Raw genomic sequence first — 72,089 nt, 5'->3', positions numbered from 1 at the left:
TTTATCATCCCCTCTTATTACATTAAAAAACAATGAGATAAAAAAGTCATCAAAACCACAGATGTACACCAAACGACAAGCTATTTGAGTTAGTTGACGTGTATACAACACTAAATCCAAGAATTTATATGTGCTACTCTGGTGCATCTAGTATGCTCACTGAAATCCTACGGCTATGATTCTACTTTTAAACTTTTACCTAAAATGAATGATCATAATTGTAGATTCTACAAAATGACTTATACAAGAATAGTCAAGCATATCTATTCACAACAGCCAAAAAGTCAAAATAACCTAGCTATGTACTAATAGGAAAATTTTAAAAACAAAACACTGTCATAATACACTTCTATGGAGATGAGCCTTGCATATAATGAGATATAATGGAAAGCATATAATAAAATATTATTCACCTCTAGGAATGGACTGCTGAAACACACAAACGCTTGGATGAATCACCAAAACCGTTTGCTGAGTAGAAGAGGCCTTACCCAGAGGACTATTCCCTGAATGATTTCATTAAAGCAAAATGTTACAGCAGGAAAAACTAATCATAGTGAAAATAATCAAACAGGAGATCACCTCCAGGGGTGACAGGAATGAGATGGAAGGGGTGTAAAGGGCCATGAGATGGATGAGGATGGACCTTTCGATAGGATAATGGAAATGCTGTACTATTTGTTATCATCAGGATTCCATGGCTGAGTTCATTTGCTAGAACTTACTGAGTGGGTACACTCCAGGTGAATGTATTTCTACTATACTAGTGTTTGGAGGAATTGATGTAAAACCTTCACCTCAGTCTCCTTGCCTGGCATTCTGAATGCCAGCCACCCACATCAGAATGATGGCAGAAAAGAGGTGTTGACTGCAAAGCGCAAGGCCAGGAGCCAGGCAGCTATGGCTTAATTCCTGGTTTCCCTAAGGGACTGGTGGTAAAACGTTCTTAAAGATTGAAACTGGAGCAGAGAGATGCATTTTCAAGTTGTGTGTAAGTTCCTGTTTGGTGGCCGTGCTCATCCATCCTAGCCTTTCTTTGACTGGTCAATATCATGTCCTTTAGAGAATTGTTATGATATTGCAAAGTGGGCTCCTTTTAACTTGGGGGCTACACACAGGTGGCAGCTAACTTTCTGCTCTATGCCTGAAGTTTCTGGAAAAGAAATTGATACAGACAAGATCAAGCATCAAATGACCTCCTATGTCCAATGAGCAGAACCTTTCAGAGCGGATGAGGGGAGAGGGATACTGCAGGACAGACTGCACTACTCCGTCAACTACCCTCTCAGTTCAGTGAGATAGTTTTAGTAATAGGCTATTTGTAGTCATAAAAGCAAGAGGGGGGCAATGGAATTCCTATCAAAGGGAGAGAGGCTGGGAAACTACAGGAGGCTAAGGGCTGATGGTATGCAGTATTTGCATTCAAACTGTATAGGGACTCGTCTCAAAGTGGAAGAGAAGGCCACCTCCTTTCTGTGACATCAACTGAGTCTCATTCATTCTGATTCATCCTCATTGCCGGCAGAGCAGTTTCAGATATATTTCCTCAGCACATATTAATTAGTTACATTGATTTTTCTGTGACACTCTCTTCTTGTTTTAGTCTTTGTTAGGCAACTTTAATAAACCAAGGATGGCTAACATTTTCTTACACTAACACTCAGGTATTTTAACAGCCACATGTTTAATTTCATGGTTATATGTGTGATCTTGTAGTGCACAATCACAAATACATAGCTTAAAGAAGGTGAAAATGCCATTGATAGTCTCGGCAGCCTAATTGTTTTGATGCAGGGATGTACGCTGTAAATTAAATGTCTCATAGTTTCACAGATGTGATTTCCTCCTATGAATGCAAACTACTTCAGCTGGGTTTTCAGCAAACTCCCACTTCCAGGTGCCTATAGAAACCCAAGCAGTGTTATGAAGGAATTTGTTATTTTTGAAGCAGTTTTATTAAAGTCAGTGAACTGGAAGGTAGAAACATATTAGAATGCCTAATCATTGTAATGGAAGCTTGTGGAAGAAATGGATACAACGGAGGATCCAGCCCTTGCTTTAAATTCCTCTGCAGATGTCTTCTTCCTTTGGAAGTTATCCAAGAAAGATAAAAAATCGTTCCAGGTCCTCATCAAGGATGGTGTTTGGGTTGGAACATGATTTTTCTTGCTTTCACCAAACTCCATCCAAAATGTTAAGTGGAGAGTGAGTAAAAACTGAGAAGCTAAAGACCTTTACCCCAAATATTATTTTCACATTGAAAATGACAATAGCTCTGTTATACTGTTACAGGTAAGTCTTATAGCCCTGCTAATTATCAATTAATTATAAAGGTCTTTCTTTTACGTGTGAATTCCCTAGACTCCCCATAATTGATCCGTTTTGCTGTATTTCCACAGTTATTCTACTCAAGGGTCTCTCTCCTTGGGTTTCATTTTGAAACAGGAAGATGGAGCATCCATCACTCAAGAGACCTAGGACTTGAAAACTGCTCATTAATATTGAATCTGGGTTATGAATTTTCCACAGGTGAAACAAATTCAGGCAGTGTTAGCTGAGCCACTAAGTTCTAATTTTAAGGATTCTAAAACGTGCATCTGTGTGCATTGTAATCAGGATGACTCAGATCCAAGCTTTGCAAAATCTCACTTGTCATTGGATCATTTTAGTCTTATCTTTTTTAATTTTAAAAAACCCACCCTAGTTTACAGACTTAGCTGTCAAGAGTAGTTTTACTAAACTTCTCATCTAAAAAAATTATCTTTGTATCAAATATAATGTTCCATAAACTTGTGTTTTTGCTGATGCCAGTGTTATAGGTTAACATCTGCCTCCTCTCCCCAGTTGACGTCCAAACGCCAAGCATCTCACGACGTGACCTTATTTAGCAATAGGGTAGAAGGAGATGTCATCAGTGAAATAAGCCATGCTAGTTTAAAGTAAGCCCAAATGTAATACAAATGGTGTCCTTTTAAGAAACAGTGTGAACACAGATCTACTTCATCTACTGGGAGCATTCTGTGTAAACAGGAAGGCAGTGGGAAGGCAGCAAGGAAGGCCAAAGGTGGCCAGTAAAGCACAGAAACTAGCAGAGGGCTTGCGAGAGATGTACCCTCCCCAGTCCTTAGATAACCAATCCTCGGACAACGAGTTTGGAATTTGCGTTGCCACCAGTGTGAGTTCGTATGTTTCAGTTTGTGGTACCTGATCACGGCATCCCCAAGCAGTGAACACAAGGAGAAATTAAAGTGTCAGTTATCAAGTGACCAGCAAGTAGAAGAAAAATTAGACCCCAAAAGAGAAGTGACTTTTTGTTGATTCTGTCCTGGATTTCGCTGATAGGATGCCTGTGCAAGGACAAACACCACATGCACATTTCCAGGAGGGTGCTAACCACTTTAAAGACTTTCAGGTCTCTTTCAGCTGGTTTTCTGGGTACTACCAGCAACACCAAGTGATTGTTCAAAATGTAACGTGGTGGCTGCAAAGGGATTCCCAGTCTCGTGAATGTAGCAGAGAGTACCGGAACCATGGGAAACATGAGCTTGCATCTGCTAGTGTCTCAAGATCCCAGGGTAAGGAATTAATAGCTATTTCTACCTGATGAAAAATTTGCTTACTTATCTCCACCTCCGTTATTTGAAAGGCAGAGAGACAGAGACGGATAGAATCGCTGGTTCAAGTCACCAAAGGTACGTATCAGCCAACAGTAAGCATGTGCTCAGAAACCAGTCAGGGTCATCCAAATGGGTAGCAAAGACCAAACTCACAGAGACATCACCTGCTGCCTTTCAGAGCACATTAACAAAAAGATGGAATTGGAAGTCACAGCAGAATTGGAACTAGGCGCTGTGACAGGGTATGCAAATGATGCTAAGCGCCATTACCATGGCATCAAACACCCCCACACTGAACTGTGATTCCTACAATTAATGAAGATTTCATGTCTTTCGTTTCTCTTGTTGTTTTTAGTGAACTGCGCAATTGCAAGTTATTTTTAATATACTAATTAGGTTGCTTGAAATACAGATGTACTTAATGAATTCTGTTTTGCTTTTAGAAGTGATGAAAAATCCAGTTTAAAGTAAAATGGAGGGCCCGGCGGCATGGCCTAGCAGCTCAAGTCCTCACCTTGAACATGCTGGGATCCTATATGGGCTCTGGTTCGAATCCTGGCAGCCCCACTTCCCATCCAGCTCCATGCTTGTGGCTTGGGAAAGCAGTCAAGGACAGCCCAAAGCCTTGGGACCCTGCACCCAGGTGTGGGAGATCCAGAGGAAGTTCCTGGCACTTGGCTTCAGATCAGCACAGCTCTGACTGTTGCTGTCACTTGGGGAGCAAATCATCCGACCGAAGATATTTCTGTTTCTCCTCCTCTCTGTACATATTTGACTTTGCAATAAAAATAAATACATCTTTTAAAAAAAGGAAAATGGGCTTTTATCTAAAAAAAATTAAAAGATAAGAGTTATCTTTATGGGTACAGAATTTACTGAGACCAAGAATTTAAGTTATTTTGTCCAAGACAAAAAAGAAATAACTTCTATTTCTTAATTCAGTTCTCTTTGCTTATGGGTGGAGGTGTTAAAGCAACTGGGAAGCATGTTGAGAACACCCCCTCCTTCTTTGTACCTCCTCAGAAAACCCTGGCACTTACACTGATTGGACCAATCTAGTCCACGTGCCCCTGTCTGACCCGGTCGCTGAGGTATGCTTCAGCTCATCTCCAGCCTAGGTACAAACGTGTCTGAAGCTGTGAGGGAGCATGCTTTCACACGTCGCTTGGGAAGTCTATAGTCTACTGCGGAAACCCTTGAGCAAGACAATGATATTGTAATATATTATGTGCTACAGAGTCAAAGCATAAATGAAGTTGTACGTGGAGAGAAAGGTCGAAGTCCCCTTTCCCCACTTTTTGGATTAGGGCATGACAGAGCTCCGAGAGAAGAGATTTTTTAAAAGATTCTGTGAAATCATTTGTGCAAAATGAGTTGTTTGAGCAATGACAGGTAAGCAAGGGTGAAAGAAAAATGTAGCAGGAGCTTTCAAGCACAGGAGCATGGTCTTTGTATGAGTTATAAACCGGTGACCCGGGCCTGGCGAGGGGCCCTAGCGACAAAGTCCTCGCCTTGCCTGTGTCAGACCACCAGATAGATCTTTCTCTCTGTCTCTCTTTCTCTCTGTAAATCTGAGCTTCCGGCAAAAAAAATAAACAAATCTTTTAAAAAGTCATAAAATAATAAACTGTAGATCCAAATAGACCACCTGTAAATCGTGAAAATGGCTACACACTTAACCTTGATCTCTGTTTATGTGCTTGTCCAAACCTTAGCTTTTCGTTCCGTCTTCCTTCCTTTCTTCCTTTCGTTTTGACAAGTTACAGTTGTATGTAATTAAGGGGTTTAGATTCTATTGTAGGCGAAAAGTCTAGAAGCTAAAAGTCTAGGAGTTTGACACACCTAATAACACTTAAGTGGTGGGAGTCACACAATGCAATACTTACAACAAAGCTAACTCACAAACATATAAACAATAATTAATTTTACTCTATTATTTGAGGTGCCCTTTTATTTCTTCTACTGTTTTGCACAAGTATCACTTTGTAACTACTCAAATTCACTGGAGCCTTAAAATTTTCAATGTATATTTTCAGTAATTTTTTTTACAACGGTAATGCCTTCCATTCAAATGAGCTTGTATTTGAATCCTGCATCCCAACTCCAACTTGATATTGGAATATTATATAAACTTTTGGGCCTCTGGTCTAGCTTCAAGGTGGAAGTGATCATAATAGTATAATCCCTTAGGGTTGTATAGTGATTAAAGGAGATAATCCATACAAAGTTCTTAGCAGGATATTTGGCACAAAACAAATGGTTAATAAATGTAACTGTTAAAATTACAAAAAAAAGTGCTTTGAAATTTTTCCCTAACCTAATTGCTATTAACAAAGATAAGCATAGATTCATTTGATTAAGAGAGCTGATTTCTACTGTCTACATGAAAATAATTACATCATAAAACTCTAATTTTAAAAAATGACTTTTTATTGATAGGGCTTTAGAATCACAAGGTTGTTGAACATAAGTTTCAATCTTAGATCTGCCACAGTTAACGCTAGACTTTAATCTCTTCATTGTAAAGTGTCATTAATTGCCTGTACTCAAAAAATGTCTATAATTGTGCCTGGCACAATGCCTCGACAGGCTGATCCTCTCCACTGAAGTGCTGGGATCCCATATGAATGACAGTTTGTGTTCCTGCTGCTCCATTTCCCATCCAGCTCCCTGCTTGTGGCCCGGGAAATCACTGGAGGATGGGCCAAAGCGTTTGGACCCTGAACCCACATAGCAGACCTGGAGGAGGCTCCTGGCTCTTGGCTTCAGAATGGCTCAGCTCCAGCCATTGTGGCCATTTAGCGAGGGAATCCGTAGATGAACAATCTTTCTCTCTCTGTCCTTCTTGCTAGTAAACCTGCCTTTCCAATACAAAATACATACCTCTTTAAAATGTCTATAATTTTGGTAACATAATGAGCCTTCCACAGTAGCCCTTCTTGCATAACAGTCTGTGGTTATGTCAAACACATTTGCTACATACAGATATTTAGGCATTAAATTGGAATATAAAAGTTATGATTCATCAAACGTGCTAAAGTTTCATTTTATGGTGATGCATTTCCTGTGGAGGTCTGTGCCTTAAACTTCCACTACAGTATGCACATATCCATTTAGGCACAAATGAATATATGTATGACATTTATAATCTTATAAATAAGCCTGTGGGTATACAAAGAAAGCAAAATACGTTTAAATATTTATTTCTAAACAAGCTCCAAAAAATTTCACTTCATATTCTGTGAGTCTCTCAGACAAATCTTGGCCTAAACTAAACATTTTATAATGTATTTTAGGAGAGAGGGGATTTTGATTTTCTAACAAGTATATTTGAGTCACTGACAATGCAATTTTCCTTCCAGGTATTTTGAACGTAGTCATGTGATTCATTCCCATGCATGATTTGGATGGTATCATGTAAACTGAAATGGGTATGCTTCTCGTAATTCCAGAACAAATCCAAATGCTTTTGGGACCTGTGCCAAGGCTGAATAAGCTAATCTTCCACCTTTAAGTGCTGGCACCCCACATGAGTGCAGGATTCTGTCCCAGCTGCTCCACTTTCAATCCAGCTCCTTGTTTATGGCCTGAGAAAGCAGCAGGAGATGGCCTAAGTCCTTGGGAACCTGCCTCCATGGAGGAGACCCAGAAGAAGCTCCTGGCTCCTGGCTTCAGATTGGTTCAGCTTTAGCCATTGCGGCTATTTGGAAAGTGAACCAACAGGTGGAAGAAGTTTTTTTCTTTGTCTCCCCTTTACTTTGTAAGTCTTCCTTTCCAATAAAAATAACTAACTTAGAAAAAAATTCAAATGTTTTTGATAGTCTTGAAGAAAGGATTGTCAAACACATTAAATCGACTGAGGATCTTAGGATTCTGGTAAGACTTGCAGCGTAAATTCATTAGAAGGTTGTTTGAAGAAATCAAAAAACTGCATGGGCTTTTGGAAGCTCCACTGGAATCTCTCTGCTATCCTGGTCAGATGTGTATATTGGTTTTAAACCATGATACATGTTATCCACCAGAGAGCAAAAAGAACATAAACCAGTAAACCAGAATGAAGACCTAAATCCTCTACTAAAACCAACTTGTCCACTTAGATCAAAGCTTTTGGACAAATCACCTAATTTCTCTGAAATTCATGTGTACAATGGAATTCTTTTTTTTTTTTTTTGGTTTAGTTTACTTCCACATAATTGTGGTATTCATATTCTATGCTGTACTGATATTATTTAACATCTTATTTTTAATAAAAAACCAAATATTTCACACTTGTGAGCGTCTAAAGCTCTATAAAAAATCCACAGGTAGAAAACATGTTATTTTTGCTGCATATTTTCTAGTGTAGTTTAGATAAGTCACATGTGTAAATCAAGTAGATAGTAAGAGACAATAAAATATGACACCTATTCAACTTTTAGTACTTAACTGGTAGACACACAGAATATGTTTATTGAATTTTACTTTTTCCTCTCGGAGTCATTGCCTCTCCAGATCTTTTTTTAAAGATTCATCTTATTTTATTAATTTTTAAAATTATTATTTTTCTTTTTGATGATTTTTACATCATTGATTAGGGTGATTAGGGTCCAGGGAAACAGGAACGAGGGTGAGATCACCATGTTCACATTCTCTTTATTTCCTTCCTAAATGTGGTGGAAGGGGGGAGATAGAGATAAGGAGAGAAGCTACACCCAGCCTATCAAATGCGTCTGCACCCTGGGATGGAAGACACCAACCGGAACACCACCCCAGGGTCCCTGATGTGGGACATGCTCTGAGGGTCCTGCTCAACAAGTTTCGATAGTTCAACAGTTCTGAATTACCATCACTCCAAGCATAAAGAAATCTCTCCAGAACCCACTGATTGACATGGTCTATCTTAGAATCTCCATTTGCCCGGGTATTCACTGCCAACACTTGGCTGGAGTAGTTAATCAATTTGTTTTGTCTTCCATCCTCTGTTGTGGTACCAGGTGTCCTCAGCAGGCTCCAGTGTACTGCCATATCCTTCCATGTGCACCTGGATATGCTGCCTACTCCTCTGTCTGATCCATTAAGGAGGTCCACAGTCAGACCATGCAACCTGTAATTCTCTCCATGGTTGGGGTTCTGAGTCCAGCAATTAAGTTGGGAGGCGGGATCCCCATAGACTTTATCTGAGGTAATCTCAGAACTGATTCTCGTGTGTGCTTGTCAATACAGGGTCCAGCACAATCTGTCGCCCCAATCAGCTTATGCACATGCTGGTGGTTGCAATTGTTGGGTCAGTTCTGTCTCCAGCCCTGTCTTTGACACAAACCAATGGGTGTTGCAGTCCAGCCCAAATCCTGCCCATCCTACACTCAGCCTTCATGTACACTTGTGGGAGCTGCAGCCTGGTCAGACTGACCCACAATGACCCCCACCAGACCTGCCTCCTGCTCTGGTTCCATGCTTGCCAGTATGTACAGCAGACAGGATTGGTCTGTCCCACAACCCATTCAGCTCTCATACATGTCAAGAATTAGTTCCTCTGTGCCAGCATCTGTCAGCTGATGCTGTGGCAAAGCCCAAGAAACCCACATTCACTCTGACTTATGCATGCACCAGCAGAAACAGTCAACCCAGACTGGCTTTTGCCCACATGAAGCCCACAGGTGTTGTAGCACTGCCCAGCCTGGTCTGTCCCCCTCCAACTCACACTATCCAGTGGGAGTGGTGATCCAGCAGGGAAGCCCTCCACAACCCCCTAATGACTTTGCTCACTCCTTCCTGGGTCTCATGTATGATGGTTGGGTGCTGTGGCCGAGTTTGTCATGGCCTGCCTCATTTAGGCATTTGCCAGTAGGTGCTGTAGCCTGGTTGGGTCCGGCCCACCCCCAATTCCAACTCATGTGGGTAGGTCTACAGCCTAGCCCAGCCCATTTGGCCCCTAGTCCTAGTCCTCAAGTGAATTGGAGTGTGTTGTGACCCAACTCAGTCTGATCCCACACTCCATTCTGGTGCTCAGATTCACCAGGGGATGATGTGAACTGGCCCAACCTATTAATCCTCTACCTGTGCCAAATGTATGCTGATGGGAACTGGTCCCTGACCTGGTCTGGTCTGCTCCCTATCGTGGTGCTTGCACTCATCTGCAGGGACTGTATCCTGCCAGAGGAGTTTCCCAAGCTCCTCCATCAGAACCTCTCCCACTGCCAGATCACGCACACACTGGTGGATCCATGGGCCAGCCCTACTTAGTCTACCTCCTCTCCTAGCAGGAACAATGGCCTTTCCTGACTGGTCTTCAACACATTCTGATTTTGACTGTTGGATGTTACAGCCCAGCCAAGTCAGATCGACACCCTGATACAGCCCACACATGGCTGAGCAGGGGCAGAGAACTAATCTAGTCCATCTTATGCCTACCCTAATTCTCATGAGCACCAGTGGGTGGGTGGAGTCTAGCCTAGTCTGAGACACCCCAGATCCAGCCCACACTTGTGCCAAGGGACACTGCAGTCATGCCCAGAATAGACAGCAGCCCCTACTCTGGTCTTCACACTCACCAGCCAGGGTGTCCCCTTTGCTCCCAAACCTGGCCTGATCCCAGCCATTGATCTCACATGTGTCAGTGGTTGCTCTGACCCAGCTTGGCATAGCTCCTCCCCTGTCTTGGCCTTTGCCTTCAGATGCTGCAGCCTGGCCTGACCTGGCCTGCCCACTAGTCCCGAATTTCACTGGCGGGTACTGCAACCTGGCCCTGCTTAGTCTGCTCTCATTCTTAGCTCATGCAAAGTAGCAGGTGTGACAGCCTAGTCTAACATGACTTGTGATCTAGCCTGGTTTCTGCACTTGCCAGTGAGCTTAGGTTTGCTCAGCTTTGCCTGGTCTGTCCTTTTATAAAACCAGGCCACATATTAGCAAACAGTTGCAGCTACCTTGCCCATCCTGCCTGACTCCCAGGCCTGGACCACGTGTTTATCAGCAAGAGCTATGACACACTAGGAGAGTTTCACAAGTTCCCCCATTCAGCCCACTCCTAGACTTAGATCTCAAGCATGGTAGTGGGTGCTAGGTCCTTGAAGGCATAGTCTGCTCCTCCATCTTGGCCTAGCATAAGCTGATGAATGTTGCAGCCCAGCCTGCCTGACATCCTGTTTTAGGATGCACATGCAGGTGCTGCAGCAGCCTGGACCTGCTCAGACTATTCTCGGTCCCTGTACGCATGAGTGTTGAAAGGTTCCATGGTCACCTCTAGCTCAGCTCATCACCAGTGCAACTCTTGAGCTAACCAGCAGGACTTGCATTCCCACAGGGTTTGGCCCACAAATGCCCCACAGAAAATACCCCAGGACCTGGTTCCCTCACATGCTGGTTAGTGTCATGGCCCTGCCTAAAGTGACCCGTCCCCTGTTCCAACATTCAGTCAGGTACTAGAATCTAGTCCTGCTAGACATGCCCCCAGCCCTAGCTTTCACATGGACTGGCATGAGGTGGTCAGCGATGCTCCACGCTAACAAGCCCAACTCTGCATTTCCATGTGGGCTGGTATATCAGTCTGACCCATACAGATCTTCAAACTCTCCTGTCCAAACCACCAGCTCTCAGCCCCTCACTTACCTGCAAGTGGCCCTTTCATTGAGTGTTCATCAGGATTCATTCCTCACCTACACATACATTCCTCATCTACACAGCCTTATCCATGGATGTCCCTAGGCAGTAATTCCATATTTCCAAAATCCCAAAGCTCACTGCCAGGCAGCCAGTGAGTGGCTCCCGGCACCAGATACACTCTGTCTGTCCACAAGCCCAGGATTTGCCCACTGCTCGGCAGCAATGGACAGGGAGCTAGGGTCCCCATCCGGAAGCCTGGCCTGGAACAGGTTCTCCTAGCAACAGCCACATGGCTGAGAGATTCAGATACCCGTACCTCAGAGCAAATTTACCTAAGACTATTAGACATACAAATACTACCCAAAGTTTACTCCTAAGAGGTTTTGTTGATCTTTTTTCTCTAAATGGATTTAACTAATTTCTTATCCAATGTAAGGTAAAATTCCAGTAGTCTACACTACTCTGTTTTGTATCAGAAACTGTTGTTAATGCCCATGGCCCATGCTTTATTGCTGGTTGTTTATGCCATGCATGTCATTAATCATTACTTTTGCCTGTATGACTCTTATCCACATTTCCATTTTCCTCTAAAAAAGTCACCAGATCGTACAAGGCTGTTCAATATATTCACTAAACTTTCTTATTATCTATTCTTCACAAATTTTCTTTCTTCCCTATAGTGTTGACTTTGGTATATAGCATGATGATTTTGTTTTCACTGAGGTTCGAAGACTAGAATTTATGCTTTTAATTGTCCATCTCTGTCAGTACTTAATAATCCCAGAATTGTCACATTTACTTTGCAACACTGTTTGTATAAATCTTTACTTCATTTCTCATAGTCACTACCTAAATCAAGGGCATTTCCCTGGAACATTGCATATTTTCTACCACTTTTAGTTTATAGTTATTCCATTTAATACTAGATTTATTTTTTAAAAAAATACAAATGCTAATTCACTTGTTCAGAAATTGTAATTGAAACAACAATGCGTCCTGAGCTCCTTGTATAATTTTTTTCATGTTTTGAAGCATGTATAATATGGACTGCCCAAACGCAGAAATGGAAATTCAGAAAAGAATTCATTAGAAGAATCAGTATTTGAAAAGTGTCCGGAAGCCTGCTTTATGCTTCTATAAGAGTATGAATAATCCTTTCAAAATATTAGTTTTAACATAAGAATCAGAATTCAAACCATCCATTCCTATGATGCCTGCCTTGAATTTCCCAGAGCAGAACATGATTTATCCCCATCTAGACACATTTGCATTTAAAAACAACTTTTCATTTTGTACTTTTCAGGATAGTGAACTTTTGTCTTCATTCCCCCTAATTTTTATATTTCAGGCTCCTTGAATGTAGAAACTCTATCTTTTGTTCTGTGAAGAGTTTTTATTTAATATCCATTGCCCTAATAAAGTCTAAGGTAAGGTAGTAGCTGTTGTGATCCTCATTTCTAAAGATATAAATGAAGTATATGAATACTGAATATGAAGGTATTGCAAGTATATGTCACATACTGTCATTAATTAAATGATCTCAATGGATATTTTGTCCTATAAATAAATTTATATAAAACAATTGCTCTAATTGTGTTTTCCTACCAGGCATCTTTTAACTTAATATTTATTTTATTGACAAGTAAAACCAATGCTTCCAGGGAAACAAAAATCGTGTATCTACTTCTTCTCTTTCTTTTCATTTTCTTCATTGCCTTGCTGGAAGAAAAATCTGTCAACTTACTGACTTCTAACTCTTTGAAAACCATATGGCAATTTTCTCTGCTGATGGTATTTCTGAGACATTTAAATCCAGTTAAAATTTCACATATAATAATGGAACCTATCAATCTTTTAAAGCAATCATTTAAAAAGACATGACAGATAAATGAAATTAAGAATGATGATAACAAGTAGGAAGTCTGTAAAATAAATCTCCATACATGGAGGTCACCATCATGGAGATGAACTATCATCATTTCTCATGAGATAGCCCCTGGTGACACTTTCCAATAAGTATTTGATAGTAGTTGAACTTCGGTGTAAATCATTGTGGTTCTAATGCAATTTTAATGTCCACTTCTTCTTTTTACAAAATCAATGCAACTGGACAAAATGTTCTGGGGATTGTACAAGATGCTACACCAACAGAGAATAATTTTTCTAAATGTATGCTACCAAGTACTTACTATACTAGATGTACTTAGAGGAGAAAGAAAATCCATTTGGTCAAATAATATTGGGAAATTTCTCTTTCTCTCCTTGAGATATATATGTGCATGTCAGCATATAAAAGCGTTAGATAAGACAAGAAGTAAGAAAAAATACTATTTGATTTTGTTTAGCACAGCTTTTACCATACTATAAACATTTCTATTTAGATATTGGCAATTATAATTGTGTCTGAGTGGCATTATGATTTTAATAAACTGAGGTAATATAATTAATTTATTCAATAACCTAAGTACCTAATTTGTGTGATAAGAATATTTAAGACATCTTTAGGGATGTTATACTATACAGTAATGCACTATTAGCTATATTCACCAGATGTGCAGTAGATCACAAAAAAATCCATCTTATTTAACCTCCCTGAGCCTTGACAATCTCTCACGGTCATCTCCCCTCTCATGGGCCCTTTCTCCCGCACCCCTCGGCCTCTGGTAATCCCATCCTACTGCACGCTTCTCTGAGCTCAATGGTTCTAGATTTCACATACAAGGGATTTCATAATGTTTATGGAAATATTGGATTTAAAGATGTTTACTTTGTTGGAAAAATTGCAATCCATGCCTACGTTTTTCCTGCAATGCATTTTTTGAATTTTTGAAAGACTGTCATAAGAATGAGAATATGAAGCATGACTTTCTGTGTTTCTCTGACTTTACACAATGCCCTCAAAGTTCACTCATGTTATCATTAATAAAAACGTTCATCCCAATGTTATTCCACTAAGCCTAAATACTTCAGTTGCTTTAGCTACTCATTTATGTATTTATACACACTTAAGTTAATGCCAAAACAGGACTATTATAAAAACATAAAATTTTCTGCACAGCAAAGGTAATAATGAATAGAAAGGAGAGAAAAAACTACAAGATTGGGAGAAAATACTTGCAAACCATACTTAATAAGTAATTAGCATTGAAAGCATGTGAGAAATTCAATTGCGAATAAAAGCCAATTAAGAAAATAGCAAGAAATCTAGATAATAACCTAACAAAGACAGACAAATGGCTAACAGATACCTGGAAAAAAAGCTCCAGTGGAAATTGAAACCATGCTGAGATGCCACTTCACAAATGTTAAGGGACTATTAAAAAGAACAGAAGATGGCAAGTGTTGGCGAAGATGTGGAGAAAAGAGAAACCATGCAAAATGCCAACCATCCGAAAGGCAACAATACAATTGCACTATAATCCAGCAATCTCCCTTGGGGATATTCTTCACAAAGATTTGAAATCATTTTTATATTATTTGACAGAGTAAAAATATTTCCCATTCCTTTTTGCCCAGTCACATCAACTACCAATGGATGATACCCTGGAAATTAAACCTGTAGAACATATTATCATCTCAGCCTAGATTATCAAGTCTTTTATATATAAATATATATATATTCTCACATAGACACATTGAGGAGGACACAATGTCTCATATGAGAATTGAGCCCCCTTCAGAAGAGGATTGAAATTTTAGTCACTTCATCTTTCTGGACCAAATTGCTCCTATTGCCTGCAAGGGAAATAGCAATGGACGTGTATTTTCATGATGAGGAGAATATTTTATTATTGTTAGATGTTGTCATTTATAACTTTCAGAAATGGGATATGATATTATACTATTATTAAATAAAATATAAGCTATGATATTTGTAGGTAAAGAACATGTGAGTGTGGTGCCTACCTTTACGTTACAGCTTACGGAAGGAGACTTGATTTTTCCTCAACATAAACCCAGTTTTCAGATATATGTGATTGACTTGGCCATGCACACCCCTGAAACAGCAAAGTAAATAAAGCTATATGATTAAGGAAATTGAAAAATTACCAAATTCTGAAATAAAGTGGTTTCATATTTTAACAAGATCTATGGACTTCATGTTTTGCATACACAGGAAAAGGTTTAGTCGTACATATCATATACCTAAAAATCTCTGATTCTAAGAAACAATGTAGAGATACAAGTACTATTGTCTGGCACGGTAGCCTAGTGGCTAAAGTCCTCGCCTAGAACGCACTGGGATCCCATATGGAACCAGTTCTAATCCTGGCAGTTCTGCTTCCCATCCAGCTCCCTGCTTGCGGCCTGGGAAAGCAGTCAAAGATGGCCCAAATCCTCGGGACCCTGCACCTGCAAGGGAGACTCAGAAGAGGCTCTGGGCTCCTGGCTTTGGATCGGCTCAGCTCAGAAAACCTTCCTCTGTCTCTCCTCCTCTCGATACATCTGACTTAACAATAAAAATAAATAAATCTTTTTTTTTTAAAAAAAGATATAGTCTGTTCTCTGTGAAAAAGTGTACTTTTATATAAGGTTATTTGAGCATCTGAGTCCATTGTTAAGCTCAGTTAACAGATACATTGGTTTAATATATTTTTGGTAAATACACAATCAAATGGCCATAAACACGTTTTTGGAAGATTGTAACAGTCTAAATCACTGGGTGTGAGGAATTTTAAAAGGAAGCATCATTTTTCAAATAGTATAAAATATGGTTGTGTGGCAAATTCAACACTGTCATGAGAAGTGTGGATCTGCGCTCTGGAAATGATAGAGGTATAGTAGTAATCAACTTCTCATCTAGGAAGAAGGAACTCTTCTTAGATGTGGTATGTGATTGTAGAACAAAAATCACAAATATTGAACAGTGGTTTTTTTTAAAAAGCTGCTACGAAAAGGTGTTTTGAACTACTGGAAAGCAAACGAATGTCATAACATTACATGAAACAATCATTAAAGTAAGGGAAACATGTCATGACAAATTTTCAACTAAACCTCTTTTCTCCTAGAATGTTCTTTCAGTGCTAATCCTAGCTGCAACAGAGGGACAGAGGTTGGCGTCTGCAAGTGCTAGAATGACTGAAAACTGAAGGGGGACTTTTTTCATTGGTGGACCCACTACAACGGTTTATATAGGTTTTCCCAAATGTTTGATTGGTATTCAAGGAAATACAAACATCCCAGAGCAAAATGTTACTGAGAGAACACAGACTGAGGACATTTGAATAAGATAGTGTTAGAGATGTTCCAATCAGAGGGTTCAGTAAACACCATGCCACTTTCACTGCATTCTCAGAAGAGCCACAACTTAAAGGATAAAAATCTACCTCCCAGACAGGAGAACGGAATAAGGCTTTTAAGAGGCTCACTTAAGACAGAGTAAATCAGATCATCCACTTGGTTTTGCTTGTTTTCTGATTTCAACTAGAACAAAATCATTCTTTAAAAGACATAAGATAGATTTTCCACTGCACAATATAAAGAATTCCCAGTGAACAGTTAAAATTTATAAGACAAGAGAAAAAAGTACAAAAATTAAACGGAAAAGTATAAAAAAAGTATAGTTCTTCAAACTAGGCCTTCTCAACATTAAAACAGGTATTACAGGACTCAGGAAAATGTGACAAAAGGGATAAGCAGTCAGGATCACATAGCAGAAAAAGTACAAATCAAAAGCAAAATCAAAAGCATTATTGTAGAAAAATAACTTGAAGTATGAAAAAAAAGTCTGGATAGGCTAGATGTTACAAAATGTTTGCACATATAGACACGAATAAAAATATCCAAACTGAACATTGGAATCACAACTTTAAAATTTAAGGATAAAAACTAGAACAGAGCATTTGAAATCTGTATCATAATACCAAATGTTAATATATACTCATAATTCCCCAAAGCAAATACCCAGGTAGATAGTAATAAAATATTCACCAAACAGATGAAAGATGGAAACCCAGGAAATCAATATTTCACCAAACATATATGACTGCTATGGTTAGACTGCGGAAAACCAAGAAACAAAAACCTTAAAAACAGCCAGATAAAAAATAATACATTTAATCCCATACTATTCTAACTTGTGAGAATATGTTACAAGAAATTATTAGAAGGATAGCTTTTAGAGGCCAGGGTTGTGGCATACCAAATAAAGCACCTGAACTTGCATGGAAGACCAGGAGGGCACTGCAGGCTCCTGGCTTCGGCCGGGCTCAGCCATGGCTGTAGCAGCCATTTGGGGAGGGCGCCAATAGCTGGATTCTCTCTCTCTTTATTTCTCTCCTACTACCTCTCTGTAATCTGCTTTTCAAGTAAGTAAATTTTTTAAAAAATGTCATTGAAGGGCTAAAACCTAATAGATCAATGATTTATATAATATGGACAAAATACACAGCTAACATTGACTTATAAAGAAATGAAAAAAAAACCCCTCTATAACCAGAAAAGTGTTTAATTAGCAATAGTCACCCATAGAAAAAAAATTCCACAGCAGATAATTTCATTGATGAATTTTATCAAAGTTCAAATAATACTAATTATGCCAACATAAACATTGGACACCAGGTAATATGTACCAATGCTTCTCCAAGAAATCGGCATAACTATGCTACCGAAAACTTGGCAGTAAACATGACTGGAAGAAATGTTAGCATAATTAAACAACATAAAAAGGAACATAGTATAGAGTAATTTTTTGGTTTTATCCTATTAACACAAAGTTAGCATAACGTCAACATCAATGTAACTTGTGACCATAAAAATAAGTTGGAGGATTATCTTGGTAAATGCAGGTACAATTCCTTTGATCAAATTCATGTCCATTTATAAGTAAAACTAAAAACTGAAGAGGTATTATTCAATCTAAAATTGATCATCTGTGAAGTGATCCTACAGGCATCATAGATTTAACTCTTCCAAAGTACTAGTATGCAATACTTTTCCTCTAAAATCAAAAAAAGAGAAAAAGCAATCCTTTCCCATTCTCTCTACAACTCCGTTCTGGATTGTGATCAGAGCAACGAAACAAGACAAAAAGGTAAGATTGGAAAGCATAAAGGAAAATAGTCACATTTAAAGATTATGTAATATGTAGTTACAAATTAGAATAATCTATAAACAACTCAAATTCACAGTTAAGCTTTTAAGGTAGAGGACATATGATAAATATAAAATATGCATGTGCTTTTCAATATTCCAACAATCCAAAAAGTTGTACAAATATTTAAAAAATTTTTTTTTACTAAAATATACAATTTTGTGTCCCAGGGCGGCAGCCTAGTGGCTAAAGTCCTTGCCTTGTATGCACTGCAGTCCTGTATGGGCACTGGTTTTAATCCCAGTGAACCCGCTTTCTATCCAGCTCCCTGCTTGTGGCCTGGGAAAGCAGTCAAGGACAGCCCAAAGCCTTGGGACCCTGAACTCACGCGGGAGCCCCGGAGGAGGCTCCTGGCTCTTGGCTTCAAATAAGCTCAGCTTCGACCATTGTGGCCACTTAGGGAGTGAGTTAATGGATGAAAAATCTTTTTCTCTGTCTTTCCTCCTCTCTGTATATCTGATTTTCTGATAACAATAAATAAATCTTTAAAAAATACATAACATTTGTAGAATTCACTAGAGGATTGATACATTAAATAATCTAATTTAACTTTGCATCACAAGCTCATAGCATATATTAGATAAAATAATGAAAATTTGTTCAATCAAATGATTTTACACAGCTGTGCACAAAGACTGTTAGATATTATTGATTTCTTTTTAATTCTTTCCCCCTGAAGCTCCAGAAATATCTGGTAAATACCTGGAAACGAAATTTAGAAAGTTTCCAAAACAGTGTTTTAAGCATTGGGATAAAAAGAAAAGCTTTTCTTTTCTAAGGACAGCACATGATGAAAACTGCACAGTTCTTGTTTCTGTCCCTTCCATTTCATCTCTGCTAGTTGGAGTTAGAGATGCAGATATTTATATCATAGCATGGTTGCAGCCATTATTTTATTTTCCCACTGCCTATACTATGCTAAGTCCCGAATCAGGTGATTTTACAACTTTGATGTCTTTTAGTACAAAAAGAAATTTGTGAATGTCTGTAGTCTGACTACCCCTTGATAATTCTTTTCTTTTTTTTTTCTTCCCATTGCCTTTTGCTTTATTTTTTTTATTATTGTTAATAACATTGTATTATGTGACACAGTTTTATAGGTGCTTGGATTTCCCCCGCTCCTCCCACAGCCCTCCTGATAAATATTTTCAACAAACTGCTTCAAAAGCTTGACGAAACTGTCCCCCTCTAATTATTAGCCTACCCACTTGTGAACTCTGAGCAGGGACGATGTCTCTTACTAATAATTCACTATTGCTTGCGACTTTTTATTCTCTACTGCCAAGACATAAATACTAGAAGCTAATTTCTTTTGTGTTTTATATATACATTTGTTTGAAAGGCTTTATTTTATTTATTTGAAAGGCAGAGTTAGAGAGAGGGAGAGACAGACAGACAGGTCTTCTATCAGCCGGCTGTTTCACTCCCCACATGGCCACAAGGGGTAGAGCTGGGCCAGGCCAACACCCAGGAGACAACGCATCTTCCTTGTCCCCCACACAGGTGCAGAGGCCCAAGAAATTCTGCCATCTTCAGGCGCATTAACGGGAAGCAGAAGCAGATGCGACCTGAAGCTGCACCTATATGGGACGCAGGCCCCAAGTGGCAGTTTCGACCACTATGCCATAACCCCAGCCCTGAAAGTAATTTCTTTTAAAATACCTAGAAATTTGTGGATCAAAAGATGTGCATTGCTACATATAAATAATTTTGCACAGCCAATTACACAAAAGTACTCTGTCATACAAAAACGCTGCATTGATGCAGCTAATATCTGCGCTACTGCTGACCGTTTCTGCAGAATTATAAACCGCTTTATCCCAATGCCAGCTACGATTTTTGACACTGTTAAACTGAAGATGTGTTCTGCTACAATTCAAATGTAATTATTTTGGGGAAATAGTGCTAAAATAAATCATTAACACTGAGTTATGTTATAGTTAACTCCTGGAGCAAATAATTTCCTTTATAAGTCTGTGTCAAAAATACAGTGCTCTCAACATTCGTTATATAAATAATTCTTCACATCTTTCATAGTATGACAATATTTATTCACCTAAATGACTATAAAACTATGTGAGAAATAATTAAGGAAAATGATTATCTCATTTTATGTGTCCATAAATATATTTGTGAAGTTGTTGTGCGCCACATTCATTATCCCATAATGAAATAAACTTGGGCAAGATCAAAAGTATCTTTATTCCAATAATTTTCTCAGGATAAATTCTGTAAAGGTAACACAAATAGTGTATTTTTTCAAGATTGCTAAGAGAGGTACACAGTCTTCTAATTTGACACAAAATGATTATCTTTATTTATTCCTTCCCTATCCTTTGTAATGTGAATTATTATTCTTTCCACTAAAAACTTGAATAGAAAAAGTCAGATTTTTCTATACACTGCACTCAGGAAGTGTTAGGCAGTTTTAGTTCCACAAGCAACAATACCACTTACAAATAGGGAATCTATGAGCTAACAGTTTCTGGTACAATATTCCACTACCCACATCAGTTTCTTAGAATGAAAAATACTACAATTTCTTCTGATGAGTTAGAAAATACTATCCTACAAGAATTAAGTATTAGTCTCATTTTAAGTATCACAGGTCTTAGAGAGGAAGGAGTCGCAGATTTTATGTGGCACAGGAGAAGATATTCGGATCTGTGTATTATATAGGTTGCACAATGACTTTCAGAGAAATTACTCTGTTGGTATTAATATGGCCATTGCCACCCTTCCTGTTTCACACACATATCCCACAGTTTGACTCCCTGGGATGGGCTGTTACAATCCACAGGGTTGGAGTTTGAACTCAGGCTCCGTTTAATCTAGCAAGGAGATTTCAGGTTGGCTAATTAGTAGGTCTTCACTTTCCTTATCTGCAAAGCAGTAATAGACTTTCTGTCAGTTTGAGAGCACTTTGTAAGCAGTAAGCATAAAAAAGTCAATTTTTAAGTGAAGAAGTCAGTCAAGAATTGGAAGGGAAGCCCTTTATGCCATAACCATTCAACTGTTTGCTTGGGAACCGGATTCACAGATATAAAGACGCTGTTGAAGACTATAAACGTGAATTATCCTTATGACTGCCGGAGTTGCTTTCACAGATAAAACTGTTCTGATGAAAATGCAGAATAAAATCGCTGGTCATTTATATTTCTACTGTAGACTGCACCATCTCACCAGAAAGTAAGATGAAACCTATCAACGCAGTGCTATATCGTATAGGGTGGAATTAGTCAGCAAGTTCATTTTTAATAAATCCTGACTCCCTCATAGCCACTCAAAGCCCTAAGGGGCAGTTTCAATGCCTAAAGAAGGAAAGATTGCCTGCATTTTTGCAGGTGACACAAAAGTGTGTAATGATATTTACCAAAGTATTTGTCCTGGATTCTTTCAGTTCTACTTAAGAACCAGTGGATAATACTTGCTTTAAATTGATTTAGCTGCTGTTTGAGTGACCTATGATTTACTTCTGATGGTTCATTTTATTCTTGTTCCAAGGGTAGCGAACTAACATAATGCTTCTAGCTCATTTAATATTTTACATAATCTTTTTCTATTTCCTATAACGTGTGTTATCCCTGCTCTCAACACATAATTTGAACATAGCACATTTTCAGAATTGATTTCCCCGAGTTATGCTACTGCTTGTACTGCGTGGTGAGGTTAGACATTGAATTCTTAATTGGTCTCTAAGTAAATTGTGTGTTGTAAGCATGTATTCAATTCACATTCATCATTTTCTGATTTTCTGCTGCTTTTTTTGGTTATGTAGAAGCGTTTCAAATGTTATTAGTAGACTAATAAAGAGATTGTTGAAATTACTGTAATAAATCACATGGTGCAATAAAACCAATAGTACAATAACTTTAGATCTAATACAAAACTCAGACTAGTTTCAAGCTGGTCTGTTGTTTTTGTACGTGTGTGTGTGTGTGTGTGTGTGCAGTTTTGTTTCAAACTCCATACTGTTGTGATGCTGATGATAAACAATTAATTTATAATTCTACCTGCCGTTTCTGTGTCATTTGTGATCTCCTTCCTGGAGACTAAGCAGTGCAGACTGAGAATTTAGGCTTTCAAGTAAAATCCATTCATTTACACTAAGATTACTTAAAATATTTGCATGTTGTATTCATTCTATTATTCTTATAGACAAAAAGCAATTTACTAGCTTGGCCAAATTCCTCAGCTTCGGGCGGGTTGTTGTATTGATTTTAACAGACTTCACTTATGAAATTGCTTAAACATAATCCCTCCCTGGCTTTACCTTTCAAAGGACTTACATAAAAGCAATATTCCTTTTTTTAAAACTCTCTATTGGTCATTTTGCCGTCAAACAGTCGTGAACAAGCCACAGACAGAATACGAGGCAGGGAAATGAAATGATAGCTGTGAAGAAATTTACTTCTAAAATTTTACGGAGGTGCTAATGTATATGCTTGCGATGAAAGAAGCTTGACTGAATATGAACTGTAATACTGCAACAAGGTGGAGGAATCCACCAAGGGGGAGGGTTGAGGGAATCCCAGAGCCTATGAAACTGTGTCACATAATGCAATGTGATTAAAAAAAAAAAAAGAATAAATGAGTACAACTTTCCACGTACATCCTTAGGATAAATGTCCGGCCTCAAAGATATCCGTGAAACAACTGAACATCACACTGAAGTCAGAAGATAAGTTTGAGTCTGACTAGATCTGTGAAGATGACATTTTCAAGCAGCACACTGGAAATGGGGTATCTCAAATCTGCATCTCTGCATTTGTGCTCTCAATACTCAAAGGACAGAGACTGTACTGAAATATCCCGAGTGTCATCACTTCCCAGTGAGACTGGCACGTATATGAGCAATTCTAGACACTCTATCAAGACACTTCTCTTGAGAGAATTATGTTAGTGAAAATAACCAAGCATCTAGTTTTTCTCCTGTAAAAAATATCACTTAAAAGTTCCATGCCTCTTCTAAAGTGTAAAAGAAGAAAATCTTCCAGCCAAAATACATCCAAAAGTGGATTGAGGACAAATCATGTGAAAGATTACAGGAATACTGGCTTTCTACCCCCTTCTCAGTCTCCCTTGTTCCCACAACTTTTCTTTCCCAGGACTCTCTTCAGAGGCAAACAGTTTTCTTGAGACATTGGCAAGAATCCTCTCCCACATGACAGTGAACTTGAAAGTAAAACGGGATTTGTAGATATTTCAAAAGCATCACTCATCTCTTTGCAAGAACACATGCGTTTCTTTCCTTCCAATTTGATTTATGCCCAGGTAGCATGAAGCCTTATCTGCCAGATCTGTCCAGGACAATTTACCTGGATTATCTCACAAATGCAAACATCCTTTTCCATGTTAATGATAAAATCAGCTGAGATGAGATCAAGAAAAGATGCCAGTCTCTGTGAGAAGAGTCCTCAAATAGTTCTGGACTTCTTACAAGAATCTGGGAAATGGGTGTATTTGGATGCACTTTAAGGTGCGTGGGCGCCACAGTGAAGCCTGTCATATGACTCTGAAGAGCACCTTGATATGATACGTTTTAGAAATACAAAATAACGGCTTTCCTGCTGCAACAACCGCCTAAGTGTTAGAGTCTGACAAAGCCCACAGTGAAATTATAAGAAAATACCCTCTTCTAGTAAGCAGAGAAAATAATCTTTTTTTGTCTTTTCTGATTTTCTCAAATTTATAGCATGTAGCTTACAGGCAGGTGGAAGAATTGAACCCTGCTTATCTCAGACTCCTCTTTTGCGCCCTCGTCCTAATATCTGTAATATCACGAGAACTAACTTCCAGATAGTTGGAAGCTTTGCTTGCAGCGTTTAAAAACATCAACTTGAAGCACCTTAATTTATTTTTCTTGTTAGCATTTGCCCTAGAGATTCATTTACCATTATTTCATCAGAAAGAAAGCTAATATTGTTTTCATTTAACAGAGTAAACTCCCATGATATTTAAACAAGCATTGCAGGATACAATGTAATGAGTTTAGGAACTGTCAATGGTTTTTTATTAGACTTTCAAAGACTTCAAAGCCACTGGCTGTAAAACATTGGTTGGGGAAAAAAAAAATCGAATTTCATATCTGACAATCTCTTTGATAGGCGAAGCACTCTGTTTTTAAAGTAAAATTCTCTAATTCTATTTTCCCATGAACTTTTAAAACATGTTTTCATTTAAGAGCAAGAGAAACAGTCAGCAGAGGAGATATTGCATCCATTTGCTAGTTTATTCCCCAAACGCCTACAACAGCTATGTAGGGGCCGGGCCATGCCAAAGCCAGGAGCCCAAAACTCAGCTCAAGTCTCACATGTGGAAGACAGAGGCTCAAGTACTTGACCCAACACCTGCTGCCTCCTAGGGTGCACATCAGTAAAATGCTGGAAGTGAAGGCAGAGTTTGATCTTAACACCACGGGGCGTCAACTGTTACAACAAACACCTTTCCCAATACTTGTATGGTCTCTTGTGAAATAACTATCAACATTAACATGCAAGAATATGAGAAACATAATTTGGGGGTCCACTGCAATGGGTCAGTGGCTAAATCCTTGCCTTGAAAGTGCTGGGGTCACATACGGGTTCCAGTTTGTGTCCCAGCTGCTCCATTTCCCTTCCAGCTCCCTGCCTGTGGCCTAGGAAAGCTGTAGAGGATGGCCCAAAGTCTTGGGACCCTGCACCCATGTGTGGGAGACTGGGAAGAAACTCCAGACTCCTAGGTTTGGATAGGTTCAGCTCCCACCACTGCAGTCATTTGGGGAATGTTATCAGCCAGCAGAAGATCTTTCTCTTTGTCTCTCCTTCTCTCTGTAAATCTGCCTTTCCAATAAAAATAAATACAACTTGAAAAAAGAGAAAGAGACATAATTTGGAAAGAAGGTGAAGGAAAAGGTAAGACAAGGAGGGTGCAATAGACTTATTCAATAGAAAACAGACAACAAACATGTTAACATTTATATCTATATATAAGACATGAACAGAGATGGACTCAGAGTAGATATAAAATACAATCATAATACACAGAAAAAATAGTCATTTCCAAAGCTGAAAATAATAGCATTTCTCTCTGGTCCTAATTAATTTTTTTCCAGTCAACAGGCACAATAAATTTGTATAATAGAAAATTTCCTTTTTTATTGCTTAACTGTAGCTATCAAAAACAATAAAATTTGAACTGTTTAAAATGTAGAGATCATAAATATTAAAATCTGAACTGTTCAAACTTCCCACACCTTCTTTACTGAAATTTTCCCTGTAGTAGTTTTAATTATATTGCAAGGTACATGTAAAATATAGCAAAACTATACAACCTTTCAATTTTTCTTTTCATACCAAGGATATCTTAATTACTTCTTGTTAATTTGTGTGTCTATAAACATAACTTTTTAAAAATTTTATTTTGCATCAGTGCAGAAAGAACAGTCTTGATTTAGAAGTTTATTAAAAACAATCTGTTTAATGTCTTCCCCTGTCAAGTCTTTTTTAAAATCTTACTTTAATGGATCCCATAAATCTGCTTATTTGATGCTTCACTTTCTTCTAGGCCTGTTATTATAAAGGAACGTAAGTTTTGCTACAATGGAAAATTTTAATTATGAATGATCTGTTTTGCTAACATGAATATCTAGCATTGAGGCCATGATTCATTTCTGTTTTATTAACATTAATTTCCATTTTAACACAATTCTACAGTTGCAATCTTATAAAATTAGAATAATACCCACTAAAATTCTCCTCTGAAGACATTATAAAGATCAAAATAATGAAAGCTTCCCTCAAAAATGATCATATGCAATACAAGAAAGACAGAGTTTGGTTATTTGTGTAGATAACTTTTACACACTTGATTCATGGAACTCCTATCCATGTATTGCAGTGTGTTGCATTAATTGCACTGAATTGCAGCTTGGTGTTAGAGTTCCCCAACGGAAGAAAGCACTGATAGACTATAAACTATTCAGCTCACAAAAAGCAAATTTTGCAGTGCTTTCAATAATACAGATAATTTTATAGCTGTAGTGGCATTGTACAGAAGGACAAAAATAATTGGCCAACACAATTGAGTAAAACAAATGTTTCCTTATTTGCTCTTCAAGAACACAATTCTGCATTTGCTGGGTTCCTCAAACCTACAATTTTCCTAGCAGCTTGCTCTCTAACCATGAAAGACATAATTAAACAATGACAGCAGTAAGCTGTGCAATGATAAAAATTGAGTCCTTTACTCAAAAATATGTCCTACATGTTAAGGTGTGGGGTAACCACATCAACTTGACTTCCAAACAGCTATGAGACCTTTAGTAACTCAGTTCTCTACTTTGAACCCACATTGTTTCATCTGCAAATAAAAAGTGGAATGCTTTTGTTTTAGTGAGAAGAAAAAACACCACTATTACAAAGTTGGAATATTAGCAGCCCCAAATTCAAGTCAGGTAGGCCTGAAAATGAAATCCTGCTTTAAATATAAATAGGGGCGGTCGTATGATTTTGTCCAAATTACTATTTACAGTAACCATATTTGTAAAGTATGGATCATTATATATGTCACTCAAAATAGAGTTGATTGAACAATGCTGTGGTGCTGAGCACGTGCATGGAAGGACTGACATTAAAATTATCCTTCAATATACCTTCCTACGCCCTACGAAGTTTTCTTTATTGTGAATCTAGAAATCAATCTACTACATGAGTAGGAAAATAACAATACAAAAAATACCACATTAGTAGATGCAATATAGGCCTGTGATAATTATTGAGAATAATTCACTAAAAAATTATTGTATTCTTACATGAAAATTGTTCTTTTAGTAGAAAGTCTTTAATGCATGAATTGAAAAATAACAGAACACAATGCCAGGAAGAAGTAAAAGGAAGTGGAAGAGTGTTGACTTTCTTGTAACAGGAGGGTAAGATGAGCCAAGAACAAGGAATTAACTTCATTAAGTCAAGGGTTCAATTGTCATGGGATGGAAACAACATCATTCGTAAGAGTTATTTCCTCTGATGATGGTTCAAAAACAGTGATTACACAGAGTGAGATCCAGGAAGGTGGGTGTGCAAGTTGGGAGGACAAAATTTTTTAAAATTTATTTGTTTTTATTGCAAAGGCAGACTTCAGAGATAAGGAGAGACAAAGTGTCCACTGGCTCACTCCCCAAGTAGCTGCGACACCAGAGAGGAGCTGATCTGAAGCCAAGAGCCAGGAGCTCTTCCAGGTCTCCCACATGAGTGCAAGGACACAAGGCTTTGGGCCATCCTTTACTGCCTACCCAGGCCACAGGCAGGACCCAAGTTGGAAGGACTTTTCTGAGGCCGATAGTAAGTTACAATGGGATGTTACTGATGATCTTAGTAGTAGAGTAACAGGGTGGAGTAAACATGTGAACTGGAAACTTCCACAGGTTGAATGCTCTATGAAATGATTGTAACAGTAAGCATGAAAAACCTTTATTTCTTCCAGGCGATCATTTCTGATGAAAAACAACAACAACAAAAAGAAAAAAACAAAAACAAAACGTGTAACATTTGTTTTTGTAAATGCATTCATGATGCCACGGTTTATTTAACTGGCTTGGTCCCTAGTAATTGTGCCGAGTGGCTTCAGTGTTTGCTTATTGCCCCTACATCAAAATTTGATAATTATGCTCTCATGTCAAGTCTTTACTCTTTGTATCTCTCTCTTAAATTCTCCAGGCCAACTTTTTTCAATCTATTTAAATGCATCTTTCTACAGTCTCATTTTCTGCTTCTGATGAGATAAATCAGGCAGAAGAAAAATTCACAAATGTGTGACATCTAAATCTATGTATCAACCCACAAATCACAAACAGATACATGGAACTCTCTGACAATCCCACTCAGTTTCTTTGCGGAATGACTATTCCACGTCTCAGCCCCATGGTTAAACTTCTTCCATCTTTCATTCCTAGCTGCCTAGCTGTTTTCACTTCACTTGAGAAAGAAGACAAGATCTGATAATTATTACTTCATCTTCCTGACACCTAGCATACCAACTCCCCTGGAACTGTAACAAAATATCCTTCTCTTGTTCTTCTCATTGTCACCAAATTGCTTCTCCTTCTTCATAACACCAACCTCATCACTATGGACACAAATCTCGATGCCACCTTACTTACTAGAGGATTTCGCTAGCATCTTCTCTGACCCTGCCCCTCCATCAGCTTAACTTTGCTCTCTCTCCTGAATTATTTGACATTGAAAATGGTACAATATCACAATATTTAAACATGCAAGTTTTTTACAATGTGCCAATTCAGTTCTCTTCGTATATATCTTCGCTCCTTTCATAGAAGTGTCGTTTTTGCCTTTTGCATTTCTTCTCATTGCATTCTTTCTCAATCAGATTTTTTTTTTTTTATCTCTAGCACTACTGAAAAGTTGCTTTTGCTGAGACTAGCAACGACCTCCGGTCTCACTGGATTTAAATACTGCACACACATCTTGTTTATTTTATTTCACCCAGATCAACTTATCTCTTTGCACAACAAGGCATCCCTGAATAACAGTCAACACTGACCTCTTAGTTTGATGCCAAACACCTTCTCTTCTTCAAGTCACACCACCTTGTGTTCCCTCTCTGCTAATGAGGCATGATTTGCTTCCAGTATCCAGGTAAAAGACTGAAGAGGGCCTGTTCCTATCCCCTCCCTTTGACAGTGGATTAATCAGCAAAAGCTCTTGGGGTTTTGTTCAGAATTGAACCTGAATTTAACTACATCTCACCAATTCTGTTTCCACCTTGGTATGTCAGTAGCCTCATCCTCACCAGTGATATTGCCTTATTTCTTGGTATGCACTTCCTCCAGTATATTGCTAAAACAGATCCTATAGCTTACCTTAATAAGAATGAAATTGGCTTCAAGTTGCAACAGTAACTAAATTTAAACTTTTTTGTGTGACTTCTGAGCCCTGTTCTAATATTTGCCTTCTATCTTTCTCTCTGAAATTGGTCCCTGCTCAGCATCACTTCCTGGACATTCAGATTTTCTGTCTGGCCTAGATCATGTAGTCTCATGGACTCTATCTTTGATCTTAGTTTATTGGGAGTGACAAACTGGAAGATGCTGGTAGCTATGAAAGCAAGTGTTTGTATACTAATTTGGGCTCTTTCTAATTTTATGCAATGTTGATGCAGATCAAGATCATTCTCTTAGGAGATGGGAATGTTTCTCAAGTTAGCCAAAAAGCTTCTTTTTCATGGAATGTTGTACTTTGATCGAATTTGTGTGTAGACAGAATTTACATCTACTCAATGAGAGAGCTCAGATGTTACGATTTCTCAGTTCTTATAATTTTTCTGATAGCTTCATTCTCATCCTTTCTGGGATTTAGCTAGTCCTTTTCTTACAGTTTTTAAGTGCTGCCATAATAAAACAGTAGAGACTAAGAGGCTTAAATAACGGAAACTTCTTTTTCCATAATTCAGCACTCAATATGTGAGATCAAGGTGTTGCCAGGAGTGGTTTCTCCCAAGGCCATGTCTTGCCCATGGATGTTTATTCTCCTTCAGTCTTTTCCCTGTGGGTGTCCAGACACTAATTTCTTCTTCATACACGCCACTAGTCATTTTGAATTAAGCTTTAGCTATATGGTCCAGTTTCACTTTAGTTGCTTCTTTAAAGCCCTATTTACAAATACAATCACATTCTGAGATTCTAGAAGTTGGAACTATTGAAGATGAATTTTTGCAAAACATAATCTAGTCCATATCTAATCAGCTGTTTGATTTTATGGCTGACTTCATCACCTTCCCATGCACATACATATGTTATGTTGCTTAGACTGAGTCAGTCTTTGTTGCTGGCAATGAGGGGATCCAAATGCCTATAATTGGCCATAGTTTATTCAGTGTGTGTATACTTTAGGTGTGAGACTCAGTGAGCTACTATGCCATTTTATGTCCTGTTTACAGAAGCTATAAAAAGACATGGCCATTGAGTTTTGTAAAAGGGACTTTATGAGGCCTGACTGTGCACAGACACTTTTGCTACTTTTATTTAGGGCTAAACAATTTCTTTGAAATTGTATATTCATAGCTTTTTTTTTTTTATTTTTCTGGTGACTGGTAAAGTTTTTTACTTGGTCAAGGGGAAAAGAAAGTCATTTGGGGAATAGAGGAGAAATAGCAGGCATCCTTTAATAAGCTTGTATCACTCTATAATCATTATTAAATTTGCATCTTTGTTTTAAAGATAGACTTGAGAATGACTATAAAAATCTAAATTGACTAATAAAATGTCATAATATTTTTACTTTAACCTATATTGAAGGATTATCATATTTTTATTAAAATATGATAAATATTTTATTAAAATATGATAAATATTTTTATCATATTTTTATTAAAACACAAGAATAGTAAAGCTACCTCCATTATGGTGACCTAAAATGGTGAGTTACATGTTCAGATGTCATTTCTACTCTGTACAGGACATGGTAGCTGGGTTTTGGAAAAGGTTATCATAGCACTCAGAAAAATATACAGTATCAACATAGTCTTAAAAGAGTTAACTGCGATCTCTAATTCATAATAAAAGAACTAGGTGTTGTGAGAATATATAGAAAAAGATTCAAACTCAGTTATTTGGGGGAACACGTTGGGTATAGTTGAGTGCAGTTGTGTGGGATTCCAATGTAAGTTGAAGAAGTGCTTGCAAGATACCGAGGAATAGTCAGTGATATAAACCACAACAGATCAATTGTTTAGCTAAGCAAGTCAAATTTCTCGGAGATCTCCCTCAGTATAAAACCTTTTCGTAATAAATGAGAACTTATACATTCGATGTGTGAATGCTTACTGTCAAGACCCTATGCTGCTGTTACAAACCGAGTGCTATTCTGTGGCTTAAAACTGAGCCCAAGACGTTTTTATAAGAAAAGTAGTCCCTTGCTTTGGTTTCTCTGTTGCAGCTCATTTTTTTTGTCCCACAGATCTCATTCTCATTTTAAGCCTAACATAGCTGCGAAAAAAAAAAGGATTATGAAATAATGGTTGAAGCATCAGTATTTATAGAAAAAGTTAAACAGTAGACAGGAAACCACAAGATGACACATGTATGGCAGCCACAAATCCTGACAGACAAGAAAGTGAACTTGTTCCTTCCTGATGCTGTGGCAGGAGGGCCTCGGGCAGTGCAAAGAAACACATCTAGGACAGGGCATGTTTTCTCAAGCATTAATTCACCGAGCTGACAGTGAAAGCTCATGGTCCCTATCTGTCTAGTATGTCCTAGCAGTCCTCTGTGGCTGCGCAGTTATTTCTACAGGACAGATATCTGCCCCAAATCCCTTTGAACCAATCTAGCACACCAACTTTTCCATTCGTGTACCCTGTGTCCCCAGAAGGTGTAGCAGGGCGGTATAACACAGCTCCTTTGGGCATCCCAGGCCTGCACGCTGACCACTCTGGGTTTCTCCACTTCCCTGGCAAGCGGGAAGCTCTCTTTCATCTGGAGAATTTTTTCCCCCTTTTTTTATATTTGTTCAAACTACCTCCACTATGCCTACAACTTCAGATTTTTCTGGAAACAAAATTTAAAAGTAATGTATTCTCAGCCTTCTGCCTTGCCACAAACTATCCTTAGGCAAGGAATGGGGAAAAAAAGGTGCCATCTGCTTGGAGGCAGAGGAAACAAAGGTAACATGAAAAGGAAGAAATAAAACATAAATTAAGACTTATAACATTTTTCCACATAAATGTGCAATAAGTGTGTATAATAGATGAAAATTTAAAAAATTGAAAGCTTTATTAATAACTAGAATAACATTTAGTCTTCAAGGGAGACCTTCATCATCTTGGTTCCTATTGCATTCTGCAACTCTACATTACCCTACAAATAGCCTGTTTATATGGTGGTCATTGCAAATTGATCATAGTCTTATCCGGAGCATGCACAGTTTCGTTTTCTTCTTTTGTCTTTTGTAAATACTTCAATATTTGGTGCATAGCTGCCCGTAGAATATTTTCCAAACAAATACTAAGAAGGAATATTTTTTATCACGGTATTTCAGATACATAAAAACTAACTATACTCATGTACACAGTCTTGAAAAGAGACATCATGGGTAGGCAATGAACTTAACGAGGACAGTACCAACTCCTATTCTTGAAATCTAACCACACGTAAGGTTGAGCACACAAAAGCAACATATTTGCTAAAATTGTGAATAGAAATGTAGACTACATGTTTCTATAATATAAATCTTTCATTCTTGTCATAGTCTTAAAATTACAGCAAAAATCTAATTCTCCAGTTTTTCGCAGCTACAGATCCTCTTTCCAGAAGGAAGTACTAGATCAGTTGGAGCGGTAGGACATAAAAATTCACATTCATTTGCAATCAGCTGCAGACTACAAACTGGCAGGTTTTCAACCTCCCCTGAGTCGCAGACTGCATTCCCCAGACAGCACTAAACACGCAGGTGGTTCATTGGGTTGTGCCCGTGGGATTACTGACCTGTGAGAGGAAGTCACTGCACGGCAGAGAGCTTGCATGGCCACAATGTCTTCAGCCACTCAGATGGGGGTTCTGAAGGCAGCATGACCCTGCACACGTGTCTCAAATCCTAGGAAGAAGATTAGAAGCTTCTGTGAATGTCACTGAATGCTGCTTGTCCCAGTAAAGAGCCCTGTCCAGGAAGGGGAAATTTAAAAGGAGGGAAGTCAAAACAGGGCTCATAGCTGTCATAGCAATACATCTTCCATCATAACAGGGGGTATGTGGGAGGAGGCACATTTGCTACCTGAAGGGAAACAAAATGGAACAGCAATTTATGTGCAGAGTTCGCACACAAAAAAAAAAATCAGTGAAACAGATGTGGGAACTGAAATACATCCTCCAGGAAAATGGAAATATTTCTTATTGTTTTGTACTATACCATATAGGGAATACTATAGATAGGAGGGGAAAATAACGATTCTATAGTTACTATTAAAACAACTGCTTTGTATTTAGAAAATAGTATGGATCCTTACTACTCCTCATTCACACACACATGCTTCAAAAAATCAAGGGTAAAAAGGTAATAATTGTATTTCAGATAATGAAGGATTTAAACACTCTAAAGCTATCAAAAGAAAACACAAGATATTTTAGCTCACAGAAGGGAAGATTAATAAGATAAGCGCTGAGATCACATTTTGCTAATGAAAAACAAATAAATGTGATCACATAAAACAGACTTTGCACAAATTACTGTGTGTATCAATATGTGTATATTTGGTATGTATACATGATTGTTTATACATAGTACAATTTCCATATGAATAATTATGTAATAGAATGAATAAAACCTGCAAAGTCTATTAAGACAATTCAAATATAAAAAATGTCAATAACTAATATGCCTAAAATGAAGTTTAATCTTAAGACTAACATGATATAAAGCAAAGCAACCATGAAATGCTTTGGAGATTAATGACATGATAACTTTTTATACCAAAATCTGGCACAAAAATTAGACTTTGCATGTAATAATACTAATGGCTTGGTGTTTTCACGACACAGCTTTAGAAAATAATGTTACAATATCTGATAAAGGATTAAATATGCAAGCATACAATCTTGTAAGAATATTCTTTATATGCAGAACCATAAATATACATGAACATATATGTATTTTACGACTCTTTACAACCCTCCAAATTTACCAACAATTCAACCCTAATGTTTATCCATGTAAAAATAAGTTTTGGTATATATAGTAAGTCTAGAAAATGAGACTTAATGAAACAAAGCAAATGATATATTAATGTAGCATAATATTTTTTAAAGTTAAAAACTCAAAACCACCTAGTGCCCAAATGCACATACTAAAAATATCACAACATGCAACAGAAAGATTTATCACATATTTGTGATATTATTTGATCTTTTGAGAGAATAGAATAGAATCCACAAAACAGTGTTTATGGGGAATGATCTCTACTAACTTTTCTTTTCCACATTTCTGTTTCTGTAGGATGCACAAAATAATATTTTTTACAGGAAATAGGAATAATTTCTTCATCACTTTTTGGAAGAATTATCACTGGCTTTCTCTAAATCAAATTCCACTTACCAAAAAAAAAATTTGAAGTGAACAGTAGAAAATTTTCATAATCCTTGATAAAGTAGTTTTTAGATATTACCCCAAAATCATTAAAATTATATGCTCTAAAAGAAAAGCATTGAAATACTGGAATATTCTTGACCTTCAAAAGACTCTTTAAAAACAAATAGGACACTTTTTTGTTGGACAGAGAGCAGGAGAGAAGAGAGAAAGGAGAGAGAACTTCTATCCTCGGGCTTACACCCAAAAATGTGCACAAACAGCCGGGCTCACCCAGGCCCACATAAGGAGCCTATATTCCATTTGGCTCCCAGACATAAGCGGCAGATGCCCAGGGAGTCAGACCATCGTGCAGTGCCTTCCCAGGCACATGTGTGTGCATCTGGCTCAGAAGCAGAGCAGCGAGGGCACTAATACAGTGTCTCCTTCCCATTAGATGTGAATTTTGTTATTTTGTTTCTGGGAAGTGAACTCATTATCTCAGTTCTGGTTTGCTCATTCCCAATGAACCCCTTCTAACACTGTTTCATAATCACAAGCCATGTTTTTACTTTCTTATGATAGGTCATCTCCGAATGCACATTCAATTCTAAATGACAGATTCTCAGAATTATAATCCTCATAAATGTTGATAAATGCGCTAATAAACTGTTAATAACTGTTGCAAAATCATAGCATAGCAAGTTATTAAGTCTGTAGCTTTTTAGATTCTGATTGTATCAGACACTCTACTACCAATATGTCCTGTCCAAAACCTGTTAAAATCTATTTTAAAAATAAATTATTTACATATCTGATGGTCAAGATTTGTCAGAAAGGCTTTGTCACTTTTTTTTTCTTGGTGGGGATGCAACTTCATCGGTCAGTGACGCATCGTTAACTTCAAATTGTGCGTCAAACGTCTCTTACCCTCTTCTCAGTGTAGCCCTCCTAGCATGTTTTTCTTCTCCTAGATTTAATCTCTTTTTCTCTTCTCTCTCTCTTACACACACACACGAATGCCAACTTCTCTCATTTTATTCTAATGGGAAATGTTAAGTCATTTAGCACAGCAATGTGAAGGGCACAATTATTCCCAAGAAGGCCTCTGACTTTTCCATGGCATTTTCAGAATTTTATTTTTATTACATGCTCTAAAAATACCCTTTTTGTGGCAGGAGGTTTGGTATTTACATCTTACCCAAATCCAACAGAATCCCTCTTTAATTGACTTCCATTCTACTTGTTCCTCTAAAACATTGTCCCTGGAGCCTTTCACTGGGCTTGAACCCAAAATTCTGTCTCTGTCCTACGCTCCAAGCATCTGATAAATAGGCAAACGGCTTCTCTGGGCATGAGTGGTACTGTCAGGAGACTGTGCTCAGTGGTCCCCTAGTGGCCTGAAAGGGTTGATGCAGTTTACTAAAGTGCTTGCTTGGTTTCGTGGAGGCAGAAAAGATTCCTTAAGCACCAAGTTCATTGAGTAATTGCCAATTAGCCTGATGTTCTTTATGAGCCCAGAAAACCGGTTCAAGATTTCACTTTTTCCAGGTTTAATCTCCTGTGGGTTGGACAGCTCATCCAAATGTGATTGTCCGTCATTACAACTGGAAATGATGCCTAGATTCTGTAGAAATGTTATGGAGACTGTCGGGAATTCAGGCAGGCATCTCTGATGTGGGGGTAACGGGGACACACGTCCTCACTTTCTGCAGACCTGCTGTATGCCCGCTCTGTCTCTCTTTCCATTGGTTTTCTCCACTGACATGTGAACTCGGATACACCACTCTGAATTGCAAGTAAATGACAAGGTACATTGCCAATGTCTCAGCTCAGTTCTACATTTTATTTAGTGAGAGAAAACATGTTATCTAACCGGAAACAGTAATGTTAATGACAACTATGATGATGACGACGGTGGTGATATTGTGGATAGATTCTTTTATTTGTTATTTCTTAGGGACATGTCCCTTGAGGAACACCTTCATTCATGCTTAATATCAGCACCATCCTGAACTTACAAAATCCCTTGGTATAAGAGATACAAATGTGCTCAAGAGAGGAAAATGTGCCTAAGTAACATTCTGATTTGTGAACCTAAATTCTGAGTGGTCTAACAATTGAGGTAGGATCAAGTAGCACAAACCTGACAAAGGATTATCCCATGCCTAGTTTTTAAACATTCTGCCTGATTTCATTGCAGGGGCTATTCTCTGAGAAAGAAAATGATCATGAATTTTTTGAAAACCCTCGTTAAAAATATGCTTTCAAGTTTTCCAGGGGAGAGTTTCTATTGAGCCCAGTCTCCTCTTCCAGCCTTTCCAGCATTGCAGCCTCTGTTCCCCCTATTTTCAGGTTGTTCAGTCACTGGTTGTGTAGAAGCACAACCTGCATTGTCTCATTTCTGAGCTCATCTGTCAATTTTTCCCCACACATCATTTTTTCTACAGAATAATCCCTGGCCTCCATTCCTTTCTACAATCACCTTCTGGGCCTGGTGCAGTGGCCTAGCGGCTAAAGTCCTCGCCTTGAACGCGCCAGGATCCCATATGGGTGCTGGTTCTAATCCCGGCAGCTCTACTTCCCGTCCAGCTCCCTGCTCGTGGCCTGGGAAAGCTTTGGGACCATGCACCCGCGTGGGAGACCCGGAAGAAGTTCCTGGCTCCCAGCTTTGGATTGGCACAGTACGGGCCATTGAGCTCATTTGGGGAGTGAATCATCGGACAGAAGATCTTCCCCTCTGTACCTCCTCCTCTCTGTATATCTGACTTTGTAATAAAAAATAAATCTTTAAAAAAAATCACCTTCTCACTTGACTCCACAGAACATAACTAATGACGATGGTGTGCGGCATTCAGCATGTTGTCAATTCCACATTGATGGTTATAACTAGAAAACGAACCTTCTGGGGGTGAGCATTGTATCTCTTGAAATTTGTGTACCCTCAGTATATTACAAACATTTAATAAGTAAAAGTTGTTGAACTAGCAGCGTTTGAATAATTAAAAGTCATTTTAGAAATGACTTCTTTTGAATGATTGAAATAACTATTGCCTGACTATTCTTTCAGCAGGCACCAGAATGTTCTATAAAGCACTCAACATTTTATTCCCCATCAAGCCAGAACAATTTAAGGCTGCAGCCCAGGGAAATGTCCCTTGATTGCTGTTTGCTTCCCAGAACAATTTTACTCTTAATGTGCTGGATTTCCAAAAGGGGTAGTTTGGCGGTTTCCTTTACTGTCCATTGAGATGGTGAGATTTTCTTCACAGCACAAGACAGTGTCGTTTCAGTGGGATGGAGGACCTCGGCTTTTGAACAGGAAGTCAGGTCCAATGTAAGTACAACCTACAGAAGTACATCATTTGAAGTAAAAAAATACCAAGTGGTACTGGAATCTCAGGGTACTCACATTTCTTTTTTCAGTTTCATTTTCTCTGTTTTTTTTTTTTCAAATGAACATAAAAATGACTGCCTTGTATGATAATGGCATAGGTTAGTATCAGTGTACATAAATGAATTATAGTAAGTGTTCAATAAGCGATTCAATGCATAATCTGTCAGTTTTACTCCTTTTATTGGCACAGCTTAGACCTCTCCCTTTTTTGCTTCCAAAGTGAATTCTTAAAACAAGGAACCTGTATAAAACCCTCTTTCTCACATAATCCCAAATGAACTCTGTAAGATTTTTTTTTAAATCCAAATGTTCACTTGAGATTTTTATCAAACACCCTTAGAATACCCACAAATACTCCTAGGTCATGATGAATGTTTGTAGGGAAGCATGTCATTTCCCCCAACATCTCCTTCCATGGAGTTTCAGTGTATATTTGGATACTACTGTTACTTTAAGTAACAGTAACTATTATTTTTGGTGGATGTCCTATGCATTGTAAGATATTTAAGCATTCTTCACCTCTATATATCACATGCTGATGTGTATTCTCCGGGGTATAAGAAGAACACAATTTACATGAAAAGAATAGTCTGATGCTCTTTTTTTCTGGAAAAGTCAAGAGACTTGTCAAGGGAAATAGAAGTATGTGCTGTCTAAGAATTATTTTTGTGGCTTGAATTGTTTTTGAATGGATGCATCCTTGTATGAATGCATGCCTGAATGTTTAATTGAAAAATCCATGGAAAGTGCCATTTCATATTTGATACCAAATGTATTCTTTCTATGTGTCAATCTATTCTCATTATACTATAATCTTCAATAAATCATATCACAGGCACAAATCTGTGGTGATGATGGTGGCTCATAGCATTAATGTACCTGACCCATGAGATATGATACTGTTGGTGCTATGTGTGAGCAACTCATCCTATTAGCAACAGTGATGTTGTAGAATATGATGTTTTCAGACTTTCCCCTGAAGATCAATAAAGCAAGCAAGCGTTTGTGCAAAGTGAGTGAAACAAGAAAACATATTTTAGAGAGATAGCCATAAAGCAGACTTCTCTACTTTTTCAGAAGTTAATTTTCTAAATGGGGGAAGGGGGTTTGATTCTGGCTTTGAATAGTCAGAATGCTACATAAATGATCCAACGTCTCCCCACACTGCAGCCATAGTTATGTTCTTAAATTTTTTTCTTACTAGTTTCATAGGAGAGTAATGATTACAATCCAATTAGCAGTGCTGGCCCAGTTCTGCCAGAAATGTGTGAACAAGGAACTCTTGAAACATGTAGATGCTTATGTGCTCCTGAGTTTGAATGCACAGAATCATAGCACTTGATACCTTAGACATCACCAGGTCTAACACATTCATTTCAGTGTTAGTTCTTCAAAGGTCAATCAGTAGGATCCCGTAACTTATTTTCCATTCTAAATCCATGACATTCTCTTCTCCTACAGGGAGTAGAAAAACCTTCCTTGTTCTTGATTAACCGATCACTAATTAAGTCATTAAAGTACACTAAAATTAGAACCAAACATGTTCATTTTTTTTCCTTAAAGATAAATAGAATTTAACTTTCATTTGCTCTTTGTTGAGCAACCGATTTTAATTAGAAAAAAGCCTACTGAATCTGTAGAAAAACGTGTAAACAAAGACAATTTCATCTATTATCAGTTTTTTTTTCCATGTGACAAAAACAAGTTTCTTTTTTTTAATAAGAAAAGAGAAAAAAAAAAAACTAAAAAAGCCTTTCCCTTCAGGCCATATATGAGAGACATAGAGTAAATGTTTGGAACAAAGAAAAATTATACAAATATCCAACAAAGTGAGAAGGAGGAATGTGGAGTCATTTACTTGAATAAAATATGTCAAAATAATAACGAACAGAGAACTATTAAATAGCATTATATATGCAAGATATTTTGAGGTTCCAAGTAATAGCAAATCAATGAGAATTGAAAATATAATATCATCAACAATGGATCAAGTTTAAAGGAAAATTAAAAATTTTGCTATACATGCCCACAATGGTTATTATGGTTTTGAAGAATTTAGGTTTTTAAAAACACGATGTTTAAAACCATTTAATAGTCTTTCATTTACCATTATTTTATTATTGAGGTTGAAATTTTAATGTTTAAAAAGACTTATTCCAGTTTTCTCCTATCACAAGTACGTAAAACACTATATTTTGGATTCAGAGATTTGGCTTTTGACCTATAGCAACCTAGTAAAATAGTGCTGGCAAAATCATCAGTCACTCTGCAAATATGTAATCGTGTGTTATTTCTGCAGGGGAAAACTCAACCCGTCATTTTTTACCAGATTTTAAAAAATAGCATGGGACCCATTTATCTCTTAGCTTGAGATGGCACTCCATTGGCAGGAACGATCAGGGAAGTACTTTTAAAATATTTTTCCAACAGCAGAGTAGCCAGGAATTGTTCCTGTTTGTTCAAAGTGTTCATAAATAAACAGTAAGAAATGATTTTTGACTATGAAGGACAGGTTGCCTACAGACAATAAAGTCGATGAAATGAGAATAAGGGTCCAGGAGGGTTTCAATATTGTTCCATTTTTCAAGCAGTAACAGCAGTACAGGAATCCTTCTGTGAACCATAGAAATAATAAATGCTGAGCCCATTGGAACATAATCTCAATCAGCAAGATGCCACTGCTTTCCAGATTTTCTCACAGGCTCTGCTAATTCCATGCCAAAACTAGTGGATTTCTTCCTTTTAATCTCCCCTAATGCCTTATTCGATTACTGTCACTGCTCTCTGACCACGCACTGTCCCTTCAGACTCTCATTTCCCAAATGAGTCAGTCAGAGGAGGTTGAATGACCACAGGATATAGTCTAAGACCAAAAGTCACTTTGTTTCACTTAAAAATAAAAAATTAAAAAAAAAGAAACAGAAGAAAGAAGAGGGTAAAGGGAACCTTCAAAGTTTCCGGGAAACTTCTTTATCTATTGGATTACAGACTGGAAGGAAATCAGGAGCAGGGGTATGAGGAATTTGGAAGATTTTGCTAGTTGATTGGCAAGGGAGAGCTTGCTGGGAGGGGAGGAAGAAGCTAGAGGGTTGAACTGGTCATTTCAGTGCACTGCAGGATGGCATCACCTCTGACCTGGCTGTGCATTCTTCTATGGTGAGTAAGATTTTTATTCTTTTTATCACATAGGAAAGGAAAACCTGTGTTTACTGGGAAGCTTCTGTATCAATCACTGAAGCATGTATTTGGAATAGGGTGGATTAGGATGGGTCCCTCACCTTACCCTCTTTGAGGCCCCGAGTGAGGACCACTGACTCTACTTACAGGCTGGGAAATGCCATTGGGAAGCTTGAAGATGAGGGCAACTTGTACTCAGAAAACATCAGTCGGATCCTGGACAGTCTGCTGGAAGGCTATGATAATCGATTGCGGCCAGGATTTGGAGGTGAGCAATTGCATTAATGCTGTGGCAAATGGCAGTGGTCTTATCTTACTTCCATTTAAGACTCAGGAACTATCAAGGTGATAGTTCTGTCAGAGTCACAGGTTTGAGGGCATTGAAGAGAGGCTGTGTACATTCCCATTCTGTTTTGGACTCTTCTTAATTAATGACCTCTCTCTGAGTTTCAGTATTCTCATTCTAGCATGAGTATATAAAATGTAGAAATAAATTCTCCCATTTAAAACATGTACATTAGTACTTGCTATTAAAGCTACTAATATGTGGTACTTATTATTAATCAGTTTTGTTAGAAAATTAAGTTTGTTTAATTCCCCAACGTTTCTTCAATTCGACTAGAATAAACTCAAAATAAGACAACTGCCATGACATTTGAAAGTTGAAAGAACTAAGCATGCCCCACACTGGAATCCCTTAAAACTGAAGATTGTGACTCTGACGAGGGGTTTAACAACAGAGTCTAGGATCAATGATAAATGTCCCATCTCCATGAACTAATTTCAGGTGCTGTCACAGAAGTCAAAACAGACATTTATGTGACCAGTTTTGGGCCTGTGTCAGATGTGGAAATGGTGAGTAAGCTCCGAATGAGTTGGGTACTTTTACATAGCAGAGCTGAGATCCATAGAAAATGATCATTTTCATTGCCTTCAAGGTTCTTGTTCCCAAATTCCTTAGGTAGTATGTGTGTTCAGGCTGAGTGGTCATGCCATTAGAGCAGCTTTCTGCCTTAATCTTCTTCATGTTGTACAAAGGGTCATGCTTAAACATTTCCAGCTGAGAGACTTTTTAGTATTAGCTACTGCCTTCCATCTGCAAATCACACATTAATTCTTTCCAATTAAAGAAAACATTTTCACTTTCCTCATGAAGTATTAGTAAATTTATTGGAATAAGAAAAATCAAAAATCATGAAGACCTTATGTCATGTAAGAATATATGGAAGATATCTATGCAGCCTGAAGCATGACTACCTTTTGCAAGTCACATCCTTATCAGAACATTTTATTAAAATACAAAGAAGTCATTTGGAAAGGTTGACGCATTTCACCTTTGCAATTTCGGATGGACCAGCAGGTGTTCCAGGAGCCCTGTTCCAGGTACAGATGGCTGTAGGATTCGTAAGAGGATATTTATAGTACGTGGCAATGAAAACCTGACCTGGTCTTCTACAACAAAGTGCACCCTGATGTTCTTTCCCTGTTTTGAGATAGCATTTATCACTCTACTAAATATCAATACTGTAAATATCTTTAAAGAGATGTGCAATTTCGTTTTATGAGGTGATGCAGTTCCGTGTAAGCAGTTATTGGAGAGTTTTTGTCCTCCTTTTGAATTGATGAGAAAGGAAGAGTACTAAAAGAAAGAAAAAGGAAAATATACCACAGGAAGAAAAGATGAAGGAATGATAGTAAAGAGGAAGATACACACAGAGAGAAAATGTTTTACGGAAGAAAAACTTCATATGGAGACAAAAGCAGTGTCAGCATTATTAAAAATCTCATACTCTTTCAATATTATGCTTTCCACTCAAACACTCCAAATAGAGAAAATCACAATCACTCTATGCCTAATTATTGAAGTATAGGTATACTTGGAATTTAATTTCATACATATGTCTCTGTTGAGATACATGTGTACATTATACATGGGTATACATGGGTATACATGGGTGCATTTACTATGTGTCAAATCACATTTTTAAAATAACCACTCATGTTGTAGTAAGCCTTGTCAAGGAATTCATATAGCAAGCAAAACAATTATTGGAAATATTTTTATTTTAATTGAAGGTTATTTGTCATTAAGTTTTATTTATTTAGTAGTTATCGTTTCTAAAATTTTAATGTTATTTTACAAACGCCACCTAGTAAAACCTACAATTGATTACTCATAATGAAATGACACTTTGTTTAGAGTAATCATACTTGCTTTTATATTCTCTGAGAACAACATCAGACAAATCAGACAAGTTAGTGAAGCCATCGTATGTCCATCAAAATAAGGTAGTTCAGTTTTTGGAACTTTACTGAAGAGCGTGGGGATGATCAGAGGCCTCTCTGAAATGACTTAGGGGCTAAATGGGATGGTTAGTCTGACTCATGGAGGCTGGTGAAGCCTTCGCTGTAAACAGTTAATAGGTTAACAATCAATTAGATAAACAACAAAGTGAGAAATCCAAGGGCCAGTTATAATGGAGTAGAGGGCTGGTAAAATATGGCAACAAGTTTTGACAATTTTACTAAAATTATGTTTCATAAAGAACCTTTATTGACTATAAAATCAGTTAATGATGATTGAGTTATTTGTTGCATCGAATGGAAGTTATTGTCATAAAAGTTCATTTTGCAATTGAGTGTCATAAACTAGCAAATACGTATTCTCATCCTACTGCAATTTGTTTGCATTTAGGAATATACAATGGATGTTTTCTTCCGCCAAACTTGGACTGATGAGAGATTGAAATTTGGGGGACCAACTGAGATTCTGAGTTTGAATAACTTGATGGTCAGTAAAATCTGGACACCTGACACTTTTTTCAGGAATGGCAAGAAGTCAATTGCTCACAACATGACAACCCCCAATAAACTCTTCAGAATAATGCAAAATGGAACCATTCTATACACTATGAGGTGAGGTTTCCCTGTTTCTCTTTCCTCTTCCTAAATGGTTCATCCATCATACTAACTCAGACCATTTATTTCAATGCCCCTAGGCTTACCATCAATGCTGACTGTCCCATGAGACTGGTTAACTTTCCAATGGATGGGCATGCTTGTCCACTCAAGTTTGGAAGTTGTAAGTTAATTAAAAATTTTTTTGAATTCAATAATGTATTCAAACTAAGAAACTATATGGTTTAAGTCACAGACTATTAATAAAGGAGAAAATATCACCATGATATCCATGATATTTTCAGTGTCATTCCAAAAATGCACTTATTTGGCTGTCAATATCATAAACTGAGGTTTCAGGCAATGAAATTGAGTGAAAATATTTGCTTTGAAATTATGATGTATTTCCTTGTTATACAGATAACAATTGCTTTGAATGAAAAAATACAACTACATTTAACTTGTTTTAAAACTTCAGATGCTTACCCTAAAAGTGAAATCATATATACGTGGAAAAAGGGGCCATTGTACTCTGTCGAAGTCCCAGAAGAATCATCTAGCCTCCTCCAGTACGATCTGATTGGACAAACAGTATCTAGCGAAACCATTAAATCTAATACAGGTAAGAATTAGACCTGAAAGATGACTTAAGTGCCTACTTTCAAAATTATCTATTTTTTACTTTGCGTTAGTCATTTTTAGCCAGGCTTCTTGCTTTGAAATGATGTATAGCTGTTCTCAAAATTTATTTTCCAGTCCGTGGTATACAAAGATTCATGTAATCTTGGCATAAGCAATTTTTTTGTGTGCAGTTGTGATACAAAAAATTGCACCAAACACTGTGAACTGGTGTGTGTCATTTGTTGTATAACCTGCTGATCAAGTAGCTTTCTCAGACACTGAAATACGCCTTCACTTGTTTTCTCTCAACCCCTGAAAACTTAAAGCCTCACAAGATTTACATTCAGCAGCATTATTTTTGCAGACTGGCAACAGGACTATTACTGATGTGCGTGTCTTCCAACAGGTGAATACGTAATAATGACAGTTTATTTCCACTTACAAAGGAAGATGGGCTACTTCATGATACAGATATACACTCCCTGTATTATGACAGTCATTCTGTCTCAGGTGTCCTTCTGGATTAACAAGGAGTCTGTCCCAGCAAGAACTGTCTTTGGTATGCCTAATGCTTTGTGTTCTGTTTCATTCAGCCTCTACCTCTTGTTGACTGTGTGATTTTGTGAAACTCCATATCAAGATACTTTTTCAACCCACAAAGGCGAAGATTTCTGTCTCACTAACTGCATGTATTATGTAAAATGACCTTCACCACAAGTTGTGTGGTGAATCAACAAAAAATGTATCTCAGCAAGAGCTCTAGACAGTTTCCTATGCCTTTCATGTGCTTGCTTTACAGTGCTTTTCTGAGATCTTTTAGCTAAGAAAAAATAGAAATGCTAAAAAACTAACATGTAAATCCAAAAAAAAGCTGATATTGAACATATATATATATACACTTACTGGTTTTATTTTAGGTTAAACCATTTAGTTTCCAACCTCAACATTTAATTCTATTTTGTTTTATACCAGTAGGTGGTTTTGTTTTTGTTTTACTTGAGAGACAAGAAATTAGTGATAGACTGACAGACTCCTGTTTTCTGGTTCATTCTCCAAATGTCTGCAAACATTACTCTTTGTGCCAGACAGAATTCTCAAATATGATCAAAGACACTAAAATCGATCAGAAATATGGATTATTCAATCACTTATAACAGTTAATTAAGTGAAACAATTATTTCATGAGAGACTGCAATGTGTAAGACACTGTCCCAACTACTGAATTACACAAATATGGTTCATCTCTATAATAAAATTAGGAATAAGTCTATTATAAGAAAAACTCATTGCTAGTATATAATTGGTAGTGTATATAATCTGTTCCAAACTTGTCCTCATTTGAACCTGTTATGTGACTCTCCATTTCTCATCTTTCTTCACTTTAGGAATCACCACTGTTCTAACCATGACAACCTTAAGCATCAGTGCTCGGCACTCCTTGCCAAAAGTTTCATATGCAACAGCCATGGATTGGTTCATAGCTGTTTGTTTTGCTTTCGTGTTCTCTGCTCTAATCGAGTTTGCGGCTGTCAACTACTTCACCAATCTTCAGACGCAGAAGGCCAAAAGGAAAGCGCACATTGCAGCCTCCTCCCCGGTGACAATATCAAAAGCAACTGAACCTTTGGAAGCTGAGATTGTTGTGGTAATTGGCTTTTTTCTAATGTTTTCTACCACATAAAAAGACATCCTAAACAGTGATTGCAAACAAGAGTTCAGACGTAGTATTAGCCGAGCACAAGTTATGTAACTGTTAAGAACAAGAGCAGTTTCTCTTCTAACTTCACAGAGAAAAGTTAAGGAACCACCCTTCATTTCTCTTTGCTCTAAACTTTTGGAATTCTTCCATTATTCTCACATATACTGTCAGTTTCCAGGCTCTCAAGAGAGACTAAAAACACTGTTCTTAGCCTGTAGATGTTTCCTTTGAACAGGTTCACTTACAGCAGCAAGAGAGAAAAAAGACAAAAAAAAAAAAAAAAAAAGAACCCTAATGAGCTCTTCAGAGTCGATGGGAAAGGATCAGGGACTTGTAGAGAATGGACAATTTTGTCAGAAAACTGCTGGCTTCTGAATTTCACAAGGACATGACATGAATTATAGGTACTCATAAAACAAAGTTATTATGAAAGTGTTTGATTCTTACTAAAGCATTAATACAAGTAACTATGCACTGTGAATCCGTATGTATCAATGAGTTTATAGTGAAGAAAGATACAATCAGCGAAAAGTACTTATAACTTTACATTACATTAGCTGTGCTGTGGCTATGCTTTGGTCCCAAAATTTATAAATTAAGTAATTTTTTTAGTTATTATTTTCAATGATATAGCTTTCTGCCTCCCCTTTCTTCCTCGCCTTTGTTCCCCGCCACATACTATTTCCCCTCTGATTATCATAGCAAGTTAGTCCTTAGCAACAATCAAAAGCCCAACATTCTGCTATTGAAGTGTATGATGGCACTGCAAATATAGGCAATGGGAGAAAATCTAGTATATTTCCAAGGTATACATATCCAGGATTTTGACGTCTCTTAATATTAGCGCATCCAAGAGTCCTTTTATCTTCATCCTTCGCAACTTTGCTTAAGGAATGGGGACTCCAAGAGGTATCAAAATGGTAGAAAATTCCCCAAGTGGTGGCTACCTTCTTAGTTACTTTATAGATAATGGAAGGGCCAGTGTCTTTCTGGGGGATAACTGGGGGGGCGGGGACTACAAGATGGGATTATTTCTTTGAGTGAAGGCACTTCTTATGCTTTTCCCGTTTGCATCAGAAAGCCTTCCATCCATCTTGTGAAAATATCAAAGAAAACTAATAAGTATTTGAGACTATTTGCTCAGAGGATGTTAGTGAAGTCTTCCTGCCACATGCACTTGGTAGGTTTCTGTTCTTTGTCTGGGATTAAGTAAGGGAGGTGATTTTGTGTGGCCACTAGGTTATATTACAAGTGGAGGAGAGAAGGCTAGGTTACTTCCTCTTACAACTGTGTGCAGTCATTTTTCTCTAAATTCATGGACAAGTATCTGAATGAGGGCCTCATTTTTTGGAGACAGGTAGAGTCTTGCATTTATCTGACTTTTTCCATAGACAGGTCATTGGAAACATGATTTTATGATTTTAAGTCCTCCTCCCATTGGAATCTCTAATGTAATCTCACTGTTGAGTCTCTTATATCTGAGCTATGATACAATGGAGACTTTGATCTGTCTCTAGAGGCTAGAGTATCACAGCCACCTCCAGACGATCCTCGTAGTGTTTCCTCTAATGTGACAACTCCATTTTTGGTGTTACCCATAAAGTACAGTTGTGACTTCTAGAGGCTCAAAAGCCAAAATCTATTAGCCAGATCCAATAGTAGAATTTCTCATAGTAGGGTCTTCTTTTCTCCAAATTGCCACGTGTGCAGGAAGCATAGAAAACGTATTTGGAGTCTGTGTAAATATTGAATCCTTAGCCTTTTCTGAGTTTTTAAAACTCTAGTCAAGGCAGAAAATTCATTATTTTATGTCTCAGTGTTAGATGGTGAAGTTTGAGTTTCTTCTACTTCAGTGCAAACTACTATGATCTATTTTGCCTATTAGCCTCCATTCTTCTCGAAACTACTGCTATCTGGGTTTTCCAGAACTATAAGGGTTTTCCACAAGTTCATTTGTAGACCAAATCTATCGGCATAGACCTGTTCTATGGTCTGCACCCAATAGTGAACTATCTTTCCAGTATCATCAGATGGCAGAAGATCAGCTGTATTAAGGACTTGGCACTGGAGATTCTGAAATGAGCCTGATACTTAATAAATCTTCCTCCTATTACCCACTGACTTAAAGTCTGAAACTCCTCCACTGATGTGAAATATGAATGGTAAGGAACTGCTTAAAGTTAATGTGGTGAATTCAAATATTCTCAAATACCCAGGCCATCCTGTGGCCCCTGAGTCTGGTTGTTTGGAAAAGTAGGCTCCTGGTTATGAGAGGATGATCAATTTCTGGATGGGTACTTCAAGTACTATCCCTTGCCTTTCAGCATATTGCTTATACTACTGTTAAGCCACCAGGGCGAGAGCATGAGTTGGGGCTATAGTTCTCCTCCAGGATCCAACAAGTGCACAGGACAACGGTGTGGGTCTCCACAGTCCAACTAAAAGGCCGGAATTAAGAACATGACATTCCTCTGTGAATCTGAGAGGATTTTCTGAAAGTGTCCTAGATTCTGGAAACATTTTTCATGTTCAACACAGAGAGGAAGACCTGTTCTTATTGACTGTTATTGTTTAAATTACTCACTTCCCTCAGATGACAAAAGATATTTGTACCTGGATGGTAGGAGGCAGGTCTTAGTGTGAGTACTCCTAGGCGGTACTCTAACAGAGGGATATGCTGGGCTCTAGGAGGAGGCCATGGATGAGGAGATACAAGAGGACAAGGGCTTGAGGCAGAGAGGTGGGGGGCATAGCACCCACTATGAATGGTTCTAACATTGGAGCAAGTCGAGGGTGTTGACTCATGAATAGTATAGTTTCTATCAATAGCAGATCATCTACCGTATCTGTTGCTCTTCCATAACTCATCTCTGTGAGAATAGAGGTATATTAGAGCCTGTTGCTCTTTCTTTTTTTTTTTTTTTAAAGATTTATTTTTATTATTTTTTTCATTGGAAAGGCGGATATACAGAGAGGAGAGACAGAGAGGAAGATCTTCCATCCGATGATTCACTCCCCAAGTGTGCGCAACGGGCCGATACTATGCCGATCCGAAGCCAGGAGCCTCTTCCGAGTCTCCCACGCGGGTGCAGGTTCCCAAAGCTTTGGGCCGTCCTCGACTGCTTTCCCAGGCCACAAGCAGGGAGCTGGAAAGGAAGCAGGGCTGCCGGGATTAGAACCGGCGCCCATATGGGATCCCGGGCGTGCAAGGCGAGGACTTAACCACTTGCGCCACCGCGCCGGGCCCCTGTTGCTCTTTCTAAGGGTTGAGTTTTCAATTAGTGCCATGAAGTCCTGAATGTAAGAATATTTTGACCATTTTCATTATCTCTGAGAGAAAAGAACAATTTGAAGGTAATATTATATTAAAGTTGATTATATTAAAATATGCTATTTGGAGGACACGTTTATGCATTGGTAAAGGTGCTGCAACAAAAAATAAACTTCTTCAGGATATCCAGTTCAAGGATATCCCAATATTTAAAGAGGAAACCAATGACAGAGTTCAAGGAGATGGATGGGAAGTTGGCCATCATTTAAAAGATCTCTCTATGACCTAGGAGAGAAAAGGAAGACAGGGCAAAGACTGGGCCATAATTTTGTGAAAGTCCTGTCATCGGACTGGTCTGGATCTTGCACCCCAGAATCTCAATGGTGTCCTTTAGCACCTTTACCTGAAGAACCCCTTTGTGAGCTGATTTGGATCTGGGGTCAGATATCTCATATATGATGCATGGTATTCCAGCATCCTTGGAAACCATTGTTTTTCCAGGCATCTGTGCCCACTGGGACTTTCAATGAGCTGAAGAGGGATTTGTAAGTGGTTGGACATGGGAGATTTTAGACCTCAGCTTTCACATATTAGCAAGGTGGAAGACTCCTTTGTGCTTCAGTTACAGCCCCATATGATTGCCAAAGTAATACTGAAAATTATAAATTTTGAGATTATTATAACTTTACCAATTACAAAGGGAAGGTAGAAGAGATTCCTTTACGAGAAAACAGAGGGAGTTTCTATTGAACTAGTCCTTCTAATAATCATCCTAGGACCAGGACCCTTGCTCTTTACATTGCCATAGGAGTAAAACATTGTTAACACATAGTAAACAGAACAGAATGCCTAAATAATGGAGTAAGGTAGTATCAGGATCATGTAGGAGTTGGAGAAAGAAATGTAAGGGTGACCATATACCAAATGGTTCTCCACAGAGACTGCGTGGGTGTTCAGGGGGTTAGAAGATGCCGTAATTCATATGCCATATTTATATAGATATTTGCTGCACAAGTACCAAACACCTCATCAATAAAGGTGACAAAATATGCAATGGGCCCTTATAGTAAAGGAGCAGAAATCTGGAGGTTTTGAAGGCATAGAAGGATTAGGAAAGATAAGTTCATATCCAGAGGACAAGGGGTACAAGAGATTCCTCCAGATACCGCATGACGCAGAAGGAAGTCCCAGTTACTTTTGTAAAGTCTTTTTCATAAAGAACTCTGAAATATCTTATCTGCCTGGTATTGCCCTTGGCTTTCACATTTAACAGTTGCTGAAGAGAGTAGACATGGCTGGAATAAGGGCAGTTGATTCATGGTTGGTTAGGACAGTACAAAGGAGAGAAAGGTATAACAAAATGAGGACTTCTAAGCATAACTGTCAAAAGTTGGAGGAAAAACTCACTAGCCCATGTCTAGGTAGGTCATCACCTCTTGCTTCTTCCCCGTGGGCTTGCTAGTTACAGTGTGGTGGTTGGGTCCAGGTTCTTATGATGACTCAAGAATAGAACATAAGAACGAGAGAGGTGGAAGCCATTGGAGAAGCAACATTTATTTGCATACAAAGTGAAAGTGCACTCCAAGAGAAGATTACAGAATGCTAAAATGATAGCTATACTTGTGCAAACTTCACCCCTTTCTATGAACTGAAAGCTTGCAGGTTACTGTCTGGATGGGGATTAGTGAAACATTTAAAGAAAGTGAGGTTTGAGACAGGTGTTTGGTACCACTTACATCACTGCTCTTTCTGAGACTATCTGAACATGTCCTGGTGCCATTTGCATTACAGTGTAATTTCATTCCAGTGACCTCATGATAAGCAGGACATCATTTCAGGGACTCAGCCAGCAGCCAACAATGGTTATTTTTAGCTGGCATCAGTCTCAGCAGTAAAACACAAAGCCGCAATTTTCTGCTGCACAGAAGTTTGGGGTTGGATAGTGCAAGTGGAACTGTAGGGCAGGGAAGTGTTGGCAACTTAAACTCCTCCTGGCTGGTGACCTCCGGATGTCAACAGTCCTGGTATTTCACAGAATACAAACATGCCCCCAAATCTAAATTTCATGTGAGTGAATTTTCAAATACTACCGTGAGCACATTTTTAAAAATACTTATTTACCTATTTATTTGAGACAGAGACAGATGGACAGGGAAGGAGCTCTTCTTTCCTTGCTGCTTCCTTAAATGACTAGATTAGCTCCAGATAGACCAGGCCAGAACTGGAATCTGGGAATTAAAAGCAGATCTCCCATATGTGAGCATTATTAGGGATCTGGAAATGATGGGTGATGGAGACATTAACAGGAGCCAAGGCACTGTCACAGCGGATGTGGCAATCCCAATGAGCAGCTTAATCACCGTGCCAAATCACTATCCCACAAATATATTTTTGATAATTATAAAATGAATGAACAACTATAAATGTTTGTTTGAGTGCAACTCCAAATATATAGGTCTCAGATTAGAGGAAATTGTTACTATGTAAATTTGAATTATGTAGACACAGAACAGAAAATTCCTCATAACAGATCAATTCTAGTAAACCCTTTAAAATCTTAAAGCCATATATGGCCCAATAACCTTAATTTAACCTTATGTAAAATTTATAAATCTGTGTTTTACTTCTCCCAATCCAAGGCATATATTGGTGAAAAGGGTGATAATTTTTCCTATTCAAATTTTCTCTGATAAACTGAATTTTCTTTGATAAGCTGTTTGAAAACATACATTTGCTTCCATTCAACAGAGAAGTTCATCTCCATAATAAGAGAATACACTTACATTTTTTAAAACATAGGCTCTCATTAAAAAGAAAAAAAAATTCTGTGTACTGATATAGTGTAATTACACCTATTACAAATGGGGAAACAGAAACTCAGAAGGGAAATATTAATTACTACTTGATAGAAAAACTAGGGATTGGTTGCAAAATCCCAGCACAGAAGAAGAAGCCCTCCCCAACCTCACAACTCAGCAAAGACCAGGCAATACCCAAACGCACATCCAGTGGACATAACCCAAACACACATCCCAGTGGACATAACCCAATGCACATCCAGTGGACATAACCCAAACACACATCCCAGTGGACATAACCCAACGCACATCCAGTGGACATAACCCAAACACACATCCCAGTGGACATAACCCAACGCACATCCAGTGGACATAACCCAAACACACATCCCAGTGGACATAACCCAACGCACATCCAGTGGACATAACCCAACGCACATCCCAGTGGACATAACCCAAACGCACATCCCAGTGGACATAACCCAAACGCACATCCAGTGGACATAACCCAACACACATCCAGTGGACATAACCCAACGCACATCCAGTGGACATAACCCAACGCACATCCCAGTGGACATAACCCAAACACACATCCCAGTGGACATAACCCAAACACACATCCAGTGGACATAACCCAACGCACATCCAGTGGACATAACCCAACGCACATCCAGTGGACATAACCCAACGCACATCCAGTGGACATAACCCAACGCACATCCAGTGGACATAACCCAACGCACATCCCAGTGGACATAACCCAATGCACATCCAGTGGACATAACCCAACACACATCCCAGTGGACATAACCCAAATGCACATCCAGTGGACATAACCCAATGCACATCCAGTGGACATAACCCAAACACACATCCCAGTGGACATAACCCAACACACATCCAGTGGACATAACCCAACGCACATCCCAGTGGACATAACCCAATGCACATCCAGTGGACATAACCCAACGCACATCCAGTGGACATAACCCAATGCACATCCAGTGGACATAACCCAACGCACATCCAGTGGACATAACCCAAACACACATCCCAGTGGATGAGACAGTTCCAGAACTTAGGTGAGGTCATTCCTCCAGTTCTTCCTTTAACTTAGTGATGTTTTTTGTGCGTATCAGTTTAAAGGCCATCAAAGTCCACATTTTTAAACAAAAATATCACAGTCTGCAAACTATTTCCAACTCATTTGAAAATCATTATTTCAGGCAACATAAATTTCAAGTATTCTTGTGAATCAGTTTATGTTTAACTGATTCTTTGTCTACCATCTGTATGGACACAGCATATATGCTACGTGTTGTCTAGAGGTCCTGTTATAATAGACATCTATAAATGAAGAACTACCCTGCCAGGATTCAGTTCACTTTTTTGTGTGTGTGTGTAAAAAGTATGGCAAGAACTTTAAGAATCATGAGAGACTCGTAAAAAACTGGATTTGTACTGAATATAATAAATTTTTAGATACTGAAATTTAATGAAATAGAATCAACTCTTTTGAAAAAATTTTCACAAGAATATTGGTTTAAATCTTTGAATAAAACTTGAGTAATCATTTCCCTAGCCAGTATTTTAAAGATATAACTTATTAATAAGATACACTTTAAGATTTCAGATCTCCATATAAATAATCTCCTAAAATTGTAACATATAATGAGCAGGTTGTTTAGGAAGTTGAATAAGTCACATTTAATCATCTCAAAATACTTTATTTTTTTCTTTTAAATTGTCATTTTTTCTTCTCTCTCTCTCTCTCTTTTTTTTTTTTAAATTATACTTACGAACCTACCTTGGCTTAAAATGTTTTTAGAAGGATCAGGATTGTGACTGATCACTGATTGAAAGCCTGTGTCAGATTACCACGTAGGGTTTAGCTACTCTACTTCGAACCCATGTTAATGTGCCTGGGAGAGCAGCTGGACAATGTTTGGAGCCCTGTGACCACGTGGGAGACCTAGGTCTTCCAGGCTCCTACTGTCAACCTGTCCCAACCCTTGATTTTAGGGACCTTCAGGGAGTGAACCAACAGATGGAAGGTATTTCAGGGTCTGTCTTTCCTTCTCTTTCTCTGTCACTCTGCCTTTCAAACAAATAAATGAAAACTTAATTTTTTTCCAAATAATGGATATGAAGAATGTTATTTCAGAAAAGCTGAAATATAAGACTAAAATTAAAAACGAAGTTAATCAATGATGATAGAAATGAAATGCAAATATTCTATGTAATAGTACGTATTTACTTGTTCATGTCAGAATTGCAACTTATTTAAAGTAGAACAAACAAATTACACATTTGTAATTTATACTTGCAAATGGTATATTACAATTGCAGGGTCATTTTTTTTCCTGGTAAATATCATGACATTTAAAAATGCCTATTCAGTTGCAATCAAAATAACATTATTTGTGTAAGTTGAACACTGAAATAGCAAACTGATTTGGTTAAGTCATAAATAAATTAAGTGCTTATGTATTCCATGTGATTGTAAATTATGCCATTTAACATTGCTCATGGCTTTTCACAGAAAGCTATTTCAAATTATTATGGGTAAAACTCTACTGTTACTATCATTTTGATTAGACCTTGAATGTTAATATAATAATGGCAAATTCAGGTGTTTAAATTCTAAAATTAAATTCCAGAAATATATCTTTTTAAAAATATTTATTTTATTTTTATTGCAAAATCAGATATACAGTGGGAAGGAGAGACAGAGAAAGATCTTCCATCCGATGATTCACTCCCCAAGTGACTGCAATGGCTGGTGCTGCGCCAGTCCAAAGCCAAGAGCCAGAAACTTCTTCCTGGTCTCCCACATGGGTGCAGGGTCCCAAGGCTTTGGGCCATCCTCAACTGCTTTCCCAGGCCACAAGCAGGGAGCTGGATGGGAAGTGGAGCAGCTGGGATTATAATCAGTACCCATATGGGATGCTGGCGCATTCAAGGCGATGACATTAACTGTTAGGCCACCATGTATGGCCCCCCAAAAAAGATATCCTAAAGATAGATTCTCAATAGTGTTTTAAAGATTAATTATTTTTCTATTTTTAGGGCATTTGGAATTGGATTTTTTTTTGAACTGTTAAGAAACTGTCAACAATTGCTTTCCTATTCACATAGTGTATCACCATATTGCTTTTATCAGGTGTACTACCATGACATTAGAGATTTATTCCTGTGTTCTTTGTTTAAGAATCTTCGTTGTGCCTAGAATATACTAGAATTTCTAGAATGGCCACATTTGGCCCTTGAGCACTCTTTGGATAGTCTACTAATTTCCTTGTTATTTTATTTTTTAAGATTTATTTATTTTTTTTTTATTGGAAAGTCAGATTTACAGAGAGGAGAGAGAAAGATCTTCCATCTGCTGGTTCACTTCCCAAGTGGCCGTAATGACTAGAGCTGAGCCAATCTGGAGCCAGGAGCCAGGAGCTTCTTCTGGATCTCCCTCGTGGGTGCAGGGTCTCAAGGCTTAGGGCCATCTTTGACTGCTTTCCCAAGCCACAGGCAGGGAGCTGGAAGAGAAGTGGAGCATCCAGGACATGCACCAGCACCCATATGGGATCGTGGTGCATGTAAGGTGAGGACTTCAGTCACTAGGCTACCGCACTGGGATCACTGTTATTTTAAAGGTCTAAGATTTCATTGTCACAATCCTAAGAATAGATACTGTTACCTAATTTACATTTCCTGGTGCCATTACTATCAGTGTGGCTTCTTTTCTTCATTAGAGATATGATTGGTTTTATAAATTATTAATACACAAAATCAAAATTCCTTTAATCAAGGTAATTACATTATACTGATTACTTGGTCCATTTGTTTTCTTTTTTTCTCCTAGCATCCATTGCATATTTAGATATTTATGGTATCTTATAGAAGTGTTGCTATTTGCTTTTATTTAAGAGATGATTTGTAGGATGCTGATGATATTTTATTGAATGGCAGAGAGAGACGCCCCTTCCCAGGCAGAGATTCTGGTCTAGCAGGAAAACAGAAAAGTTAGTTAAGTCCTAACAATTCATTGCAATAAAGACTTTAGTTAAAGATGTGTGATGGGTTTAGAAGAACTGTGCAAGATAACAGAACTCAGCCTGGAGGCACTTTGAAAAAATTAGGTCCAATCTGAGAAGACAGAGAGTAGCCTGGCTCCGCCCTGGAAATGATAAGCCGATTGCTAGAAACCTGGGCATATGGAGGGAAAAAAACATACGCCAGTCGTTTCTTTTAGGTGGGGATGCGTGATGGGTCATTATCATGTTGCCTTCACTTCTGTAGAGAAACACAAACCACAGAACACTGCATGATTGCTTTCCTCTGTTCTATGTCTTGCCAAGGGTTTTGAGTATGGCTGCTACACTCTAGAGCTAAGAATTAAGACTGAGCTATTATTTAACACATTTAATTAATTAGTGTTGATTATTTTATTCATTAGTTTTAATTAAGAATTAAGACCATCAAAGATTCTAAGTACCGGAAGGACAATGAAAGTTGTGATGTTGCTCCTTGTTGGTTACGTCACTATGTGATTTATAGGGGATGGAGTGGATTGGATAAGAGATTTACATGAGTACTTCTCTCTCCTTATGTTCTATCACGTCTCCACCCACCACAGTACTATGCATTCTCAAAACAATCAAGTCTGGCTTCCAGACATGCCTGCTATCGCCAATTATGTAGCAAACTGCTGCCAATAAGCTATTGTTCTGGACAGAGTCAGGAGCCGCCTCAGTTCCCAACTCTACGAGCTAGAACACAAATGAAGAAAATCCAATAGAGTTTCAGTTTTCCCCATAATGATTCATAATAAGTCTCAAAAGTATCAAAAGACATCTTTTCTTCACGCCTTTCTTTGCTGGTTCTTAAGACAGGTCATTTGCTTGTCGCTGCAGCAGTATAGCTCTAATTAGAATATCTCTATTGAGAAGAAACCCATTGTTTTTTCTCTTCTAAAATGTTGGACCTGTGGAATCATGTATAAAAATTACCGTAAGTAGCTCACAAATACCTAATCCCTACATTAAATAATCACTTGTTCTGAAGTCCAGCTTGACTCAAAGTACCTTTGCAACATGGCATTTCTCAAAACAAAGTAGTGCTCTAAAAATACTCAAGCCAAGATGGCATTCAGCAGCAGGGGAGCCCTGGAAAATTCAAAACCACAGGTGTTCCACTCAAAACAGTGACAGCCCCAAGCTGAGCCCTCATCTGGACTCTGACAAAAGCCTATTTTACCATCAACTGAAGCTGCTGGGCTTACAATAGAGCAGGCGGGGTCTGATGCAAACCTGTGGCTTAAACGGTTTGTAAAATTGACTTTCTTCTCATTTCAGAGATTCAGTGTGATTCTTCTAGATTGGTGTACAGTTTGATCATGCTGCCAATTCCCAATTATCAAGCAGCTGATGATCCAATTGTGGAGTAGCCAGGCCAGTTTACAGCCATTTTCCTTTAGTGTACTGCCTGCTTTAAAGAAAAAAAAGATACTCAATCATGCTAGGCAGTAAAACAATTTTGACCTTAAACCAGTGCTTTTAAGGGGCACCTATTTCCACCCTAGAGAACATTTGGCAATGCCTGGAGTCATTTTCTTGTCATAACACTACAACTGAGGTATGTTCAGTCTAAAAGTGTCACAAGTTTTGAGGTTCAGAATCCATGACCCAAGCCTTGAAGCTGATGAGAAAAATGGTTTGACTATTCAGAATGGGACTGCAGCATATGACAGGAATTAAACCCAGGCTTTGATATTTATTATTTCTGTGAACCACTTTCTTCAGCTTTCCATTTGTTTTCCTTGGAAGACAGATTTATTTACTTTGAAGATCAATTCAGTAAAAAAAAAATGAGACTAAGTACACAAATTGTCTTGTAGCACTTGCCAACAGAAGCTGTCAGAGCTTTTACTTACAATGTTATACAAAGCATAGTATTAAAATAGGTAACAGCATTACTCTTTATATGCCACATTTTGCCTTTCTCATCCCATAAATCTTGGAAAATGTTTGGGTACACCTATTTGCTTATTCATTTGTTACATATTAACAAGCATACAGCATGAACTGCAGGAATCATATGTCCTTAAGATTTCAATATAAGAAAGGAGATGAGCTACAAAGAAACAATCATGTTTACAGGTGGAATATGATGGGAGCACAAAGAGCTGTAGTATCTAAGAAAGCCAAAAAGTGAATGAAATGCTGGGACAAACGGTATTATGTGCTATAAGAAACAAGTATTAAATGAGATAAAGGTAAAATAAAAATGGAATAGCAGGTGAATGTTAGTCCAGGTAAAAAAATAAAACAAAAATGGGTAAGCAGCAAGAAAAAACAGATTCGTGTCGCAAATAAGTTGAAAATTAGCTGTAGGTAAGATCTGCTGAGCAAATATTTATGGTGATTCAAATAACTCAGAAAGTGAAATTAAGTTTACATTGATGCAAAAGTTTGAAATCCATGCCCATTTCATGCTTTGAAGACTTCTCATATGAATGGAGTTTCATCTTTATATCTATATAATATCCTTGTATGCATATATTTATAAAATTATAAGCATGTGTCTGAGTTTCTCAAATTCTTGGGGGAAAAAACAGAAAAAAGAAGAATGAGAGAAATAACAATTTTCCATGTCTTAGTCATGTTGCAGTTGAGCCCTAGGTATGTAATTATGACCTAGGGATTTCTAACTCATGTTCTTTCATCTTGAGCAATCTTTGCTAGATAATGTTTGGGGTAATAAGTGAGGAAAAGAAAAAAATCCATTGCAATGGAGCTTTAAGAGCAAGCTAACGTGGTGCTACCTAATTTCCTCATAGCATTTCATTCTCAGTGATACCCCTTGTCTATGGAGAAGAGCGGAATGACAACCCTTAGTAAGTCTTCCATACTAACGCATTCCTCCCGCTTTTCTAAAGGCACGTGAAAAAGCAGCATCTTACAGTTTAAGAACACATTATGTATAAAGCCATTTTTTTTCATTACATTGAACAAGCACATCTACTTTCTTTCCACCTAAAGTAGAAAAAAATTACCGTTATTAAAATCCAGGAATGAAAACCTCCTCTACAGAGCTCATCCTCTAGCACAATACTTACAAAAATGTGACTAGAGGAAAATATTTTACTGTTTCATATCTGTGGGAGGAGTCTGGAGCTCTTTGGATAATAACACAATGCCGTATTTTTCTGCTTGAGGTTTTAATGATAACATTTTAATAAGATATTTAATGGGGCCCACCACAGTAGCCTAGCGGCTAAAGTCCTTACCTCGTACATGCCGCAATCCCATATGGGCAGCAGTTCTAATCCTGAAGGTCTTGCTTCCCATTCAGCTCCCTGCTTGTAGCCTGGGAAAATGGTCAAGGACGGCCCAAAGCCTTGGGACCCTGCACCCACGTGGGAGACTTGGAGGAGGCTCCAGGCACCTGACTTCAGATTGGCTCAGCTCTGGCCTTTGCAGTCACTTGGGAAGTGAATCATCAGATGGAAGATCTTCCTCTCTGTCTCTCCTCCTCTCTGTATATCTGACTTTCCAACATAAACAAACAAACAAACAAACAAATAAATATTTAATGAATAATAACTCAGATTAGAATCCAATAAATCTGATGTAAAATCTTGAGGATGGCACAATCTTTATGCTATAACATACCACCGTGCATTAAGGCAAAAATTCCATTTCTCCAGTTCTAACAACATACAGGCACTGCAGTCCTGTTTTCTCTTGTTTTTAACAAATTGTCACTGTATTCCAAAATCAGAAGATAACATCCTGTCCTATTTTACAATCTATTCTACCCCTTGTGTCCTGTGGTTTATTTATTTTTGCCCAGAGAGCTTCCATAGTCCAGGACCTGGAGAGCAAAGACACTTCTCGGTTGACATACATGGTGTCTGCACCAAATCAGGCTGAACTACAACAGATTTAGCTTCGCTTTTGCTACAGAAGTGATTTTTTTCCCCTGGTCCCTAAAAATATGCTGGGCTTGTGCTCTCTACGATGATAATGATGATTTAGACACTAATTTCCCTGGAATTTCAAATAGCAAGATTCAGGAGGGGGTTATAGAAAGAAGAGTTCTTGGAGTTGCCGCTCCTGTGGTCCAAATGTCACTGCATCGGCAGGTCATTGGGGTCCTGTGGCTCACCCAGCGCAGGGGAGGCAGCTGTCTTATCCTGTTGCCGCAGGGTTGCTAGCTAAAGCCATGGGAGTCTGCCCATGTGACTCACATACCCTGCCAGGCAGCAAAGTGGTGACTTGGCTGCCAGGGAGGAAACAAGACCATTTTACAAGATCAGAGGTAATCTACAGCAAGTGTTGGAAGGCAGAGACCCAGCAATGACAAACTAGACACAAGGGTTGTGATTGTTAGAAGATGGGAACAAGAAAAGCATTAAAGGAAGGCCTAGCTCAAGTCCAACAGCATGAAAGGAATCTAAATCAGACAGAACTGGCCTCTTAGATCTGAAAATTTTGGACTGAAAATATGCTGAAATTAGGGGCCAGCATCTAGTCTACTGGTTAAGATGTCAGCTGGAAGCCTGCATGTGGTTTGGGATCCTGACTCATCTCCTGGTTCCCGTTTCCATTTCTGCAGACTCTGGGAGGGAAAGGAGAGAACACTGATGACTCAGGTACTCTGATCCTGCCACTCACATGGGAGACCTGCATTCAGTTCTGGCTCCTGACTTGGGCCAGACCCATCTGTAGTCACTGTTGGCTTTTGCATCCTGAGCGAGTTCCATTTCTCTCTTTTTTTCCCTCCCTCCCTCCATTATGTCTTTCTGATAAGTAAAAATAAACAGGTACATGTTTGTGAATATGTGTGATTAGTAAATAAATAACCAAAAGGGACTCTTATTTTTTTGCCAGTTGTACAAACATAGAAAGTACCTCCCTCCCCTCCTCTTACTTAGGAATTAAGGTGTTAAACACCCCGGTCAAAGTATAAAATGAAAACTGTCATAGGATTTCAGTAGAACAAAAAATCTATTCATAGCTAAGAACATCTAATCATTTTTAGCTAAATAAATAAATTATTTTTGATATTTTTAAGATAGAGGGAAAACAGGAAAGGAATCCTTAATGAGATGTAGAAATCTCTCAATGTAGTAACTTCTAGGCTAAGGAGCACCTATATTTAACACATGACCAGTCATTTCTCTTAATTTAAGCTCACTTAACATAGATCAGCCCCCTTTTTTGATCTCAGCTGGCTAACCTCACAAGTGTGTGAAGATGAGACTACAGGCTGGGATTGTGTCTGGAAGAATCATATCAATAAACCAAGTGGTGAATTTTCTTACATCAAGCAATATGGAACCCATCCCCCATATAATACACACGGCTGCCCACATGTATTGGCCTATAAGGTTAATGCATAACAAGGAGGTGGCTACACTTGTACAACCTATGAAGTGAAATTTCAGATCACTGTGAAAGTGAAAAACAGTGTATGTGTTTTAATTCTTTCTTGGAAAAGTGGCAGCATCAAATTGCATTAAGAAAATGTTAATATTTTCCCTTACCAATGGTCAACAAATATTTGTCAATGATGAAACTATTCTTTTACCCCAGGCTGAATGTGTATTTCGTTTTTCCTACAGCATTCTGATTCAAAGTACCACCTGAAGAAAAGAATCACCTCTCTGACTTTGCCAATAGTTCCGCCTTCTGAGGCCAGCAAAGTTCTCACTAGAGCACCCATCCTACCGCCAACACCTGTCACACCTCCACCACTCTCACCGACTTTTGGCGACACTAGCAAAATAGACCAGTATTCTCGAATTCTCTTCCCAGTTGCTTTTGCAGGATTCAATCTTGTATACTGGATAGTTTATCTTTCCAAAGATACAATGGAAGCTAGTAACAGCATTGAATAGCTTGTGGGCAGGACAACCTGTATCCTACAAATTCTCATTTCTGCATTTCTAAGAAAATGCCACTGATATGCGTAGATGCTTTGTAGAACATAAAATCAAAACTGAAAAATGTGTAACACATAACTTTGAGTAAACGTGTATGGACAACAAGCAGTAATATCACCCTTCAAAACTCAGTTTAAGGTTATGGAAAAATATGACATTTCTGTACATTAAATATTTTGGAAGATTAAGATGGATTCATGATAAATTTGCTAACCTTTGTCCTTCACTGTTCAATGTTTTTCATTGTCACTCTGAAAAACATTTAACATAAGGCAGATAAAATAAGAAACACTTCCAATGGTTGCCTTAAGTTATGTTTATTCTGGCTTAGTTTCTAAGACAGTAAAATATGAATGCATTCTAAATATTTATCAGTACATTAATATCAGCATGTTGGAGGTCTTTATGCTAGTAAAATTGCTTTCAGTGGTAGTGTAAAGCCTACATTGAACTTAGACATTTGTTTTAACCTCGCTGTGCTGTTTTACCTCAATAAAGTGTGATGTTTGTGTACACATAAATTATACATAGACCATAAATGATGTATGCACATATGCATAGCTTTAATTGAACAGTAAGACAATGTTATTTCATCCAACTAAGCTTGCCTTTAAAAAAATGCTTACCACAATGTCGTGAAGTTGAGAAAATATTACTGATGATGAGAAAACCTTGTATATTATGATTTCAATGGCCTCACTTTCATCTTCATAACCCTCAATAAAATAATAATCAACATAGTCCTTTGATTCTGTCTCATAAGGCTAGCGAGAAGAGCTGTAGCTGCAGAGAAAGCAGCTTACTCTCCCAGCGTGAACGCTCTTGGTGATTTGAGAGGTAGAAGGTCTGAGACAACCAGGCTCATCACCCAGCTCCGAGCAAAGGCAGAAGCGTGTGTTCACAGAGTCAAGGCTTCGTCTTCAACCAACAATGAAAAATAAATGAGACTGCTCTGCCCTTTCTCTGCTCCTCCATTCTCCTTGATGCCTACCCTTTTCTCCCATGTAGATTTTTAATACGAAGAGGGAAGGGGGGAAAGTATGCGGTGTGGGTTGGCAAACACCAGTTCCTCATTAGCTCTCTCTGGATCTTACACATCACAGAGATCACTCTGAACTCCGAAACCTGAAAAGAAACTTTGGTCCCACTTCTTTTTCATTTATTGGGAAGATTTAAAAGATGCTTCTTGAATTTTTTTTTTTTTTTGAAACAGCCCTCTACTGAGCAAGAGAGAGCAAACAGAGGTCTCCACCCAGCTTCCCTATTAATTAGCTGCTAAACCAAATATCTTATTCCTTTGGTGACTAGCATCTATTACCATTTAAAGAGAAAGGAAGCTATATTAGACTTCTCTAAGTTCCTTAATTTTGGACAATTCAGGAGTGTCTCATCACTCCTATTTTTAATTAGAAAAGGGCTTTTCAGAGCCCAATTTCTGAAGCCTGAAAGAGAACATGTGCATTGTATACATACAGAGAGGAGGAGAGACGGAGAGAAAGATCTCTGTCCACTGATTCACTCTCCAAGCAGCCACAACAGTCGGAGCTAAGCCATTCAGAAGCCAGGAGCACGGAGTTGGAGCCTCTTCCGGGTCTCCAATGCAGGTGCAGGAACCCAAGGCTTTGGGCCATCCTTGACTGCTTTCCCAGGCCACAAGCAGGGAGCTGGATGGGAAGCAGGGCTGCCGGGATTAGAACCGGTGCCCATATGGGATCCTGGCGCATGCCAGGCAAGGACTTTAGCTGCTAGGCTACCATGCCAGGTCCTGGGTACAAGTTCTTAAGAAGCTGCTGCTCCTCTGGCTGATAATCCTGGGTGCGCACAGGGAACCTGCTTCTGAGACTATAAAAAATTGGAGATAGGAATCAGCTGTTCTACCAAGGGCCAAATTTAAGAGGAATGACAAAGCAGGTCAACCAAAAGGGCAAAAATCCCTTTCTGTTTCCCCTCTATCATCCTTTCTATAACTGGTGATTTCTGTCAGTGGAACCAAATAAAAATTCTCAAGAAATGAAAATCTAAGGCTATCACCCCAGAATCCCTCAATAATAATACAAAGTTGGGTATTAAACAAACAATTGCTACAAACTGGTGTTATTTATCCTTTGGTTACTCAGTACCACAGAAACATTTTCGATGGTATTTATACTACTTCACAAGGTTAACATGTGGCTATTCTTGTTACTCATAAAAAAAATGCTTTCATCATTTGTCCTAAAAGGAAATATATAAAACAAAATCATTATTATATTAATCTCTGGTAATAATGATAAATTTCTAAGTGATGATATTTAATCTTCTAAAACAATCACTGTGCAAACCAAATACTGTTCTCTAAGAATTTGGCCAGAAAGTTATCTATGATAAAAAAAAAAGCCTTGGGCCCGGCGCGGTGGCGCAAGTGGTTAAAGGTCCTCGCCTTGCACGCCCGGGATCCCATATGGGCGCCGGTTCTAATCCCGGCAGCCCCGCTTCCCTTCCAGCTCCCTGCTTGTGGCCTGGGAAAGCAGTCGAGGACGGCCCAAAGCTTTGGGACCCTGCACCCGCGTGGGAGACCCGGAAGAGGCTCCTGGCTTCGGATTGGCATAGTATCGACCCGTTGCGCTCACTTGGGGAGTGAATCATCGGATGGAAGATCTTCCTCTCTGTCCTCTCTGTACATCCGCCTTTCCAATAACAAAATAATAAAAATAAATCTTTAAAAAAAAAAAGCCTCTACATAAAATACATAAGAGGAGAAAGGAGAAAAAAAGATTATTAAACTATATATAAATAGCAGCACACAAGCAAATATGTATTTGTTCTTCATACCTTAGTGAGAATTAGTGAGCAAAGAACAATTTACACATCGCTGCTGCTGTCCTTGTTTTTGTTATTAGTAACTTGATTGTATTTTACATTTATAGCTTCCTCCTTCTACATCCTTTTCTTCAAGGCAACATCTTAGCTAGAGGATTCATAAATCTTAACTTAGCAATGTTCCTGAAATGCCTTAATTCAAGAGTAAGTCTAGTTAAGTGAGAGCTTGTGAGAAAGGAACTAAAATGAGTTTATTCAGGTGCGAAACAAATTGAGAAATCTATGCATAATTTTTGTTTGTCATAATAGGCATTCACTGTGGCTTTTTCAAAAAGATCTATTTATTTACTTGAAAGGCATGACATCAGAGCGGGACACATTCATGGGCACGCGCGTACACACACACACACACACACACACACACACACACACACAGAGAGGTTTCATGCCCCAAATGGCCATAAGTGATAAGGCTCCGGCTGGGACTTTGACACAGGTGCTAGTGACCTAAGCACTTGAGTCACCATCTGCTGGTTTTCCAGGAATGTTAGTAGGGAGCTGGATTAGAAGTCAAGTCACTTAGACTTAATGCGAGCTGGGACTGAAAGCAGCTTAACACAAACCACTACAATGAAACCAACTCTGATGTTCTCTGAAGGCTCTTTGAATGCATGAAATCCAATTTCCTGGCACCAAAATAAGGTATTTTAAAATCTGTAAATTTTATCTGACAGGAGCATGCACATATAGAGAGAGCTTCTGTCAATTTCTCATCAGAGGCCCACAGTAGCCACCCCAAAGACAAAACTGGGGAGTCAGGAGATCAATGTAAGCCTTCCACGTAGGTAGCAGAAATCCTACTACCTTTGTCATCACCAGAGCTTCCCACAGTCTACATTAGCAGAAGCAAGAGCTACTGTGGTCTTGTATAGAGCTCATAGGCACAAATACGGGTTCTGTAACCCAAGTCTTAACTGCCAGGCTAAATACCTGCTCTAGAAACTTATATTAAATTCCATTTTCCACAAAATTTTTGATCTTCCCTCATAAAAGTTTCAGTCACATTTTCTTTCAGTTATTTTCCTGACTTAGCCCAAAATACACGCACAAACCACTCAAACATCCGATTTCTCGTAGGAAAGAATCTTGCAGCTACAAAAGAAGATGTTTTTGACTGACATGAAAACTCTTTGTCCTCTTATTTACACTGAAAATTTAACCTTTTCTGTCTGTAAATTCTCCAGACTCATCCAAGCCACAACCTTGCAGCTATTATTACTACTGCGGCAAATTCATGTAGAAGGCATTTGCTTGTGAGAGTGTCAAGTGGAAGTGATAAATTAACTGCTGTGACTTCATGTCACGAATTGCTACTGTGTCATTTTGCATTGGTAGCAAGATGAGTATTTCATTGAATGCCATGGACACTATTAAACATAATCCAGACTCTCACAGCATCTAGTTTAAACTGGGAGGTGGCGGTGAAGATGGGCCAAAATAAAAGACTGGCATAATCCTTGTGAGAAAAGATTGGAAAGGAGCTGAGACCCAGCCATTCATAAGGAGGCACTACCTGGGGCTGGAAGAGGTTGGTCCTGGGAATGCATTTAGATCTGAGAGGCAAACCAGCTCCTGTAGACAGACTGAAGCGTCAACATTAGGGCAGCCTTCACCTGCAGACAGCACTGCACTTGAATAAGGAAGTCCCTTCTGCTTACCTCTTTCACTTCCCTTCTATGTCTCCTATTCTCAAAACTGAGAGCAAGTATCTTAAAAGTAGGAATCGAAATGGCACAGATTAGCAACCGCATGACACAGAATGGTGGATGTGCCACTGACAGGCAATATCAGAATTATAAATAGACACGGGACTTCAACTCTGCTGGTGTCCAGTTGGAGCCCCAGGAAAGACTTCCTTGACAGCTGAATTTTAAGAGCCATAATGAGCTGTTGTGGAAGCAATCCAACAGTTTTTAATCATAAAGTACTTCCTGGCAAAAATCGATTTCCATAAGCTATATCAAATGTGTCTGCAAATATAAACTGTTAGAATGGTGTAAGTGATCATGCATTGTATCATAAATGCTGGCATTAAGCACTGATATAAAGTTGGTAAACCTAACTTGTAAAGTACTTTAAGTCAGATGCGTGAAGCTGTAATCATAGATGAACTTGAACTTGTTGATAAAAATGTCAGTACCTATTTTATTTGTGTGTCCTCTTATCACACCAAAACCAAAAGTACAAATATGATGTCCTGGTAATCAGATGAGCACACTTTTAAAGAGCTTCCCACAAAGTTTTTCTATTCAATTATGCATTATCGTCTAATAAAGTCCTTCACTCCTCTTTCAGGTATTCTAAAACTGTCTCAAAAAATTTTTTAATGACAGTTAGTTTTAAATCTTCCACAGTCTGCTCTACATCTATTTTTTTTTTCTGGCTGCATGTGTTGGTGAGCAGGTGATTAAAATTCTGGAGGAAAACTGGAGAGCAACTTCCGATAACCCACTACTCCTAAATTTGGGGGTGGGGCTGGCTCTGGACTATACTCATTTTGAAGAGTTAAAAAGATACCTGAGGGTCCTGGTGCAATGGCTCAATTGGCTAATTCCTCACCTGGCAAGTGCCAGCATCCCATACGGGTGCCAGTTCGTGCCCTGGCTGCTCCACTTTCCATCCAGCTCCCTGCTTGTGGTCTGGGAGGGCAGCGGAGGATGATCCAAAGCTTCAGAACCCTTCGTCCACATGGGAGAGTTGGGCACAGCTCCTGGCTCCTAACTGAATCAGCTCAGCTCTGGCCATTGCAGCCATTTGAGAAACAAAACAGCAGGTAAAAGACAATTCTGTCTCTCCTCTTCCTAATTCTGATCTGTTTTTCCAATGAAAATAAATCTTAAAAAAAAAAGACACCAGAAAAGAGGCTATTCCTTCATTCAAAGATTAGTTTGCTTGTTTCTCAGTTACAACAAAATTGACAAACTTCTTTGCATTGCATTTCATTCTAATTGAACACATTAAGATCCCATAATCTGGTTACTATTCTGGGATCTTTTTCAGATGGCATTTTGTTAACTTGCTTGTAATTTCTAACTTAAACATTTATCCAATTTGATATCATAATGCTTAACTTTAAAAAAATGAATGAATTTGAAAGGAAGAGAGATCTTCCATTTAATCATTCACTCCACAAGTGCCAGCACCTACCATGGCTGTGCCAGGTGCAAGAGCGGTGCCCTGAAGATTTTCCTATGAGTGGCAGGGACCCAACTCTTTGAGCCATGATCTGCTGCTTCTGGGGTACGAATTAGGAGAAAGCTGGGATGGGAAATGAGCCAGACGTGAACCTGAGCACTCCCATATGTGATACTTGCCTCAATTTTTATATATCTTTGGCTTTTCTAGGGATATTCATTTTTCAGAAAACCACTAAGGTAAAACATATCCCAGATCCGCCCCAGTACTCACCACCATCTACTACTGCAGAACTTAGTGAACACAAATAAACCAAAATCAAATCCTTAAAGACAAGCAGTTCCTCACAGTAGCCACTACATCTTGATTCAAAACTACTTAGTCATATTTTAAATTTAGTTCAAACTAGTTAATTTTGTTTTAGAGCTCACAGTATTTTGGAGAACACAGCACTTTAAAATCAGGCAGAGATAGAAACGACCACAGTAAAGAAGCAAGAGTGGTTCAGGCTTTTGACTCAGCAGTTAAGTCGCTCGAGATGCCCACATCCACTATCAGAGTCCCAGGTTCAAATTCAAGTCCTCTTTCAGTAGCAGCTTCCTGCTAACATGCACCCTGCTAGGCACCAGAGGATGAGCAAACTAGGAGACCCATGCTAAATTTCTAGCACCTGGTTTTATACTGGCCCACTCCTGGAGACGATCCACTTGGAGAGGGAATGAACAGAGAGAATAGTTAGCTTTTTTTTCTCTCTCTCTTTTTTGTTTCCTTTCAAACACATAACAATAAAAAGCAATGGAATGGAAGAATACAAAATCAGATTCAACATTTAGAGCCTCTTATTCATCAGGGGCCTTCAGTCCTCTACTGAAATAAAAGACTGCACCCTCTGTGCCCAGATGTACTCCACATCCCAATGATAGGTCCAAGGATCTGGGCCAGGGTAACCACTGGGATGCCATGTCTTTCTCTGACCCCACATACTTCACCTCTGTTGATTCTGAGAGTTTAATCAGCTACCCAAGATCCTATAACAATGTAATTTCCTATTATCTTATAATACCTATAAACTGAGTTTTCAATGACATTCATTTAAGATGAGAGGAAACTATGGCTGACATCTTTTAAGGTATTTCTACTCACAGGTCAAAACTGTTTGATGTCAGTATTAACAAGTACTTGTACTTGTGATTTAGCATGTTTCTTGTTTTTATCTGCTTGCCTGCAGTATCCAATTTCATCTTTACAAATATTCCAATTGGGAAATTCTATTTATGCACAGCACAAATCAAGAAATTAACGCTCCTACACATGATGTTACAGTGAGACCAAATGCAGATTTTTTTCACTTTTGTAAAAATGCACCATTTCTCCAAGCAGCACTATTAATTTTTTGCTGGATCGTGGGAATTGAGGAAATTTCTGGTTTTCAAAACTGAACTAACAGCCAATCCAACCATGAAGTTATAGACGAGGGTCATTACTCCTTGGTTTCAGCTATTGGCAACAGATTCCACTTTTCTACCATGTGACCCAAATTTCCACAGTTTCCAAGTGACCCAACTCCATTCCCACCACCACAGCACTGCAATGCTCACCTATGACTTAGAGATTGATGTGGCATGAGGAGTTTCCCTACCCCCATCACTTTCTCCTATAAAAGGTAGATTTTCATATTTATTTAAAATATGCTTTTCCTATGCATTAGAAACAAAGTATACCCAAATAGCTCCACATAACATCTTGTTCACACTTACTTTCCTAGGTCTTCAAAAAGCCATTTAAGAATCGAAATAATGTAGAATATGCAGCATATCATAGCAGTGAGTAGGGACTCTGAAGATAATCTTACCTGCTAAACAATCATGTCATCTTAAACAAGTTACTTCAGCACTCACAATCCTATTTTTTTTCACCAGTGAATTGCTGTATCAGTTTTTAGATTACAGCATTCTTGTGAAAATTGAGTTAACACAGGAATGGGGAGGGTGCAAGGTACAGTTCCCTGAGCCTATGGAACTCTAGCATGGAAAATAAAAATTGAGACATAAAATAAAAAAATAAGCCTAACTGCAAAAAAATAAGTTAATACTCTAAATATGTGAAATAACCTCTTACATGCTGTATATGCAACTTGTTCAAAATGTAACCAAAATAGAACACACTTGTGTGGATTAGTGCATTTGAGGCAGGGGCCTATGAGCCATTGTTCTCAGCGACTCTTGCACTCTCTCCCTGTACACGAGTCTATGCTAAGTATTGAAAGCAAGGTGTAGGAGACAGTAGATGGTGGGGTGCTCTTGCCATTGCTATACCAACGATCCAACAGATGTATTATTCAGCGTCCACATTAATCATATCCTTTCAGCTTTCTAACAATCACCTAACAGCTGAATATTTTCTCACTACCCTTAGCTAAAGCCAACTTGGATCAAGCCACCTTGTACTTCATGAGCAGGTCCTCTGGAAGTCACTTGGAGATAGAAAGCAATGGCAATGGATGTGAATCATCATCTTTGTAGTTAATATTGTCATTCTTCATCATTGTGCATCAATGCACTCAATTGTAAAGCAAGAATACACACACATATACACACACACACACACACACACACACACCCCTCTCCCTGCAAAGGTGAAGGTTAGATGTAATGGTCCCTTTACCTTGTCTGGCATGTAACTGGAGATCAATAAACTGCAGTGACTGGGTAAGGGTTCAAATTTCATTAAATCAAAATATTTATAGAATTATCTATCAAAGGAAGTATGACTCATTTTTTCACATAATATGACAACATTTACTTGTATACCAAGATAGTCATTGGGGGTAAGAGATAATCCTTTTAGGCAGAGCTAGGTTAAGCATACGAACTGTTACTCACTTAGCACAACGAAGCTCTCTTTGGGATAAGTGTGAACACTAAGCCAAAATACCAGCTGCAGGGAGTCACCTAGGAGGTCTTTCACTTCAGCAGGGTAGGGATGGGAACAGAGACAGCGGGAGAGAGGAGGGAGAGGGAAGGGCGAGTCTCCCGTCTTGGTGTCAGGAGGGCACTGCAAGGGACAGGGAAGGACGGGGCAGGACGAAGGAGGACAGAACAAGGGCTGGAAGGGTTCGAAAGTGGCAGCATGCAAAGAGGCAGCATGCAAGAGTGTGCCTGTTTTGTGGTTGGAGGTGGGCGTCACAGGGCCGTGAGGGATTGGTGGGTAGGATTATCAGAGCCACAGGCGATTGGTAGGTGGGTGGGGATTAGGAGGAGTGGCCACACGTGAGTGGTGGAGAGTCCTGTCAAGCACGGCGCCTTTACGACAGAATGGTAGGTAGAGGGTTATGAAGTTACAGCGGATTGGCAGACAACAAAATTTGAACCCGAACAGTGCATGCATCTTTTTTTTAAGATGTATTTATTTTTATTGCAAAGTCAGATATATACAGAGAGAAGGAGATCTTTCCTCTGATGATTCACTCCCCAAGTGACCACAATGGCCGAGCTGAGCTGATCTGAAGCCAGGAGCCAGGAGCTTCCGGGTCTCCCACATGGGTGCAGGGTCTCAAAACTTTGGACCGTCCTCTAACTGCTTTTCCAGACCACAAACAGGGAGCTGGATGGGAAGTGGTGCTGCGGGATCAGAACCGGCGCCCATATGGGGTCCCGCACGCTGGGCCCGATGCAGGCATCTTAAGGAAACCGACTTGGGGATGCAGATATTTAAAATAATATCAAGTAAACAAAATGGTGGGGCCCTTTCGGGCTGATGTTCAAGACACTCCTCACACAAACCTATTAAGTCTGGTGATTTTGAATTATGCATCCTGAGCTCTCTCTTCCCCCTGTAGGTTGATCTCTAACAATATGTATTGCATGTATATACTTTTAGCTTTATTCCCTTTATGACATTATTTCTCATTATTAACCTGAAATATTAACATCATTCATTTATATG

At 38.5% G+C, this 72,089-nt stretch overlaps 1 protein-coding gene across 2 annotated transcripts; it reads left to right on the top strand.

The window, feature by feature from the left end:
- Positions 1-40,791: 40,791 nt before the first annotated feature.
- On the top strand, positions 40,792-62,425 carry GABRA6 (gamma-aminobutyric acid type A receptor subunit alpha6). Of its 2 annotated transcripts, XM_040975707.1 has the most exons (9): positions 40,792-40,893; positions 41,064-41,182; positions 41,702-41,769; positions 43,610-43,830; positions 43,914-43,996; positions 44,291-44,434; positions 44,840-44,992; positions 45,819-46,078; positions 61,830-62,425. In XM_040975707.1, exons 1-9 carry the CDS (start codon positions 40,856-40,858, stop codon positions 62,103-62,105), a joined length of 1,362 nt encoding a protein of 453 aa, XP_040831641.1. In that variant the 5' UTR covers positions 40,792-40,855; the 3' UTR covers positions 62,106-62,425. The 2 variants fall into 2 exon arrangements, with proteins under 2 accessions (XP_040831641.1, XP_040831648.1); XM_040975714.1 differs by lacking the exon at positions 40,792-40,893 and having other exon boundaries at positions 41,089-41,182; positions 43,640-43,830; positions 61,830-62,105.
- Positions 62,426-72,089: the final 9,664 nt, after the last annotated feature.

The sequence above is a fragment of the Ochotona curzoniae genome, unplaced genomic scaffold, assembly GCF_017591425.1.
Source record: "Ochotona curzoniae isolate NIBS_2020 unplaced genomic scaffold, NIBS_Ocur_1.0 contig_1, whole genome shotgun sequence".
Classification (NCBI taxonomy): Eukaryota; Metazoa; Chordata; class Mammalia; order Lagomorpha; family Ochotonidae; genus Ochotona; species Ochotona curzoniae.
This window is presented reverse-complemented; position numbering and strand designations above follow the sequence as displayed.

Coding starts and splice junctions, on each gene's coding strand:
- GABRA6 (XM_040975707.1), top strand. CDS start 40,856: ATGGCATCACCTCTGACCTGGCTGTGCATTCTTCTATG. Junction 44,435..44,839: donor AACCATTAAATCTAATACAG/GTAAGAATTAGA, acceptor GTCTTCCAACAG/GTGAATACGTAATAATGACA. Junction 44,993..45,818: donor CCCAGCAAGAACTGTCTTTG/GTATGCCTAATG, acceptor TCTTCACTTTAG/GAATCACCACTGTTCTAACC.